This window comes from Lygodium microphyllum, chromosome 11, assembly GCF_053477565.2.
Source record: "Lygodium microphyllum isolate KBCC chromosome 11, Lygodium_microphyllum_v1.1.10, whole genome shotgun sequence".
NCBI lineage: Eukaryota > Viridiplantae > Streptophyta > Polypodiopsida > Schizaeales > Lygodiaceae > Lygodium > Lygodium microphyllum.
The window spans coordinates 108,674,718-108,746,806 of NC_141145.1; the positions used below are offsets into that span (position 1 = coordinate 108,674,718).

Sequence of the window (72,089 nt, forward strand, 5' to 3'; positions counted from 1 at the left end):
TCGGCAATGATACTAGATCCCAAGTCTTATTGGCCTCTAATGCAGCCATCTCCTCATCCATTGATGCATCCCAATGAGCATGACCAACAGCCTCCTCAAAACATGTGGGCTCAACATCCTCAACTAGTTTCACCATATAAGCATAATGGTGAGCTGAATAACCCTCAAAACCAAATCTTTTAACAGGGTATCTCACCCTGCTAGACCTACGTACCACTGGATCACTCAATGGAGTCTTTGCATTAACACGTGCTCTCTGCACACCTGGAGTCCTCACTGAAGGAATGCCAAGCTCATCATCCAAGCTCTCTGAGCCACTGGAGTCTCCATCAAGAACCGCATCAATGCTTTCTGACACTTTATTCTTCCCTTTGTCTTTACCTGTAGTGCTACTAGATGCACTCGAAGATGTAGAGGTACTCCTTAGTCTCCCAGACCAAGGACTACCAGATGATGTCTCTGGTCCACTAAGAGTCCGTGATTCTTGCCTTTCAGCCTGCACATGAGTGTCATGATCATTATCAACATCCAATGCATCACCACTAGATGCATACCAACTGCTCATTTCATCAAAGATGACATCCCTGCTCACTCTGAACTTACATGTGACAGGGTTGTAACAACGATACCCTTTCTGCTCTAAAGAGTATCCAATAAAGATACACTTTTCAGCCTTTGGATCCAGTTTCTTCCGCAACTCATCTGGCACATGAACATACGCAATGCAGCCAAATACTTTCAAGTATGAAACATCAGGCTTCTTACCTGTAAAACATTCTTCGGGGGTCATACCATAAACTGCAGCTGTGGGAGTTCTGTTCATAATATAAACAGCAGTATGAACATCCTCAGACAAAAAATGCTTAGGCATATTCTTTTCAGCCATCAAGGCGCGTGCAACTTCTGCAATATGCCTGTTTTTCCTTTCTGCAACCCCATTTTGCTGTGGGGTATACCTGCATGTGAACTGTCTCTTTATCCCATGAGACCTTAGAAAATCACTGAACTCATTTGAGAGGTACTCTCCCCCTCCATCTGACCTCAGGCACTTTACTTTCAAGCCTGTTTCTCTTTCAACTGCAGCCTTGAAAGTTCTAAAGTGCTCAAACGCTTCACTCTTTTTCTTCATAAAATATACGCACAGCTTTCTAGAACAATCATCAATGAATGTGACAAAGTATGAACTATCTCCAAGAGATACATTTTGTGTAGGCCCCCAAATGTCTGTATGCACAACATTAAGGATATTTCTGCTTACATCTCTGTCATGTGAAAAGGGTTGTCTTGCCTGCTTACCAAACTGACATGCTTCACATACCTTCTGAAATTCTGCAACTTTAAATGTAGGCAAACGTGTAACCAACCCTTTGGACTGCATTAATTTCAGCCTTTGTACATTTGCATGTCCAATGCGTTTGTGCCAAATTTCAATGTCTGCAACAACACCTTTTCCTTTGGCATACATAGCCGCATTCATAGTAGGAATTCCAGCATCTAGAGTGAACATACGTCCAACTCTACTTCCCTTTGCTACCAACCTGCACTTGTCATTGAAGTCTTCTACAAAGCAGCCCTTTGCATTAAATCTGACTTGCAGCCCTTGCTCTACCATTTGACCGACTGACACCAAGTTCTTTGTAATAGATGGTACATGTAATACATCTGAAATACTCTTTGTCTTACCATCATGCAAGGATAAGGGAACTTTTCCAATGTGTGAAATTGGGTGGCATGAGTCATCACCTGTCTGCACATAACCTGCATTCTGCAAATCCTGCATCTCTCCAAACCATTCTGCATGGCTGGTCATATGATTGGATGCACCTGAATCAACATACCAAACATCTTCATGTATTCCCTTTCCTGTAACAGCATTTAACATATGCTGCATAACGAACAAACGTTCATTTTTGTCTTTATTCTGTCGTGAAGACGATGCATAGTTTCCTTGCTGCAACTCACCACTTCGGATATAATCTCTCTTAGCATAACATTGGGCTGCAATATGACCTGTTTTGCCATAGTAGTGGCACACAATACCAGAGTTGTTAGAACCTCTGTTCTGCCATCCACCTCTTCCTCTAAAGCTCCCTCTGCCTCTAAAGTTACCACGACCTCCTGAAACCTGCATATCTCCAAATTGCTGATTCAATCTGTTTTGCTGGTTGTCACTACCACGTCCTGTACCACTACCTCTTGAAGAGAACCTGCCACGTCCCCTTCCTGAACTGGAGTAGAAAGCTTGGACTTGTTCATCACTTCTTTCAGATGTCTCACTCTGCATGTTGATCTCTTCAGTGATCATAAGGGAGACCAACTCATCGAAATCTGGAAATGGCTTTCTGACATATATAGAAGTTACAAAAGACTTCCAAGCCTTTTCATTGTGAAGTCCACCCAAGGTAGACGACACCAAATCATTATCATCGGGCATTGCATCAATCGCTGCCAATGCATCTGCAATGCTTCTTACCTTCAGTGCATACTCATTGATAGACATATTCCCTTTCTTTAATATATTCAACTCTTGCTTGAGTTGAATCTTTCGTGCCTTTGTATTTACAGAAAACATACTTTCAAGTATGGTCCAAGCTGCATATGAATTCTCTGCATTTCTAATGTGTCCTATCATATTATTGTCAATTACTGCAGACAACCAATACATGACCTTTTTATCCTTTGCATTCCATTCCTTCCGTGCCTTTGTCTCTTCTGCAGTTGGAGGATCACTCATCTCCGATTTCTTTTCTTCACCTGAAACAAACTCGTAGAGGCCTTTTCCAATAAAGAAGTTCGTAACACGGAACTTCCATGAAGGGTAGTTGTTCTTGTCGAGCTTCTCAATGATAGGGCTTCCACTATTCTCTGCCATTATCACAAAATTAATACCAATAGCAAGTAAATCTTCTGCAACCCTGGACCTGTAGTGCACAGCAATACACCAGACAGCCTTTTTAACTGTCTGCTCAACAATACATGCAATCTGCAACCTTTTTGCAGATAAACCTTGTGTTTACTCACTGGTAAACACCTTTGAACTTACAGATATGAAATCTGTAACCTGCGCATCCACTTTCGGTCAATACAGTCGAAGTCACAGCGTACCCTGAAACTGTTGTCCGCAATCTTGCGGCTCTAAAATGGGCCCTAAAACAGCCTCATATGTCCAAAATAACTGCGGAAGAGCCCTAAAGGGCTAATGTGCAAAATACACAGTGCTCTTCGCGCACACCAAATCTCGTTGCAATCTGAGATTTTTGCTCTGCCTTGCTTCCAGTGCCTCCACAGGCACTATCCAAGAGAAAGAGTTGAAGGATGGGAGAGCTTCTTACCCGTTGCTTGCTTGCTCGAACCTTGCTTCTTCTCCTTTGCTTCAACCTTCGAGATCAGCCTCTCTTAATGGCGCGGCTCTGATACCATGTCAAGAATCGCGTGGTGGAGGGGGTTGCTCAAGATGCTGCGCCGAACACACACAGAATGCACAAGGAGAAGCTCACTCAAGAGATAAGAAGAGAGATGGAGGCCAAAACGTTTTCTTGCTGTTTTCTTCTTCTTCTTCCACACTCTTTACAATGTATATAAAGTATAGATAAGATACAACATAAAAGGAAAGTGGCCTACTAAGTCAAACAATGCATAACCGACTACACTAGTCGACTGGCGCTATAACTATGCCAGCTGTAAATAGGTGTAACAACCTGAATATAATAAGTAATGAGTCAGTGGCCATGTGAGAGTCATAATGACCACCGACATGCTAAGTGTAGACGTGTGGACCCATCTAACCAGGCGGTCCATCATCAATGTCCGCATGTGTTGAGCTTATCATCTCAACACTATTCGCACGGTACTTGCAGTGGCTGCCCACAAGAAGTGATCAGTGTACCAAATGGATGTTAAGTCAGAGTTCTTAAATGGTGACCTCAAGGAGGAGGTGTACGTGGCTCAGTCACCAGGTTTTGAGGTCCCCCCATTCTGAGAACAAAGTGTGTAAGCTGAAGAAGGCATTATATGGGCTGAAACAAGCCCCCAGAGCATGGTACCAGCGGATAGATAAGTTCTTTTTAAACCTAAACTTCAAAAGATATGCCTCAGATGCTAACTTGTATGTTTATAGGGATGGTAAAAAGTCTGTAGTGATTGTCCTATATGTGGACGACCTTCTTATTACAGGTGATTATGAAGATACGATCAACCAAACTCGAAAGGCTTTGAGTTCTGAGTTTGAAATGACGGATTTGGGCTTGCTACACTATTGTTTGGGGATTGAAGTCTGGCAAGAGCCAGGAAAGATCTTCATCTCTCAGAAGAAGTATGCATGGGAGATCTTGAAGGTATTTGGCATGATCGAGTGCAAGGAGATAGCTACATCTATGGAGGTGAATGCAAAGTTATCCGTTGAGGATACATTAGGACTAGCAGACATTGGGAGGTATAGGAGGTTGGTCGGCAGTGATCTACTTGTGTAACACCAGAAGAGATATTAGTTTTGCTGTTGGTGTTTTGAGCAGGTTCTCAAACAAACCTCATGAGAGTCATTGGAAGGCTGGGGTGCGGGTGCTCAGATACTTGAAGAAAACTCTTGACTATGGTATCACATACAGTTTCAGAACTTCTCTTGTGGGGAACTGAGACTCAGATTGGGCAAGAGACATTGATTCCAGGAAGGCAGTTTCTGGTTATTGTTTCTCTTTGGGTTCAGGAATTTTCTCTTGGATTAGTAAGAAGCAACCAACAGTGGCATTGTCTTCTACCGAAGCAGAGTACAAGGCAGCTTGTTTTGCTGCATGTGAAGCCGTATGGTTGAGAAGGATTCTATGGCATATGGGAGTGCAGAATAAAGAACCGACTGTGCTAAGATGTGACAATCAGAGTTACATCGCCTTTGGCAAAAATCCAACGTTTCATGCACGTACCAAATACATAGAGATCCAGTATCACTATGTGCGTGATTTGATGGACGATGGGATAGTGGAATTGGTCTACTGTCCAACAGAGGAGAATGGAGCAGATATCTTCACCAAAGCACTTACGAAGGATCTGCTTCAAGTTCATCTTCAGAGACTCGGCATTGGGCCGAGGAGATAGTTCACCTATGGGTGGACATTGAGGGGGAGTGTTAGATATGATCAATGCTCCACTCTCATTAGATGCTACCAATGATCCATGGTGCTCAAAGTTGTAAGGCCCCCATTATGAGGAGAAGCCAAATGTGAGCCCGGACATTGGTTGAGTCCTGACTTGTATATCAGATGAGGTCTATATGACCGAATGACAAAAAGGTGACCGTTGTGGGTCTAATCTTTGGGTTAGACGGAGTGGTTAAGCTGGTAGCAACTCGAGGTGCATTGCATGGAGTTGCAGAGTACCCGATGGTAAAGGGAATATTCCATGGCTGACTAGTGGAGGCTTATATGGTAGGTCGGTCAGGCCAACCTCACAACCTTCGTAGGCTATAAAAGCTAAACCCCTTCAAAGCCATCGATCACTCATCTTTCACCCAGTCAGAGTTGTTGTTCCAACTAGCCTTAAGCTCTTCACCTATCTTCTGTCTAGATCGCCATCTAAGCTTCACACAGTGGAAGCGCATGGGTGGACAGAGCCATCTTTGTATCAGTTGTTTGGAGTTAAAGAATTTACTGATTCTCCTCTTATCTGTTGTGTACTCTCTATCTCTTTCTCAGATTTTGTTCGCTACGCCGTGTAATATTTTACAGTAGATTGTTTATATCAATCCTTAGAATTCCTCCATCTCAATGTGTAACATATTTCTTGATAGAGAACACATGACAATGGATACCTAAGCTCCAAAATAGTGATGCTTATTATCTCTAACTACTCTTAATGAATATTAGGATGTGCGCCCATACTTTTAGCATCTCAACATTGTCATGCCATGGTAGAGAGCAAGGTATTTCTTGTTCATGCTCAATGATACGGGAAGTTCTTTGCCATTTTGAATGGCACACCTCAAAGGTGTTTTGATGTTGGTTGGATAGGTGGCTACTTAGTGTCATATGCCTATATGCCATGCTAACTAATTTTTATTTAATGATATATTTTCTATAGTACCTTTTTCTTAGTGACATGGGTATCACCATTATTGTGGTGCACTTGCAAAAGTTTTGTGGCTTCTTTCATAAGTGCTTGGCATAAGTTTGCCTTAAGATGATTGGTGTTGATTACAAAATATCTTTACATGGCAAGTGCACACGTCATGCCTAATCTTATGTTTTTTAGGTTGTACATTAGCTTGGTCTTGATGATTAGTCTATAGATAGTGAATTGAAAATCCATCTTTTGCTCACTCGACTAAACCAAAGTACAACATGCCCATTTGCAAACTTGGAAAATCCAAATTGAGCATGGTATACAATATCCCAATTAGTTTAAACTTGTGGAGGACCCACTTAGATGAATATTCTACACTTTTGACATCGGCATAGAGCTGAAGGATGGACATCATATAAAGATCATGGTGCAAGTTGTTGTTTTGGTGGAGACTAATAGAATCCTAAAAAATCTTATCTTTGGATATAGGAAAGAAGAAGAGGAATGAAACAACTAGGATGACCCAAAGAGTTTGAGGTGGATGGCATCAAACATAGCATCAGCTAATGATGGTTGTTTCTATTAAGAGAAATAATGACACTTTGCAAATGATTATCATAAGAGCCATAATGACATAAAAAAGCACACATTTTAGCAAAGAAACTATGCTTTGTTGAGTAAGAAATCTAACGACACCATTTATAAAACTATGCTGCATTGACTAAGAAATTTGACAATACACGTTAACTACCATTTAAGTTCAAAGCTTCAAGAACCCCTTGAGGCAAAAAAGGTGGATACAAGTATGGTAGTAATTTGTCGAAGTGTGATAGGAGAAAAAATTCAAGAACTTGTAATTTTTGACATTTATTTTGATGTATTTATGATGAGAGTTGGACTCACTCCTATGCTATTTGTAAAATTATTTTGTAGTTAGAACAATGACTTGCAATAGTTGTAAGGTTGTCTGCACGGTGTTGATGTTCACTTCGAGTTTGGGATGGTCCAATTAAGCTAGGTTGGTTGCATAAATTGAAAAGGGCTAGTTTTAGGCCAAAAAGAGATGGGATGCCCAGCTTTTGGAGAGAACCCTAATTTGAAAACCCCATCAATTGAGCTTTCTTGCCTTTGGTTTGGGAGAGGATATAATCAATCACAGAGGAAAAGAATGCGAAGGTTGTATGAGTAGTAACCATATCCAAATTGGTTGAAGCTCTTGAATAGAATAAGACTTCCATTAGATGTTGTGTTGTTACAATTGAAAGACACAACATGTTGGTTTTATTTCTAGGATAACGGATGGGATTTTCTAGTGAGGTACTCTCTTTGCCAAGTCATAGAATAGGAGCTTGCACTCCAAACAACGTTTGTATTAGATTAGGAGGAGTGGATCGAAAAGGTATCAATTCATTGTGTGCCTATTTCACTTGATTTTTGATTCATAGATTACGTGCGAATAAGTAAACAAACCTCAAAATTGAAGTATGCGGTTGAAGAAATCTCAAAAGAACTCAAAAAGTATAGCCTTTGTTACTCCCTAGGCAGTGAAAAAAAAGGGAAATGTAAGGGCATCCATTGTGCACTTTTTGTAGAAATTATATGGTGCAATAAACATAGCAAGGAGTAGAGAACACACATCAAGTATGGGAAGGAAAGAAACTACTTTAATTTCAAACGAATTGATACCATGATGGCTTTGTCTACTCATGTGCTACCACAGTGAAGCTTAGATAGCAATCTAGACAAATGATAGGTGAAGAGCTTAAGGCTAGTTGTAAGAACTTTGATTGGATTGATGATGGCTTTGGAGGGTTCTTTCTTTTATAGCTTGGGAAGGTAGTCTAGTCGGCTAGTCCAACCATATTGTGAACCTTCTCTATTCGGGCAAGGAATATTCCAATGAACATTTTCTTTATTGTCGAGCTAGGGATGCTACCCTTGAATCCTCATCAAGGGGGCCACTGGTTCCCTAGCCAAGGGCTGCTTGCACAACCCCGAACCCCAAAATAGGGATCCCTGATAACTCCCACATTCCACAACTCGATGCATTGTGCCTCAAGTTGCTACCAACATAACTACTTTATCTAACCCAAATGCTAGACTTGCAAAGGTTATCCTTTTGCCATCCAATCACAAAGACCTCATTTGATATACAAGTTAGGATGTCTGTGCTCACACATGGCTTCTCCTCATAATGGGGACCTTACTACTTAGAGCACCGTGGATCATTGGTGGCATCTTACGAGGGTGGAGCATTGAGCATATCTAACACCCCCCTAATATCCATCGGCAAGTGAACTACATCCTCGGCCCAATGCCGAGTCTTTGCTGAAGTTGAACTCGAAGTAGATCCTTCATATAAGAGCTTTGGTGAAGATATCTATTTCATTCTCCTTCATTTGACAGTAGACAACAAGCTCTACTATCCCATTCTCAATCAAGTCACACACATAATGATAATGGATCTCAATGTGTTTGGTGCATGCATGAAAGATTTGATTTTTGGTAATGGTGATGCAACTCTGATTGTTACATCTTAACAATGTTGGATCTTCATCTTGTATTCTCATATGCCATATTATCCTTTTTAACCATTTCACTTCACATGCAGCAAAACAATCTGCCTTGTACTTTGCTTCGATAGAAGACAATGCCACACTTGGTTATTTCTTACTAATCCAAGAGAATATTCTTGAACCTAAAGAGAAACAATATCTAGAAACTGATTTTCTAGAATCCTGCCACTTGCCCAAATTAAGTCACAATTCTCCACAAGAGTACTTCTGGAATTGTATATGATACTATAATCAAGAGTTCCCTTCAAGTATCTAAGCACCTGCATATCAGCTTTCCAATGACTTTCTCGTGGTTTGTTTGAGAATTTTCTCAAAACACCAACATCAAAAGTAATATCTGGCTCGGTGTTGCAAAAGTAGATGAGATTGCCAACCAACCTCCTATGCCTCCCAATGTTTGCCAGTGCATATGTATCCTCAATGGATAACTTCGCATTGATCTCCATAGGTGTAGCTATCTCCTTACACTGGGTCAAGACAATTGCTTTTAAGAACTCCCATGCATACTTATTTTGAGAGATGAATATTTTGCAAGGTAGACTTCAATCCCCAAACAATAGTGCAATAAATCCAAGTTTTTCATTTCAAACTCAAATCTCAAAACCTTTCGAGTTTGATGGATCATATCTTCCTAGTCACTTATAATAAGAAGATCGTCCATATATAGGATAATCACTATACAGTTTTGACCACCCCTATAGACATACAAGTTGGCATCTGAGGCATATCTTTTGGAATTCAAGCCTAAAAAGAATTTATCTATCCATTAGTACTGTGAGGTATCCGCCACCAGTCTCAATCCAATCCAAGGAGCACCTTTTAGTAGTCCATCACTAGGTTTTTCAAATGACACCGCCTGGCGCTCCCTTGGACTATCATGGGGTTTGTCACTTAGGCCCTACTAAGTCTACATTGCAACGGAAGAGTTCCGACCAAACCGACTAGGATCAACCTAAATTTCCAGGTTTCTAAAATCAGAAGGGTCTCCTAACATCAGCTAGTGTCAATAATTTCGAGTTCCCACTCCGTACATGATTACTTGAACTGAAGCAGACTTGCCATTGCACTTGGTTCAAAGAGAATGGGAGACAGAGGGGAGTGCGGTACGTCAGCCCTCCTCCCCATAAGGCAAAATCCCATTCCGGACCCTTGAAACAATGCAAATTGGTTCTACCTAACGACTAGTTGGTCAATTTATCGTCTTCCTATTTCTATCATCGATTTAGAAAAGCTCCCAACTAACCAGGACCACCCTACTGTTGGACGGATCCGTCGGACCTGTCGAGGATTACGCCCACCCACTTTCCTTTGCTGACGGAATCATCTTTAGTTTTTTAATTACCTACAACACATTTATTGGAATATATACAACCAACTTCCTTAATTAGTCCGTTAAATCACAAGTTGCTTCGCGTAATTTATCTCACAGACACACATACGATTCAAACAACACTTGAGTTAAAAAAATCTTTATTATATTTGAAGTTTATTATAATTTTCATCTTTTCGACCCTGTGGAAGATATAAAAAATTCCATAAGGGTATTCGGCCCACCAAGATTCCACCCTTGTAACTAGTATTTAGGGTTTGAGGATCCCATCCTGGGTTACAACGAACGTGCTTATCAGATTCTAGGAGTAATGCGGAATTTACAGCCAGAGCCCTCCCTGGCACCTACATTTCTTACTGCCCCCAAGACTATCCCTATGGACATACCTTTTGCTAACAGAGCGGGTCTAAGCCTCTCGAAGTGATAACCATGACCCCCTTGGAGTAGGGTCTTGCATCTAGCTTGGGGTGTAGTCTAGTGTGATATTTCATTTTATCCTGTTTGTCAATGTTTTAAATCAGAGAACTAGATTTTAGAAAACACAAACAATCCTTTCAAAAACAATGATAATCACACCATCGTGCAATTCACAGCTTCACATAGCCAAGGTAGACCTTATCCTAAGGTAACCTTACATTCTAATGAGGATTCTCCTCCCCGTAAAGAAGTGTTGAGTGCATATCTTGCAACATGTTAAGCAAGACATGAATTTCCCGTTTGGGACTAACTTACCCAACATAAGCGAATTTCCTTTAGAAAAAATAATTGTGATAATAATTTAACAATATGATTTACAAGACCCTTAAATAGACATTCACTTTTCATAACAAGCGTTAATCAACCTTAACCTTGTCGTATTGACAATATGTCGAGTTATTTTATTAATCTCAGGTGTGCATATAGTCTTTTACTCATTTTGTGCAATATCCTCTTGCAACTATTTCCATCATGATCTTACGAATTATAATATTGATTAATCTAACTACAAATCACAAGTAGCGGTTAACGATTTATGCGTGTACTAATACACTCTTTAGATGAAATTGTCAATTCATCTAAGTGAAAAATATGAAAGCTAATACTTTTTGTACTTAATTCTTATATGGATGTTGTCCATGCAATCTAACAAGTAGATATTGTACCATTTAATGCAAAAGCTAATATTTTATGTAACATTTCGATAAAAACCTTATTATTTTATGTGACAATATAAAAATTATAGCATATTTTTGAAACGTGAATAACCTGGTTTGGCACGATGACATTGGGAATTTTGTCTTTGCTTACACTTACGTTCGCCACACCCAATGTTCCGTTGGTAGTGGCAACTCCATCAACCTCCGGCACTCTCGTATCTCCGACAATACCCGTTCTTTGACCGTTTGCGGTGGTTCTCATGGTCTTTCCGCCTCGTTGCTTTGGAGCCATCATTCCCAAGTGGATGCAAGAGATAAAGAAGAAGAAATGAATTTGGGATGGGAGAGCGTAAGAGAAGATGGCTTAGTCAAAGACCAAGATAGGGGGGTTGAGCTAACTCTCTCTCTCATAGCCTCTCGAGATAACTTCACACACACACACACACACACATGCATACACACACACACTCTCTCTCTAGCTCCATCTCGCAGCCTCTTGGAGGGGTATTCTTCTACCTCCCTCTCACAGCCTCTTGAGGTCTCCTTGTGCCTCTCTAAACTACTCCCCGATTCTCTTATTTATAGCTAAATTAGAGAAGAAGGGTTGTGGCTAAGAAGAAGAGCTCTTTATGAAGGGGATCTTGAAAAAATAAGCAATCTCAAGCTTTCAAGATGCAATCTAATGCTCAAATTGTAAATTTGATGATTCCCTTGGCTCCGAAAGGGGAGTAAAACCCTAGGTCACCCGATCAAAAATCTTTTAGATCACTCATTTTTCTTCTCGTTGTTTGGAGTGCTATTTGCTGCATGTAAACGACGATCGCGACGCACACGATTTCGCCAATCCTTCTTTTTGCATTAAATCTCCAAAACTGGTTGAAAAAACCACTTGTTTTTTTTATATAACATCCTATTCTAGAAGTTTGCATAGCTTATTAGGATATTTATAATAAATAATATAAAAATATGCTAGTTTTTAATCCAAAAATCTAGTATTTTTGGACCATCCATACTATACACATTGACACTAAAATGACTAATATAGCTCATAACTCTCGTTCACGTGGTAATTTCCGTGACGAGTGGCTATAGTCCTTGTTAATTTAGAAAAAATATCGGATTATGATCCTTGATTTTTTTTGGCTCGCGATCTTCTTTATTTAATTATTTTAGAGTTTTTCAAGTCCATTTTGCGAGAAGTCGGAAAGATTTTAAATCAAAGTCGGGATATCACATCCTCTCCCCCTTAGAGGAATCGAAATGTCCTCATCTCGAATGAAATTGGGGATATTGGTTACACAGTGACTCATGGTCAAATCCAAGTGGCATCCTCTTCAGGGTAGTCTTTCCACTAGACAAGATATTCTCTAAGGGTTCTACTCCTCAAGTTTCTCTCCCTTACATCAATTACTCTGTCAGGTTGTAGCTCAAGGACTCCTTGGTTAGGTATTACAGCTTGTTGATCATCGAGAATATGGTTAGGGTTAGCTACGTATGCTTTCAATAAGCTAATGTGAAATACATTTTGGACTTTTATATTCTCAGGGAGTTGTATCTTGTAAGCGCTTGGTCCTAAGCACTTGAGAACCTTATAGGGTCCATAATATGTTGGACTTAGCTTCTTAAATTCTTTTAAAGACAAAGAACCCTTCTTTGGATGGACACGAATGAAGACCATGTTTCCTTCTTTGAAGATTTGTTCTTACCTTTTTAGATCAGCATACGCCTTTTGTCGGTCCTTGGCAGCTTGAATATCTTGTCTGATAATCTTGTTTTGATCATCCATTTCTCCTAATATTTTTCTCGAAAATTCTACCCTTAGAGTAGAAGTGAAAAGATTAAGTGGTATATGGCAATATTGACCATATAGTGCCTGAAATGGAGTCATTTGAATACTTCAATGATAGGAGGCATTATAAGCAAATTCCATTAAGGGTAGATACCAAATCCACCTTTTAGGTTCCTTGCTGCAATATGTGTGAAAAATATCCTCAATCACTTGATTAACTCATTCTGTCTACCCATCAATTTGTGGATGATAAGCAGTGCTGAAAGTTGGGTCCCAATGGCTTCAAATAAACTCTTGTAGAAATGTGATGTGAAAAGAGAATCACGATCACTAATGATCCTTTTAGGTAACCCATGTAACCTAAAAATCTATTTTACAAAAATTCTTGCAATATCTAAAGATTTGTAATTGGTTTTTGTTGGAATAAAATGAGCGACCTTTGTTAGCATATCTACTATTACCATTATTGAGTTATATCCTCCTTGCACAAAGGTAACCCAACTACAAAGTCCATGCTAATAAACTCCAATTTCATATGGGAAATGTCAAGTGGGTGGAGTTTTCATGGTAACTTGACACGTTTAGATTTTACCCTTTGGCAATTTAGACATTCAATGACATATTTAAGTATATCACCCTTGAGTCTTTGCCAATAATAGCTTTTCCTGACAACATTAAGAGTTTTTGCATACCCCAGGTGTCCTGAAAAAGGAGATTCATGTGCTTTCCAAAGTATCCTTCTCTTGAGAGTCTGATGTGAAGGAATGCATAGTCTCATTCTAAAATAAACAAGTCCTTTGTCTTCATCTGTAGAGAAATCTTGATACTTAGTCTTGAGTTTGGGATCTTGCTCCGATTCTGAAATTCCCCAAACAATTGTTGCATTAGGGGAGTTTTGAGGTCTCGAAAATGCCATGTAAGCGATCCTAGAGAGAGAAAATATTTTAAGAAATCAAACCATTTTTTGATTTGTAAAACTTTTATATTTTGGTAAGTAAATATGTCAAAAAATTTTAATAATTCATTGTCTCGATATTCCCAAGGTCACATCAAACCTAGACATCTTGGCTGCCATAAAGGTGACAAAGATTGTTATAATCAAGATCTTACTCATCCTCATTAAAGTGAAAACTAATATTCAAATTGAATTTTGTTCGACGTTTGATTACTTCCCTCCACTTTCACTCTCTTCTTTCTTTCCCATCCTTACTAGTTTCTTTTTCGTTTTCTTTCTTGTTTCTAATTCGCATACTTTTTCAATCCAATCTTCTAATCACATCCTTAGCTAGGGATTAGTCATCCAATTATCTTTGTAGCTCTAGTAAAAGGCCTCTCTATCATCTTCATATTGAGTTGGACAGTGAGTATGAACCAATAAGGAAGATAACAAAATCCATTACTATTACAGAGTCTACAAAATATATACTCATGTTTGAAGGAAAGAAGAATCTTGATCTTTGGTTAGATGGCATGCTATATCCCAAAGATCCTAGCAAAAAAAGCACTATGCCTTTCTATAATAACTCTTCATTGTTGAGGTTCATTGGTGATGGTTATAATGGGTTGCTAGGCTATACACTTAACTTGGTTGCAAAAAAGGATGTCCTCAAATTGGAGAACCATCTTTTATTAAAACATAACAACGAGTTACTGTAGAATCTAGAAGGCTATCAACAGAGGATTCATTTGTTGGAGAAACACATCAAATCTTATCAACGAAAGTAAACTATTTTAGGACTTCGAAATCGACAAAAGTCTCTTAGAAATATTGAGTCTCAGACGAGGAGGAGATGGTTGTAGTAAAAGAATCCAAGTAGCAAGGTACAGTTTTGTTCCACTTTAAAACTATGAAATATGACTTTCTTTATAATTAATTGTATTGATTTGTGATGTTGATTTTGTTTAGGTCTCTTCTTCAACCGAACGCAAGTGAAATAGATTCTTTCAAAGAATCTCAATTTTATTATCATCTTCTTCCTTTAGTAGTTTCAAAATATATTTTGGAGAAAAAATTTTTAAAAAGGCAAAGAAACAATGCTTGGAGTCATTTATAAAGGATCTCTCTTTGGATATTAAGTTAGTGTAGAAGACACTAGATAATATTTGTATTAGTCGAGATGTTTATATACAACTTTTTCAGCTTTTACAATCAAATATGAAGCAAGGACAAGTACGTAATTTTATACTTCCAAGGCCATATGTGATTAGAACTATTAGACATAGAGTGAATAACAAGGTAATGGAGATTCTGGGTAAGCCTTTCCATATCAAGGCTAGCTTCAAGGGTACGAAAAATGAAATTGTATTCAATGAATTTAACAATATTTTCCTTGAATTTTTCACCCTATAATGCTTAATGATTAGATTCTATGACTTGTCACTAGAAGAGACACAAGGAGTGACTAGATTTGTGGTTAAACTTCATGAAAGTGAGGTTCTAAAATGTACAAAACGAGAGAGGGTCTCTATTACCTTGATGAATAGAGCACTTTCATCAGATCATTGTAATCACTCAATGTCATTCACAGTGTTCAATTGGAACACAACATCTAGTAGCTAGGAGAATTCGAAGTAGATATAGAGGATTTTGATATATTGTATTGAGTTTTTCATCGAACACCAATACCTGATGTTAGTAAGAGACAACAAGTAGTAAAAGAGCTATTTGTTGAAGGATTTGGGAACTATAAGATTGAGTGGCACATAGTTGGTGACTTAAAGACACTCAAATGTATGTACAATGTATTAAAGGGAGCCAACTCTAGATCTCCTTGCCTATATTACATGTCCCTAGCTAAGAGTCGAACTCAAGCAATTGGAATAGAGCTCCCTCTAGGCACAACAAGGATCCACAATTTAAGTCAGTCCTAGATATATCCTTTAGTGAATGCCCATATCTGTACACTTCATATGCTTTGTAGGATAATTGAAAAACTTATTCATCTTTATATAGGATTTGCATGGAAGCTGAAGCTATTATCAACTAGAATAGATACTATAACAAAGATTAAAAAAGTCTTATCTGCAATTGGTTTGCATGGTGGGAATATTGTTATTGGACCACATCTTTAAAAGTCTAAGGATGGCAATTGTGTCCCCAAAAAGCCATCTATTGGTGGAGTGAAGGCTAGAAGGTTCTTAGACTTTCATGGGAGACTTGGTAAGATAAACTCTAGGAATGGTGGCTTAACTATTAGATACAATCAATGGAAGTGGCTACATAATGCAGTTAAGGATCATACTGATAATGGACAAGCCCAAAATTAAAAAAATAATGTTTGAAAAACACTAGAAAAATTATTATTTTATTGTGATAAAACATAGTGGAATGGTGATGATCTCAAAGACTTTAAAAACCAATTGAACATTTTTAAAAAGGCAATGACAGAAACTTGGGGTAATCAATACTTCACTCACTATATAGTAAGAAGTTTGCATATATATGTCTCTTTATTGTTTGACTCATAAAGGGTTTTCTAATTGAATTTCTTTATTTGTTAACTATAAAGCATATTTTATACAACCATGCTCCATATTTTATAAAGAAATATGGATCACTATCCATTTGGTCAATCAAAGTATGAAAAATTCACATTATTAAGCAAGAACAAAATACTTTAAACACATAAGGCATGGAGGTGGAAGATACAAAGCAAACAGTTTATTAGAGGTCTTTCAATGGTTCTACAAATAAATTTGGCACAAATTCAAGCTCAAAGACACAATTGCATCATGTAATACATCATCTTTGGCAAGGACTATATCCACTATTATACAAAGAAGAAAATAGGGATATTTAAACTCTTGTGCAAAGAAAAGATATTTCGAATGGTTATAAACTACACAAAGAGATGAAAGAAGATGGGTTTCAAGAAACCCTTAACATCTTTTAGTTTGACTCTATTGTAGAAGAGTCTTTAGTTTCAAGGAATTCACTGGGTCCTCTAAGGGAATCTTTTGTTTCATTCCACTCGATGAGACCTCTACATTTTAGAAACTCTTGTTTCCTATAGCCTGGAAGGAGCTTCAAATTCTTTGTATCTTCTACATGGAAGAGAAAATAAGAGGCAAGAACTCCAAAGTATCCTACCCTAGATCCATTGTATCTAGGCATGAAGCCAAAAACTCTTACAGCTTCTTCCTTCACCAAAATTATCTTATCTGAACCTCTATTGAAAGCTTGGGATCCAAACACCTTGGAGATAGCTTTCAAAGCCATTATTGGTAAGCTTGGAGAGCTTGACAACCTGCTATGATAAATTGGAACTGTTTGATTATTTAAGCTTTCAATATAATGACCTAGGCCTTTGACTTTTGCCAAGCTTCAATGGCCTTGAGCCTTGGCTCTTCCAAGAAAGTTGTCTACATCTTCAATTTCTATCTGTACAATAAACCGCAATAGTATAAGATGTCAGTAGATAAATATTCAAAAGTATGTGTATAATGCATAATGTACTCTAATATAAATCACAATGGATATCTTAGAATTATCTTTCATACCTTAAGGTTTTCATCTTCTTCAAGAAGACTATCATCATATAGATTTATTGAACTTTTTGGTTTCTCATCTAATGGAGACTTCAGTTTCTCTTCATACCCCATGTTATTCCACGATCTGATTAAGACAAGAATGCAAGGTTACAGAACTGTCTTGAAAATTCTCTCCCTCAACATCAAGAGTTGATAGCAATTCCTCTTTATAACCTATAAAATTCTCACCATTTTGACCCCATGCAACAAGGATTGCCAAGCAGTAATCTTCTCTAAGATAAAAAAGGTGTTGAATATCATTTAGCAATACATATCTCTTTTTGTTGATGAGATAATTGGAAAATGTTGGAACATATTCAAGAGGACCTGTTTTAATCTCTACACTAAACTCTATCTCATTTTCTTTCACTTTTGTAATATTCTCACTTTTAAATAAAGCAACATCAAATTCTTGCACTACTTGATTCTCAATATCCTCTTGAAACATTTCACCCTTTTCTTCAACTTCTTTGTCTTTGCATACAATATCCTCCATCTTCTTCTCTTGTGTTGTATTTGAAGAACAACTATCTATATATTGAAGATATACAAGAAATCCAACATCATTCTATACAACAAGACATTGTTGTTGATTTTGATGAAAATGGCAATCCACTTTCCACTTCTTGAATTCTTCATCAATAAGACTAAACCTTATTTGCAAAGTTGTTCTAGTAGCATTAGAAGCTTCCATTACATCACTATAATGAACAAATCCCTCAATCTCTAGGTCTTTCACATGTCTATCATAAAACACCTTAAAATCCTTCAATTTATCTTCAAGATCCTTCAAAAGCTCTTGCAAATCAAAGGGAACATTGAGCATATCTCTTATGTAAATAAATCTAGATAAATTTCCAATTGCATGAAGAAAATTAAACAACTTTTCATTACAGGTGACCTCCAGATCCTCCTCCTCCATTCCCTCTAAAGAGAGCTTCCTTTTAGTCATTCTAATTACTCACACAAAAGAAAATCCAAAAAATAAAAATAAGGGTCATAATATACAAATCCACATTTACTTTTATGCAGTAGACTAAAGAAAGATTTCTAGGAAAATTTAGGAAATACAAGATGAAATAAATGGATTAAAACTTTATACAATAGAGAAAGCATGAAATTCCAAGTCTCATTGATCAAACTTTGCTTAATATTTTTAACTCATGAAACACAAAAACAATGATTCAAACCGCCTTACAGTTCACAAAATCGCATTTCACATGTCACTTATAAACTTGTTGTCTATCAAGTGGTCTCCTTTTTTTTTAGACTTATTCTGTGGATAAGCTATAAAGGAGCATCTACACATGTGCATGTATTTTTTGACCTCTAATATGTTTTGATCTTGCAATCTCTTTCATTTGTTATATGGCATCAAATTTGTCTTGCAATGTATATGTATATATATATGGCATCAATTTCTTATTATATCCCTGCTCGCATTGGTACTGTCGGCGGTTTTTGTACTCCTGCAAACACCAGTAATATCAACATCCCACTATAAACGCCGGTATTATAGGTTATGTAAACGATGGTAATACCGGCATGCTAGAAAAAAAAACTTATTTGTGTACACTGGTATTAGCAGTGCTAAACGCTGATATTTTCAGCGTATTTTGAAAGATACAAAATGCCAGTAATAGCGGCATTGAACGATTATAGCCCAAATACCAATGCCCGCTACTTGATTTGGAATTTCATCTGTTGTGTTATTACCAACGGTTTGAGCAACGATATCCATCCATTATGTTGTAGTGTAAGTTTTCTTGCAAACCGTGAGTTGAAACGCAATTCCGGTTGTTGCTGTGGATTTTAGGTGAAGAGAGCTACCTATTAGGTGTGTTTAGGCCACCAACTTTTGGAGACATGTAATTTTCAGTTTATAAAAAATCGTGATTTTTTCCAATGTGCAAAAATGGTCATTAGGGGTATAATCATGGTCTACTAGGTCTTGGAAACTCCCTACTGAAGTTTTGTCTAAAGTGGAGTTGATTTGCTAGGTCTATTGCATTTTATAAGTTGAAGTGAGAGTTAGGAAAATTAGACATAGATAAGAGGTTGATCTTTTGATATGTGTATTTAGACTAGAGCTTGACAACCAACCATACCTTGCTTTTGCATCTCCTTCAACACTGCAAATCTGATGTGTCCAAACCTTTCATGCCAAAGCTTACTTGTGCCCACTCAAGCGGTGGCTATAAGAGCACTTAGCTCATACAGGTTGTTCCTTCTTTCTCATTTGCCAACAATTGTGCCATCACTATCAAGAATTTATGCACCTATCTTCTTGAACCTCACTTCATGACCAAGATCAGTTATGGCAGCAACTGATAAGAGATTTCTCCTGATTTCGAGAACATATAACACATTTGAAAGCTTTTTGACTTCACCATTTGCAACAACAAAAGAAATAGTACATGTGCTCGCAGCAGGACATTTAACATCATTTCCAATCGTCATAGTGATGGATTCTTGTAGAGGCTACATAAAACTGTATAGACCTTTCTTGTTGGTCATATGACGGGAGGCCCCACTATCCAACACCCATGAGTCAGTGGTAGATTTTTCTTGCGCCGAGGAGCACACTTCCTCAATGATCGCCATGAATAATTCCAACTCTGCTTCAGCCGTATTGGCTATCTCTTTCCCTTTACTTTTAAGGGTACCATTCTTTTCATCTGCCTTCTTGACACGACAATCTGCAATTGCATGTCCTTTCTTCTTGCAGTAGAAACACTCTCCTTGAAACCTCTTCTTGCCGCCCTTCTTTTTTTTATCACCATCATTTTTGGTGGAGGAAACACCTTTGCCTTTTGCATTGGCAGAGAATGCAGCATCTCCATTGTTGCTTCCTTCTCAGGCTTTCAACCTCAACTCCTCCATTAATAATGCACAAAACTCCTCAAAAGCCAAAGCTTGAGGTCTCACCTGAGTATTAAGGGCAGTTACTAGTCCATCAAACTTTTGTGGACAAATCCGAAGACACCTCCAAGCTAGCTCTTCGCTAGTCTTTTGTATCCCAGCGCTAGCCATCTGATCGCGCAGATTCTTAATCCGAGTGATAAATGCTTCAACTGTCTCTCCTTCAGCAAACTTCTTCGTTACTAGTTAATTCTCCAAGTTTTGAATCCTTGTTTGGTTTCGTGTTTCATATTGACTCCTTAGTACATTCCAAGCCTCTGACGCTTTGGTTGTATGCTGAATCAAAGTCAAAATACTATCAGAACAGCTTGTAACTAAGGCACACAATGCATCTGCATTCCTTCGTTTCCAAGCTTGTAAAAGATCTACATTCGGAGGAATCATCACACTAGGATTTGATGGATCGGGGGTAGGCTATGGTTTTGCGTCAGTCCCCAGCACAGTCTCCAGAAGCTCATAAGAATTAAGGATAGTTGTAATTTTAAACTTCCACGAGGTGTAGTTTGTACCATCTAACTTGCCTTCGTTGAAGGTTAGTGGACGAATCCTCAGTGTTTGAATAGCCGATACAGCAACACCAGCTCCTGCACCGCTTCCTGATGCGCCAGAACTGCTTCCAGAAGTCGACATAGTTTATCTTTGCTGTTGAAACCTTTGCCTCTTGTATACTCTCCGATCTCTAGAGCCCCTTGGGCTCTGATACCATGTAAAATATTACACGGTGTAGCGAACAGAATCTGAAAAAGAGATAGAGAGTACACAACAGATAAGAGGAGAATCAGTAAATTCTTTAACTCCAAACAACTGATACAAAGATGGCCCTGTCCACCCGTGCGCTTCCACTGTGTGAAGCTTAGATGGCGATCTAGACAGAAGATAGGTGAAGAGCTTAAGGCTAGCTGGAACAACTCTAACTGGGTGAAAGATGAGTGATCGATGGCTGTGAAGGGATTTAGCTTTTATAGCCTGCGAAGGCTGTGAGGTTGGCTTGATCGACCTACTATATAAGCCTCCACTAGTCGGCCAAGGAATATTCCCTTTACCATTCAAGTTGCTGCCAGCTTAACCACTCCGTCTAACCCAAAGATTAGACCCACAACGGTCACCTTTTTGCCATCCGATCACATAGACCTCATCTGATATACAAGTCAGGACTGAACCAATGTCCGAACTCACATTTGGCTTCTCCTCATAATGGGGACCTTACAACTTTGAGCACCATGGATCATTGGTAGCACCTAATGAGAGTGGGGTATTGATCATATCTAACATCTATTAGCATAAGGCTTAAACTGACCAATTCCATCACTATGGATTTTTCCTGTAAATCTACTTACATAAGGCTTGAAGAGTTGATTGATACCATCATTAGAGATTTTAAAAATTTTGCCTAAACCTATTAGCAACAATAGAAATTGGTAAGGCACATATGTAAGCTATTTGGATCCCAATGTGGCTACCCCACAATTGGCCAAGTTATCTAAGACCTTTTAAGACCAAAATCTAAGGCCCAACCTCAATGAGAACAATTAGATGCATTACTTTGCTAGACCCATGTTAATACAAGCATTGTTTTCTAAGGGACTCGGTGAATTGCAACATGTACAATTCTCCCATCTTTGAGAGTTTTGTCATTTTCAAATTAATTATATCGTAAAAATGTGACTTTTAGACAACCATAATAATGTTATACTACAAGGTAACTATATCATACATTGAGAGCCAAACTAAGCTAAATCATAAAGGCACATCAATGTCAAGGAACTGTACATGCATCGGCTCTCATAAGCTTGTTAAAGAATGTGCTACACTCCAATTATATGACTAATAATAAGTGAAGTACATCAACCTCCCAAATCCTAAAATACTCTAAATGTATTCCAAAGTACTCGCTTGTTGCAATCATGTATCAAGCCTTGTGCTGCAAATAAATCAAGGCACATACATGCTTACAATCGGATTACTCAAGTTAAGCCCCATGGTTCCTACATGTATTCATCAGCATACATGTTTGAGTTATGCTACATGATAAAAGTGGACCATGTTGAAGAACAAAATCAAAATTTTTACCTTATTATGGTTTGTAATAAATTAGGTATTTATCAAAATCACAAGGTTTTCCACATTTGGCTTTAATAACAACACAACCTAAGGTCATGCAGGTACTTTTGCATATATAATAATTTGGGGGATATATAAGGAAACGCGTCTAGAGTGGGATAGAACCACTTTGATATTTTACAAAGAGCATCTCAAACTCGAATTGTGCAAGACAAAGCTTCTCCTTGGACCGATTCAATCGATTGGTAAAAGAATGACCATGCTCATCCTAACAAGGAGGACCAACCCATAATGTACAGCACAAGCTAGAGACCAAAGCTAATCCAACGGTTTTCAGGTGATAGACGTCTTTAAAACCATTACCGTAGGATCTAACCGTAACCAACCCACAAGCCTTGACATGAATCCGCTGTATGAATCCTCACATCTTCTTCATGTGGATGCATGAAGTCTCAACATGTGCTTCTCTTGAAGCTGCAAGATCCAACCAAAAGCATCATCACCTGCCCAAGCTTCAGAGCAATGCAGCATGTTTATCAAGATTGAGATCAGACAACAAAGAACCTAGCAGAAAGAAAGATGAACAAAGGCACTTAATATTAAGAAACGTATTGCAATAGTTGCTAAGTCCTACATAGATGATTATCAGTGTGCCCCCAAGGCACAAAATTTTGCTTTATTTCTAGAGCCATTCTCTACCCAGAGCTTTGTTTCTTCCTTTCTCTGGGGGGGGGGGGGTGGGTTTGGGGTGGTGATGCGGGGTTGGGTTTGGGGTGGTGGTGGCTGGCTGGCTGGCTGGGTTAGTAGTAGGCAGGGTAGGTAGTTGGAATCAATTCCCCCGAAACAGGCAACATGGCAGGCTCACTCAGAGATCAACTCTGCTAGATAAAGAAAGAGTTGCCCAAACCCCTTAGAAAAATTATACCTCCTTACCTTTGGCAACTCCAAAACCATAGGGCCATTCTACCCAGAGTCATTGGAATCAATTTTTTAGGGTAGGCTCTCTTTCCATTGAAGGCCTGTGCTCTACACATTTGTTCAATGTTGAGATAACTTGCAGGTGCACCTCTGATCTTGCAAGTATGCTTGAAATTTACAGGAGAAAAAGGTCTGTATCTAAAACCAAAAACGTCCTCTTTCAACTTTGTGGTCTACAAAGTTACCAAGTCTGCATTCTTCCCATCAATATATACCAACAAGCAACGAATTGTCACAAGCATAGTTTATCTGTTACTGCTGCAGCTTTTCTATAGCATGCCAAACTTTCAGAAACATTTATGGCTGTGGACAGCATACACATGGAAGTTTAAACAAGTTAGAATATAACTTGGTCTATGATTGATGACTTTCCTGAGGGGTCCTGGCAGATGCGTCACTTTCGGTCACGGTCATAGAACTCTATACATACCATTTCTTGCTAAAGTAAGCAGAACAGAAACGCATTACATCAGGACCAGTTGTTCCCAGTTTTCCAGCTAATTCCACTCCTAGAAGCAGAGCTACTTTAACAGATTAAATTATCCCATCCCTAGATTATTTCCTTGTACATTATCACTAGTAGACTGCAACCTTTCCAAAATCAAAGCTATCGATGCCATTGATGCCTCTGACCTTGCATACTCGGCTTCGAGCTCCTGCTTCTTTGCAATAAGGGCCATGTGCTCAGTTTCAAGCTCTCTTCTTTCATTTTCTAGCTTTCTTCTTGTCAGCTCTCTCTCTTTCTTGCTGCTTAGCCTCTGCCATTGAAAGTGTTGTTTCTCAAGCTCTAAAGCTTGAGATTGAAGTGCAAGCTTCTCTTCTTCAAGCTGCACTGCACGTGTTCTCGTCAATCTTCTTTCTGCGGTTGTCATGGTGCCAGGCTCTGCTAGAAAGGCAGGTTTACCAGTCAAGGATTCAAGTTGCAGAGTGTGTGTGCACAATGACACTGAGCTATTGTTTTCTTCAGGCATTCTTAAGGTTTGGTTGTGATTCTTGTGGGAAACAGAAAAGTTATCAACTCCTCCAGGATGAGCCCCTCCATCTTCATGCTGCTCTTCTATCTCTTCATCTTCATCATAGTCTTCCGCCTCATTATCCAAACAGGTATCTTGGCTCCTGTTTGAAAGTCCACGGTATATGGATGGTTGGAAATCTGAGTCTAATGGACTTGCCTTGCAGCCATTATAATATTCACACATTTCTTTGTAAAAGAGTTGTTTTGAGCTGAGAATTCTTTTCACATCTTCCTTTACCTTTGAAGGTATAGTTTCCAGTTCATCAAGAAGGCATGGTTTCTCAACAATAGACTGGGCAGTCAAGCCATTGTGCTCTTGCCCGACGTGAGCCATCAACCTGCCAAGGATAACAGAAAGTCGCTTGTATTTTTTGTTTAGGTCATTAAACTTATCCTCACATTGCTGTGGCGACACACACAATCCTCTCTGTGTCATAAAATGGGAAACTAGTTTCCATTTTCCTTTCTTTTGAAAATAGCCCTGCTTTCTCTTATTACCATGAACAATGTCAAGTCCATCCTCCCCTGCAAAAAGTATGGCATTGAGCAGGAGCTTCACCATAGAATCAGTCCACTTTATACGCTGCCATGGTGCACCAGTACTCTTGTCTACAGGATCATCCCGTACTTCCATAAGGCTCAGTTCCTCCTCATCACTGGTAACAGCAATCTTATCCTTACCATAAACATATGATGCTTGTGAAGTACCTTTGACTTCTGGAAGTACAGCTTGGTTGCTGTCTGGATTAGTATGCATTGTTTGAGTGCTGGAAAAGGGAGACAGGCCTTGTAAATGTGCAACACTTTGCTGATTATGTTGAAAATCTAGCACTCCAGATGCTGATGATCCAAGAAATTGCACCCCCATAATGTTTCCTTCCATGTCTGCTGAAAATGCCTTCTCACTCATGCAAAATGTATTTTCTTGGCCAGCTGAAGCCTACAAAATATAACCACCTTCAGAAAACGTGCAAAAAATTTTCCATCAGGATCATCTGCAAAAACATGTGCAAATGAGGAGAAATCAGTTGTTTTTTTGTTGATAACTGTTGAAGATCTTAGAGACTTCATTCATGTCAAAAACAGTCAAACTTGTTTACTTTTCAACTATGTTTAACAATTTTCAAACAGACAATCCTGGTGACCTGGTGCTTACAAAGTTACAAGCTGTGCCTGCCTCCTGCCTCCTGCCTCCCCTTTTTCTTTGCCAGTCTCTACCCCTGTCAACAGCCCCAGGCAACCCCCCCTTTCCCTGTTCATCCAAGTGGCCCCCAATCTTTAGCACCACTTGTGATAGCCCCAAGCCACCCCTGTTTGTCCTGCCTACAACAATCATTCTTGCTCCCCCACCACTCTCCTCACTACACCGACTCCTTATCACTAGGGCCCCTTTCCGCAACAGGCCCAACAACCAGGGCCTCATTCACTTTCCTCACCATCCCATTTGCCATTTGCCTGCCTACCCTCCTGTTCCTTCCAATCCTATTCCCTCTCTATTTTGTAAGCCCTTCCAAATGCTCCTTTGCTTTGCCTGGAAACAGTTTCCCTCCTCCCACCCCCTTTCCCAATTCTGGAGGTCCCCACTGCAAATCCACAGCAGATACAGTAGAACCCATCATTTATGCTGGTGGAGTGCAAAACAGTGAGAAGGAGGCTTGCAAAAGTGCAGGTTCATAACCACCTCTAGGTCCACATTACAGGAACGGATCATGAGATCATTGATATTCACGTGGCAGGAATGGATCATGAGATCATTGATATTAACATTCCCAATAAAGATTACACTTCAATCCATTGAGGTAGCATTTCAACTTGTTATTCTTATGTGCCACGCCTTGTTTGCGATGCAGATCTATAATTTTGACCCCTCCATCGAGACTTGTCCATTATTCCCAACACTTGTTGAAATGGAGCAAGTGAGAGAGTGAACACAAGACAATGAGCAAGAGTGGGCAGTAGTTCCACACTCAAAAGATGCAAGTGCTAGAATAATAGAATGAAAGTACAATAGGTCTTAATTTAGACTTATCCCTAACTCAAATAGAGTTAATTTAACTCTAGAAATAACTCTAGAAGTGGTGACACAATTATTGATGTAGTTGAGTTCACACTACAAACCAACTAACTAAAACATTGGGCATTGCCCATAGAATTAGCAAATTCTAACACCCCCTAGCAATGCCAATGTGGTAGAAGTACAAGAAGCTCATTCACCAAAGGGTAGCAAGTTCAAGGACTTTCGAAAAGCCTCACACTTTTCACAAGGAAGTGCCTTGGTGAAAATGTCTACAACATTCTCCTACGTAGGGACATACATCAAACTAATCTCTCTTGCATAGCATCTCTCTAACATAATAATAATGTACCTCAATGTGTTTTGTGCAAGCATGAAACATAGGATTTCGTGCCACTGGAATAGCACTCTAATTGTCAGAAAGAATGGATGTAGGACCCTCCAAAGAAATCTGTGGATCAATATCTTCCAAATGTGTAGTGCCTCCAAGCCAACCACAACACAAGAACCAACCTCGATAAGAAGAATAGTATCATACATCTCAGCCTCAATACAATAAATGGAGGCCCTAGCTAACCAATAGACTATTGGAAATAAAGGACCACTGTTTTTTTTATATGTGTTTGAGTGTGAACGCACCCTTAGCACTTGTACTTTACATATATCTATCTAAAAATCTAAAAGAGGTACACAACTCATTGTATCCACACATCATGCATCTCACACTCTATTCTCTATTGTTGCTCACACACACACACACTCTCTCTCTCTCTCTCTCTCTCTCTCTCAGCCTCAGCCATTACCATTGCTAACCATCGCATCTCCACTATGCACCTGTCACTTCAAACTGGTATCAAAGCTGAAGGTCATCACAAGCGTGCCTCCCAGAGCCACTCTGAGCTGTGCCAACAGCAGGTCGTCTCAGTTCTATGCAGGCTGCAAGTCACACAGGGTGCAAGCACAGGTCACACTACTCAGCTTAGTAAAATTTGTGGAATTTGCACATCTCCAAGTCTCAAAATTTGGGGCTTTTTCATGTATTGGTGGAAATTGCAGTGGGACAGGTATAATTTCCTAGAATTTTGACACATTAGACCCCATACAATTTGGGGAATTTGCAAAATTTGCAAAATTTCTATCAATTTTGGTCTTGGTATATACTTGTAGTTCAATTTCTATGCAAATTGAGCACATTGGACCCCGGAAAAATTTGGGGCTTTTGCAAAATTTGTGAAATTTTGGCAAAATTGGATTGTGGAACCTACTCGAGGAGTTATGTTTGATGCAATTTGAGCAGTCTGAGCTGAGAAATTTGGGGCTTTTGACCATGTGAGTCAAATTTGAGCCTTGGATGCATTCGGAGCAAAAATTTGCAGCTAAAATTCGGGGCTTTCTCATGCAATTGATGTATTAGCCCATGCCACAACTGCAATTACTTGTGGGGTGTTGTAGCACACATTTAATTGTTGGGAATAAAGGGCCATCATGCCTTTTATACGTGCACGGGTGTAAACACACCCTTAGCACAATTATACTTTTGTATATATCTATCTAAAACCTAAAGAGGTACACTCGTCATTATACCCAAGAACATCGTGCGGCTCACTCTCTACTCTACACACACACACACACACACACACACACACACTCTCTCTCTCTCTCTCTCTCTCTCTCTCTCTCTCTCTCTCTCTCTGTGCGCTATGAGAAAGCATTGTGTGTCTCGATCCTCGTGCTCTCTGTCATAACAAATTGGTATCAGAGCAGGAAGTGTCGCAGGCGAGGAGGAAGTTGCAGGTGTCGCAGGCGAGTAAGAAGTGTCGCAGGCGAGAAGGAGTTGCAAGTGTCGCAGGCGAGCAAGAGTTGCAGGTGTCGCAAGGCACGCTACAGGTCGACAGGTGGGTCAGGTAACTGTGTAAAATATTACACAGCGCAGCGAACAGAATCTAAAAAAGAGATAGAGAGTACACAACAGATAAGAGGAGAATCAGTAAATTCTTTAACTCCAAACAACTGATACAAAGAAGGCTCTGTCTACCCATGCGCTTCCACTGTGTGAAGCTTAGATGGCGATCTAGATAGAAGATAGGTGAAGAGCTTAAGGCTAGCTGGAACAACAATTCTGACTGGGTGAAAGATGAGTGATCGATGGCTGTGAAGGGGTTTAGCTTTTATAGCCTGCGAAGGCCGTGAGGTTGGCCTGACCGACCTACCATATAAGCCTCCACTAATCGGCCAGGGAATATTCCCTTTACCATCAGGCCGGAGGTGCTACCCCCGGACCCCTGCCAGGGGGGCCGCTGGCCCCCCGGGGACCCCCCAGCCAAGGGCCGCTTCCGCGGCCATCGAACCCCACAATAGGGGCCCCTTTTAACTCCCTTACCCTGCAACTCGATGCAATACGCCTCGAGTTGCTACCAGCTTAACCACTCCGTCTAACCCAAAGATTAGATCCACAACGGTCACCTTTTTTGCCATCCGGTCACATAGACCTCATCTGATATACAAGTCAGGACTCAACCAATGTCCAAGCTCGCATTTGGCTTCTCCTCATAATGGGGGCCTTACAACTTTGAGCACCATGGATCATTGGTAGCACCTAATGAGGGTGGGGCATTGATCATATCTAACAAACCGATGTGCTGCCAAGCGGATGGGTCAGGCAGCTGATGCGTGGCAATAGGACGGGCTTCATTGGGCGCTTCGACAGGAAGGCCCTGACCTGTCCGACAGGTCACACGTGAGGGCGTGACCAGGCGGGTCGTTGTCAACGCTTTTTTTCTGAAATCTAAAAGAAAATAAAAAAAGGAGATTTCCTTCCCTTTTCCTACCAGACATTTGCGTGTATAAGCGTAGAATACAAATCTGTGCACATTTGCTCCTAAAAATTTGGGGCTTTTCCCAGATTTGGGGACTTTAATGCAAAACTGGACAATGTGACTCAGAAATTGCAAAATCAGTGCACATTTGCCCGGGAATTTTGGGGCTTTTCACATTTTAGTGAAATTTTTTCAATTCACTGAAATTTGTGCACACTGGACCCAAGAAATTTGGGGATTTGTCCAGATTTGATACAAGCAAGACACAACACTGATATTTGTCTCAGAAATTGCAGGAATTTGTCACATTTTGCCTCCGAAATTTGGGGCTTTTCATATACATGTAAGAATTGGGCTGAAATTTACTCAATTTCTCGACATTGATGCACATTGGACCCCGTGCAATTTGGGGCTTTTGCTGTTTGGGCAAGATTTGTGCCCCATTTGGTCATTTTATGTACATGCAGGTTTAATTCCATGCAATTTGGACATTTAGCACTTGGAAAATTTTGGGGGTTTTGCTGAAATTGCTCTATTTTGGCAAAATTGGCCTATTCTATGCATGTCAGAGACAGTGCAATTGTATGGTTGATACCTTAAGCACAAAAATTTTGGGGCTTTTGACTGTGCGTGTCAAATTTTATGCCTGTGGGTACATGTACAACAGAAATTGCAGCTAAAATTTGGGACTTCTCATGTAATGTGATAATCAGTTGTGGAGTGCTGTAGCACAAGGTTTAGTGCTCTGAAAATTTATTTGCAGATCTGAAATTTCTGCTTTTATGTGGTTATTTATTGCTGGTTGGTACTTGTTTGTACCTTGGTCACTTATGTGACAATTTGGGTTTGCATTTGCTGAATTTTTTGGTCACATTTGGGCTGAAAATCATGGCTGGCAGCAGTGGCAGCAGTCATCTCATGCACATTAAGAAGCTTGAAGGAGCACATAACTTTGCAGTCTGGCAAAAACAGTGCTATGATATTCTATTGAAGAAGAAGCAGGCAAAGCCGATTAAGAACAAAGGGGCAAAGCCCGCAGACATGGAATGGGAAGACTGGGATGAGTTAAATGAGCTTGCACGCTCAACTATCAAGCTATCAATTTCTGATACCTTGCTGTTTAACATTGAAGGTTTGGATTTTGCCTATGCTATTTGGACTCGATTGGAAGAACTATATGCACAGAAGAGTGCCACAAGCAAAGTTTATTGGCTAAAAAAGCTTATGGATTTGTGTATGAAAGAGGGTACAGCAATGTCTACTCACTTGAGTGAGTTTATCTCCATTTTCAGCCAGCTGATTGCCTTGGAGTTCAAGATTGATGAACAATTTAAGGCTACGTTCTTGCTTTGCACTCTACCAGAGAGTTGGGATACATTCAGGACTGCTATGAGCAATTCTAATTCGATGTTGTTATATGCTGATGTAGAGAGTGCTCTACTTATGGAAGAAATGAATCGGCAGAACAATGCATCCAGTAAGTCTTCCAGTGCTCTGCATACTAGGGGCAGATCACAGCAGAAAGGCAAATCTGATAACAAGGGACGCAGTAAATCACGAGGTAAGGATGTTGAATGCCATCATTGTGGCAAGAAGAGTCACTTTAAACGTGACTGCTACAAATGGGGAAAAAAAAAGGAAAGGGCAAGAAGACAGATGATAGCAAGAAAGAGAAGAAAGAGAGTCATCCTAAGAAGAGCAGTGTCAAAATTGAAGAGGTGAATGTAGTCACTCATGACAGTGACAGTGGGAATGACGTACTCTTTGTCTCTTCACACTTTAGTACACATGCTTTACTTGCAGATACGAATGATGGCATGCACACTTGGATTCTAGATTCAGGTGTTTCCTTTCATGTCACCCCTCATCGTGAGCGATTTTTTTATTATATAGGGGGAGTGATTTTTTTATTATATAGGGGGTCGACATGGTGTTATCCATCTTGGGGACAACTATGCATGTGACATCACAGGTATTGGTAGTGTACAGTTGCAGTTTCAACATGGTTCTGTCTTCACACTTCAGCATGTGCGATATGTACCTCAGCTCAAGAAAAGCTTGATTAGCACAACAATTGGGATTCCTTTGCCTCCATATGTGAAACTCAGTGCAGAGGACAGCCCTACATCTGATGATGATGGATTTCATATCACCTTTGGTGATGGGAAATGGAAGATCTGTAAGGAATCTAGAACGATTGCGAGAGGATGTAAAAGTGATACCTTGTATTCTCTCCATCTATCTAGTGTGCACGACCATGTTGTTGCCGTGACCGAGCAACCAAGTGTTTCTTTGTGGCATGGCCGGTTGGGACACATGAGTCAAGTTGGAATGAAAGTGCTTTCTCGTTTGGGTTACTTGCCTTGTCTTCGTTATGCTGATTTTGAGCATTGTAATCATTGTGTTTATGGTAAACATGCACAGACGTCTCATAAGAAGCCTCTTTCGTTGAAATCTTCTCCTCTAGAGTTGAATGTGATGTATGTCAAATGCCAGGGTTATCTTTGGGGGGAAAAAGATGCTTTGTCACATTTGTCAATGATGCTACATGGAAGGTATGGGTTTACCCTATTCGTAGCAAGAACGAAGTGCTTGACAAGTTTAAAAATTTCTTGAATCTAACTGATAAGACACTTAAGTGTCTTCGCTCTGACAATGGTGGGGAATATGTGACCAAGGCCTTTCAAGCATTTTGTGATAGCAAAGGGATAAAGAGTGAGCTCACTACCCCTCTCATAATCCACCCTAAAATGGTGTTGCAGAGCGTATGAATCGGACCATTCAAGACAAGGTCTGTACAATGATGTCACATGCTACTTTACCTCATGGTTTTTGGGCAGAGGCTGTTATGACAGACATACACTTGATTAATCGATCACCAAACAGGTCTTTTGGGGGGGGAGGGGGGGGAGGAGGAGTTCCCCAAGAAGCATGATCAGGCAAGCCACCTTTGTATGCACACTTGAAAGTGTTTGGCTGCAAGGCTTTTGTACACATTCGTAAGGAAGAACACAGCAAACTTGAGCCAAAGTCCTGTAAATGTATTTTTCTAGGATATGGTGATGAGGGTTAAATGGGATATAGATTATGGGATCCCAAGAAAATTAAAGTAGTACATAGCAATGATGTTATCTTCCGAGAAGATCGCTGCACAAACAACCCAAAAAAACAAAGGAAGTCCGTAGGGTTGTATTCTGGGAAGAAATACCTTTTGGACAGCAAAATATTTCCGTTGTACAGTAGCAAATACCTACTGTAAATGAACCTACAAATGCAAAAAAAAAATGTTGGAAATGATCAGCCAACTATTGTCCATAATGATAAGCCACTGAATGTGCAAGAACAGCCAAGACAACAAGATGTTAATGCTGATTTGCAAGCTGAAATGCTAGGGGACAGCAAGCTGAAAATGGAAATTTGCAAGCTCAACAGCTAGCAAACAATGATCACTGGGTTAGAAGATCATCTAGGGCTAGTCTACATCACCAGCCCAATCCGAGTTGCTCCAACCTGCAAGTACAAGATCTGAACCATTTGTCCCTGCGCGATAATGAATCCCTAAATCAGACGTCCCCCTCAAATACCGAAGTATCCTCTAAGCAGCTTGCCAATGTACCGTCTTAGGTTCAGTCATAAACCCTGCCAAGAGCCCAACAACAAAACAAAGATCAACACAAGTGTTGAGAAGCCAAATCAAGGATCCAATCAACTGACGATAGCGGGAAGCATCCGCCATAGGTGAAGCTGAATGGAAAGTGGCCTTCCAGTTCGGATCCATAGGAGTAGAAAGGGGCCAACAATCCTCCATCGCAAAAGAAACCAAGAGCTCCTGTACATATCTCTACTGAGAGATGAAGATCCCCCTCTGAGACTGATAAATCTCATGGCCCAAAAAGAAATGAAGTAGACCCAAGTCCGTCATCTCGAACGTCCGATGTAAAGCTGACTTCGTCTCTTGGACCTGCTGTGCATGATCACCTGTGACAATCAAATCATCAACATACAACACAAAAAGCACACAACCATCCTCGGAAGTGTGAACATAAAGCTGCGGATCGGCCTTAGAACGCCGATATCCCAACTGTGACTGAAGAAACGAATCAATCTTCTCGTTCCATGCACGCGGAGCCTGCTTGAGGCCATACAAGGCCTTCTTCAACCTCTAGACTTTCCCATCTAAAGATCCAAAGCCAGGAGGCTGCTCAACATAGATCTCCTCCTTCAAATCACCATTGAGGAAGGCCGACTTCACATCCAACTAGTAAACAGGCCATCTCCTATGGCCAGCCAAGGCAAGAACAACTCTAATGGTCGCCATACGAGCAGTGGGGGCAAAAGTATCATGACAATCAATCCTTGGGCGTTGCGCAAAACCTTTAGCAACAAGGCGAACCTTGTGCTTATCCAAAGAACCATCGCTAAGGTATTTGGTCTTGAAGAACCATTTGACGCCAATCACCTTCTTATTCGGGGAGCGGGGCACAAGTGACCAAGTGCCATTCCTCTCAATAGCCTCCAACTCGGCTTCCATAGCTTTCTTCCATGGTGCGGATTGTAAAGCCTTCTTCACGGAGGTGGGCTCTCGATCCTGCATAACACGGGTCATCAAACAATAGTTAGAGCAAACAAGTTCCGTAGAATGTGCCTGGTGCCGCCGTGACCGCCGCGGACCATCCTGCAGTCCCCACTCCTCAAGAACCCCCTCGATCCCTGAATCACGGAGTGTGTCATGGGCCCATCGAGGAGGAGGCCGAACCTCCCCTCGTCTTTCTTCATCAGCTGAAGACTCTGGAATATCCACCGGTGGTAACTCCTCAAGGGTGACCGATGGAACAGTAGACTCTGTGTCAGAAACAGAATCATAATCAAAAGGCACGGGCTCCAATGGAACGGTAGCAGGAGCCCAACTCTCCCCTAGATCTCCAAGAACGGGATGCTCCTCACCCGTTGATATGGCCGGGACCTCCACAAACCGCACATCGCGACTAGTGTACACATCCCGCTTGATGGGATCATACAATCGATAGCCTTGGGACTAGGAGTTGTAGCCAACAAATGCCTATCTTCGGGAAGCTGCTTCAAATTTATCACAGTGAGCCTTGGGAATGTGAACATAGGCATCACACCCAAAGACCCTAAAGTAAGAAACATGGGCTTAGTCCCAAAATAAGCCTCAAAAGGGGTCATTCCATCAACGGCCGAAGTGGGAGATCGATTAAGAATGTGGACTGCATTAGCCACAGCCTTGGCCCACAGAACCTGAGGGGTCTGTCGGTGCTCCATCATGGTGCGCGCCATCTCGATCACACTGCGGTTTTTCCGTTCAAGAATGCCATTTTCTTGAGGAGTGTTGGTATTAGCAAACTCCTGGTGAATACCTTTATCTGCACAAAACCGAGCAAACTCATTAGAAACAAATTCACCACCCTTGTCGGATCGCAAGGTCTTCAACTTCCGGCCCGATCGGTTCTCCTCAAAGAGAAGCCAATCCTTGAAGTGGGAGAAAGCTTCCGACTTTAATGCCAAGAAATAGGCCCATGTCATCCTGCTGTAGTCATCAACGATCAACATGAAGTACGAGCTCCCACGCAAGGACTCATTCCTCATAGGGCCACATAGATTCGTAGATACAAGCTCCATCGGCGAAGTAGACCGCTGCGAAGCTGTGTGGGAAATGGCATCCCTATGCTGCTTCCCATGAATGCAGGAGACACATGGCTGCTGGCTCACCACTATATCCGGCAACCCTCGAACAAGCTGTCCACGAGACACCCTCCAAAGATAATCATAATTGAGGTGACCAAACCGAGCATGCCATAACTCTGACTGTGGCTCAGAGATAAGAAGAAGAGTAGAGAGGGCAGTGGAAGACTTCAATTTATAGATGCCGTTCTCCTCATATCCAGATGATAGAACCTTCCTTGACCCACGATCAAGGACTCGCACCGAGTTACTATCAAACTCCACCAAAAGTCCAAGGGAACAAATCTTATGAACTGACAGGAGATGATACCCTAAACCTAGTACATGCAAGACCTCTGAGGTATGGGTATCACCTCGTCCATCTGGAATAAGCTGCATCTTACCCCGTCCTGCAATAGACACTGAAGAGCTATCTCCAATGAGAATCTGCCCACGCGAGGGTCGCAACTGGGCAACACCATCTGATGAAGGAGTCATGTGCCGGGAGGCACCACTATCAATGATCCACTCTCGAGCCTGGGGAGCCGTTATTGCAGCATCAGAAGCATTCGGTGAAGAGTTCTCAATGACAGCTAGATGAAGAAATGCAACTGATGAGGATGCAACCACCGCTCCAGAATCCTTTGTGTCCTTGTCTTTGTCAGGGCAATCCTTCTTCCAATGGCCAATCTTTCCACAAATATGACATGTGGATTCTTTGTCCTTGTCCTTCTTTGACTTGTTATCCCCCTTCTTCTTCTTTTGGTCCTTCCCCTTCTTCTGAGAGGCTTGACCTGTCAACGCCTCCGACTTGGAAGCATTCTGTCCCTTTAGCTATTCCTCTTGGTCCAAGACCATAGGAACCAACTTGTGACATTAATGTGACATTAAAAGTGATATTTAATGTCACATTAAGGTCATAAATATGGAATGTGACATTTAATGTCACATTAAGGTAAATATAGGGGAACATGCACGAGAATGACCGTCCGGGCACTTGGGCGCCCGAACGGGGTTAAGGGGAGCCTAGAGAGTAAGGGAGTCCAGGAATAGTAGGACTTCAGGAAGTTGACGGCTGGCAAAGGAATCCGGATAGAGGGCTAGCACTTATCTAGGCGTGGTTGGGAGGAGAAGGACACTCGTGCTTCCATCTTTTTTTATGAATCTGTCTCTCCGTCATCTATCATTGGTATCAGAGCCATGAGGATTCCTGGAGGTCTTCAACGGAAGGGCAGTGATGAATTTGCCCGCAATCTGTTCAGGCGAAAGTTCGATGGACCAGACGTGACGTGACTCGTCACGAAAAGTAATTGTTGGAGTCGTTGGTCATAAGAGACGTCGATAATAATCGACGGGTCGTGAAAAAAAGCGAAAGCCAGAAGCGCCACGTCACATCGCGTGAGTACCAGGCGCCGTGAAAATGCGACGGGACGGGCCGTGAAGGAAAATAAAAGGGGAGAAGCGCCACGTCACGTAAGTGACATTTCTTTTGGGAGAAACGACTGACGTAAGGCAAAAAAAGAAACGGGGACTCGTTTCTGGTCCGTCGACTGGCGAAAGGCGAAAAGGGGATTCCGTTTCTGGTCAACGCCTGCACAACGAACCAGAATCAGTGCGAGACAACACGATTCCGTTTCTGGTCAATAAAAGATGAGGCGTCAGCTGCATCAGTCGTGAGGCATCAGCCGTGAGGCAAAACGTGATCTGATGGTGCTTCCATCTTTTTTTATGAATCTGTCTCTCCGTCATCTATCATTGGTATCGGAAAGTTCTAGGTCCGGGGATCAACCTATGGTAGATCCCCATGAACCAAACATACAAGAAGAACAATGGGAAGAATTTTTTGCCACGCGAGAGCAATTCGATGATCTTACTGCTCGTGTGCAAACTCAGGGGGTTCAAATGGAATTTTTAACCCAAACACTTACTGAAATAAAATCTCAATTAACTTTATTGTTGGAAAGAGAAAAAAATAAGATAGAAACCTCGGATGTCCCATCTTCATCGAAAGATTTAGATGTGACTATGCGAGATCCTAAGGAACCCCAAACTTACCATAAATTCAGGGATAATCCAGTTTTAAAGGATATGAAACCACCTCAATTTTACGGAGAGGAAAAAGATAGGAATAAAGACACAATCTTTAATTTCCTCCAAAAATGGGAAGATTTACATAAATTAAAGAATACCCCACCACATCTCCAAGCACTGGAGGCTAGTTTAACTTTGGGGCCCAAAGCATATAAGTGGTGGCGAACTTTAAAGGAGGCGAATAAAATACCTGAAACTTGGGCTCAATTTGAATCCGTCTTTTTAAAAGAATTTATTCCTGAAAATGAAATGGAACGAAATTGGGAAGATTGGGATTATGTCAGACAAAAGGGAAGACCCCTGCTGACATATCTGGAGGAATATCGTAAGATAATCCTCAAACTAGAAGGAATTGATGAATTCCAAAAAACAAGAAGATTCATTAGGGGACTGGACAAAGCCTGTAAAAAGGAAGTAAAACGGAGTTTACGTAAGACGCTTGAAGAGGCAATTAAATTTGCATTAATTTATGAAGATAGTACGCGTCCAGATACACTCACTAGTCTCACTGATACGGAGCCCAAGTCTAAGGAATTAGAAACCTCAAAATTTGTGGGCAAATTTAAAAGGAAAATGCCATTTTTCAAGGGTAAAAAACAACCTTTTGAAAAGAAACAGTATATGAGGCCAAAGTTAAGTCCTGATAACTTTGATAAGGCCAAAAAAGAAAAATTGTGTTTTAATTGCCTATCCCCTAACCATGCTGCTTGAAATTGCCCTCAAAAGAAAAAGGGGGAAGACAAAGGAAAGGACAAGGGCAAGGGAAAAGAAAAACAAATCCATGTAGTGCAGACCTTAGAATTAAAGGGCCATGAAAAGTATAAATCTTTAGAGGTCTTGCACATGGATGTACAACATAAGTGTTGTATGTCAACTTCTATGTGGCAACCTAATTTTGGGCCACATGATTTACTTAGAGTACATGGATTGATAGCTGGAAAAAGAGTTAGAGTCATGATTGATGACTCTGCCACACATAATTTTATAAATTATGCACTTGTCAAAAAATTGAAACTTCCCCAACAAAACAGTGAGCATCAATATGTTGTTCGTATGATGCAAGGCCAAGACAATAAAATATGGGATACAATGGTATCCAATTTGGAAATTGAGATTCAAGGATATAAAGATAAGCTTGATTTCCAAATAATGAACATGGAAAGAGCTGATATTGCTCTAGGGAGGGAGTGGCTATGGGGATTGGAACCATCCTTAAAACGTAGCTATCACCATAATACACTGGAATTTGAAAGGGATGGTAAGATTTTTGTCGGAACATGAAGTATCTGATAATCCTTTGATGTGTTCTACTGAAGTTCAGAAGCTGATAAAGAAGGAAATTTGTGAGGTATATATGCTATGGTCTCTTCCTGTACAGAATACTTTTACTTTCTGTAATATTAAGCAACAATTTTCTTATGTTTGTGAATTGAATGTTAATAATGAATTGAACAGTTTGTTAAATGACTTTAAAGATGTGTTTCGTTCTGATTTACCAAGTGGCCTTCCACCAGATAGGGGTGATATAAATCACCCAATTGATATAAATAAGGATACACACCCAATTTCAAAACCACCGTATAGGTTAAGTGAAACACAGCATCAAGAAGTTGAAAGACAAATTAAGGATTACCTGGATAAAGGGTTTATTCAACCCAGTAATTCACCTTGGGCTTTACCAATTTTATTGGTCAAGAAAAAAGATCGTTCTATGCGACTTTGTGTTGACTATAGAGCACTTAATAAAATAACGGTGAAGAATAAATTTCCTATGCCCAGAATGGAAGATCTTTTTGATCAATTGCAAGGAGCAAAATTCTTCACAAAGATAGACTTAAGATCAGGTTATCATCAAATAAGAATTAAGGCACAAGATGTTTCCAAGACGGCATTTCATACTAGATACGGGCATTATGATTTTTTGGTGATGTCTTTTGGCCTCACTAATGCACCAGCTACCTTTATGAAGCTGATGAATAGTGTTTTACGGCCCTATCTAGGACATTTTGTAGTAGTCTTCTTAGATGATATCTTGATCTTTAGTAAATCAACAGAAGAACATTTGGAACACTTACAATTAGTATTCCAACTGTTAAGAACACATTCCCTTTATGCGAAGAAAACTAAATGTGAATTCTTTGCACAAGAGGTCAAATATCTAGGGCATATAATCTCGAAAGAGGGAATCAACATGGATCCAGAAAAAGTAAGGGCAATTATTGAATGGCCACCTCCACGGAACCTAGAAGAGCTGCAGATCTTCCTAGGTTTATCTGGATTTTATCGTAGATTCATTCGAGATTATGCCAAAATAGCTGTTCCAATGACAGATCAACTTAAAGGGAAAGCAAAAAGTTTTAATTGGGGAACAGATCAAAATGAAAGTTTTCAAAAACTTAAGGTAGCTATTGCTACAGCTCCAGTATTATTAATAGTGGATCCCAATAAACCATTTGTGGTTGAAGCTGATGCCAGTGATAAGGCAATAGGCGCGGTCTTATTACAAGAAGGTCGACCAGTTGCTTTTGAAAGCAAGAAATTAGATCGTGCAAAACAGAATTATTCTGTTTATGAGAGGGAGCTGTATGCAATAGTACATGCAATGAAGAAATGGAGACACTATTTGTATGGTGCCAAACTTTTGATTTTATCGGATCATGAAAGCATTAAGTGGCTTAATGATCAACCAGATTTACACGGGCGTAAAGCCAGATGGGCCGAACTCCTCCAAGAGTTCGACTATGAGATCAGATATAGAAAAGGAAAGTATAATATAGTAGCTGATGCACTCAGCAGAATGCCCATCATTAATGAATTGAGTTTTACTCAGTTCACTTCCAACTTGCTTGAATCTTTAAAAGGGAAATGCCAAGTTGATCCGGCATATTCCAACATATGGGAAGCAATAAAAAATGGGGATCCAACTGAAATTGCTTCTACTGAGGGAGGAATATCTGAGAATGTTCAACAAGGAAATGGAGCATCAAGGGTTGCTCAAACTGAATTCAAGTGGAAGAATTTTACCATTGATAATGGTTATTTACTCTACAAAGGTAGGTTATGTATCCCGAAAGATATAGAAATAAGGCGCCAAATACTCTTTGAGTGTCATGATACCCCTAGTGCGGGACATCCAGGAGTTAATAAGACTTATAGTCTTATTAAAAGGCAGTTCTATTGGCCTGGAATGAATAAGGACGTCCTTGACTATGTGGTCAAATGTAATAAATGCCAGGTTAATAAAGCTGAAAAATTAAAAATGGGAGGACTTCTCCATCCATTAGAAATTCCTTCGGGAAAATGGGAGAGTATCTCCATGGACTTTATTGTTGCTCTACCTAGAACACAGAGGGGGCACGACTCTGTGTGGGTGATTGTGGATAGGTTAACCAAAATGGCTAGGTTTATTCCAACTTCAACTGATATTAAAACACCAGAATTGGCTAGATTATTCGTAGAGAACATATACCGATTGTATGGCCTTCCGGCAAATATAGTTTCTGATCGGGATAGAAAATTTGATAGCCATTTTTGGCGTGCGGTATTTAGGAAATTGGATACTAAACTTGGCATGAGTACGTGGATCACCCGCAAACAGATGGGCAAACTGAAAGGGTTAACCAAATTCTTGAAGATATGCTTAGGGCATATGTAAGTAAAAGGCAAACTAATTGGGAAGGGTATTTACCGATAGCAGAGTTTGCATATAACAGTGCCAAGCACTCTTCCACTGGATATAGTCCATTTATGTTAATGTATGGGTTTCAGCCCAGAGCTCCTTTTGCAGTAGGCCTGCATAAGGAAAAGGTTCAGGCAGCTAAAGATTTTTTGGAGGATATGAATAGTATGTTAAAATTTGCTCAAGAAAATATTAAAAAAGCTCAAAATCGAGCTAGAGCATATGCAGATCCTCATCGAAGAGACATCTCCTTTGAAGAATGAGAATTGGTCTATCTTAAGGTGCCTGAACAAACTAAAACTATGAAAAAGGGACACTGTCCAAAGCTTTCACCAAGGTATTGTGGTCCTTTCATAATACTTAAAAGGGTGGGAGAATTGGCTTACAAGCTCCAACTACCTGCTGGTAGTAAAATACATCCAGTTTTTCATGTAAGCAAATTAAGGAAGAAGCTGGGTGATTTGGATAATCTAATCTTAAATGATGATATTGAGGCGTTATTCTATGACCAATCTAATCCACATGAACCAGAAAAAATATTAAATGTTCGTAATAGGCAAACGAGGAATACTATTTATCAAGAATGTTTGGTTAAGTGGAAAGATTGTTCAAAAGAAAGCTCAGCATGGGAGCGAGTAAGTACTTTAAAGAAAAGGTTTCCCGATTTACAGTTAGACCTTCCAAGTATCGTTTTCGAGGACGAAACCGATTCTTAAGGGAAAGGAAATGTGACATTAAAAGTGATATTTAATGTCACATTAAGGTCATAAATATGGAATGTGACATTAAATGTGACATTTAATGTCACATTAAGGTAAATATAGGGGAACATGCACGAGAATGACCGTCCGGGCTCTTGGGCGCCCGAATGGGGTTAAGGGAAGCCTAGAGAGTAAGGGAGTCCAGGAATAGTAGGACTTCAGGAAGTTGACGGCTGGCAAAGGAATCCGGATAGAGGGCCAGCACTTATCTAGGCGTGGTTGGGAGGAGAAGGACACTCGTGCTTCCATCTTTTTTTATGAATCTGTCTCTCCGTCATCTATCACAACTCTTCCCAACGAAGAGTAGACTCTCGCCCCGAAGCAATAAGGGCAGAGTAGAATGTACCGAATCGTGGCGGCAACTGGAACAATAGTGTGATCGCCATGTCTTCGAAGAAAATCGGCTTCCCCGCATTCTGAACCTGCATCTGAAGCTGCCTTAGCTTGTTGATGTGCTCCCGCAGCGAAGAAGACTTGTTTACAGACAAGGTCCGCATCTGTACCTCCAAAGAAACCCACTTCATAAGGGTCATCCGATTGTACATCTAATCAAGCTCCAGCCATATCTCCCGAGCCACCGTCAAGTGCTCGATGTGAGCTATCATAGCTGTAGTACAAGATAGAAAAAGAAAGGAACGAATCTTGGCATTCAGTTTGTCCCAATGAGACTGAGCCTTGGCCAACTCCGCACGAGCATCGGAAGAGAGTTTGGACTCATCTCTTACCGAGGGCCGGTCGATCTCCTCCTGTACAAGCTCCGCCAAATCATAGGACTCAAGGATGGCCAACATCATGACACGCCAGATGCGGTAGTTGTCGCCATCGAGCTTCTGATCTGCGGGAAGAGCCGGTAAGACAGGCACCTTCCGATCCATAATCGTCTGAAACTCCAAGTCAATCTCTGTAGACATCTTCACCTATAATGCCTTCACAAATGCAAAAGCAGCCCCCTCTGATTGTGAAAACTCAGCCTGCTAAGACTCTTCCGCGTCCTGAAACTTCTTCACCCGTCGGAGGCGATGAAAAAGCAAAACCTGCACTTGAAAGCTGAAAACTCAAACTTCCTCCTCGTCAAACAGCAGCAAATCCAACACTTGGACTCCTTTCCTACGCGCCCACGCTCGCTTCAGCCTTGTTCCGAGACGCAGCCCTCCTGCCTGCCCTCAAACGCTGAAAACGCAAATTTGTGTCACGATAGAAACTCCTCTTCAGGTTGGTTCTGCGCTCAGTCAGCCCTCTAACACTGCTCTGATACCATGTCAGAGTGCAGAGGTGCGGAAGCATAGGACTAAGAGAGAGAGAGAACGCAGAGAGAGAAGAGAGAGAAAGAGACAGTGGAAGATGAAGATCTGCTGTATAAAGTGTGCTGAATACAAAGATATGCAGAAATATACACGGGCGCAGTGCGCTGGACTGCGTGTCTCCACCTCGACGATGCAACCTGCTGTTCACCTCAAAGTCCGCTGCAGTCTGCACTGTCTCCTGTCTGAAATCTGCGAACAGAGACGGAATCTGCGCGTGCCACCAGTCTGTAATCTGCAAGCAGAGAAGTGTTGGAGACTGCTGGAATCCTCAGCTATTTATAGCCAGAAAACTGGGTAAAAACCAGGGCAAGGACCGGCTGCATTAAATGCAGCCGACTGGACTGCAGCCAGAAAACTGGGCAAAAACCAGGGCAGGGACCGGCTGCATTAAATGCAGCCGACTGGACTGCAGGCAGTCGGACTGCCACGTGGCAGTCTGACTGCACAGTCCGACTGAGCAGCCGACTGGACTGTGCAGTCCCGTACTCTACAGGCGCTGATCTCTAACAAGATGTCCTAGGAAACTCAAAGATAAAGTCCATAGCATTGCTTTGCCAAGGCCTTGCAGGAATAGGCAAGGGCTGCAATAAACTCGGTATCTTTTGCCTATCATACTTCGCTCTTTGACATGCGATGTATGTCCTGACAAACTATTGAACATCATGCCTTAAAAAATGCCAATAAAAGAAATGGTCCACTGCATTAACTTTAGTATCGATACCATTGTCTTCCCTATAAGTATGAATCTCAATGATCCCCTTAGGCCTCAATAGCTTTGTGGCACAACTGCCTATGCATCTTCAGAAAACGATCTTTAAGCACAAAGTGCTCATGTCTCTAGCCATTGCAATGCTAATCATATACAGTTACAAAATCCAAATCAACATCATACTGATCCTTCAGAGCATCCAATTCAATGTGATACACCATAGTGACGGTCAAAATCTACGGCTTAAGTAACAATGCATCAACCACCACATCCTTCATCCCACCTATGTGCACAATCTGAAAGTGAAACATATATAAGAAGTTGGCCCATCTCATGTGCTTCTCAGACAACTTATTCTGAGTAAAAGGTAATGCCAAGTCTGATGGTCCATCTGCACTGTAAATCGGCCCCTAAGAGATAGTGTTTCGGTGCCGAAAGTATATAAATTACAACAAGCAACTCTTTCTCATAAACCTGCAAATTCTATGTACCATGGAGAACACAACTCTCAAATGCTACAACTTGGCCATCCTGCATTAAAACAATCCCTATATTGTTCCCACATACATCATATTGAACAACAAATCACTTCCCTAGATCAGGCAACACAAGGCTGAAGTCATCTTTTCTTTTAACTTCTCAAATGTTGAAATCTCCACTGAACTTGTCAATTGGCCATCTCCTATAGCTAGCTAGAGTTAACACTGTCCGGATAGTGGTCATACAAGTTGTGGACGCAAAAGTATCATGGAAATCAACACCTAGTATGGCAGCCAAACGTGCCTTATGCTTGTCAATCACTGAGATAGTTGGTCTTAAAGACCCATTTGACTCCGATCACCTTGCGATGAATAGGCCTAGGGACAAGATGCCAAGTGTCATTCCATTAAATGGAATCCAAATCCTACTCCATGGCCTTCCACCAATGATTAGAATTCAAAGATTACTTTACTGATGCCAACTCCCTATTCTACATGGCATGGATCATCACAGCAAAGTTAATACAAACAAGCTCGCTGGAATGTGCCTCATTCCTCCAAGATCCCTATCTGTCAGTTGCAAGCTAGTACTCCTCGAGAAACCCCTCAATCCTTGCATCATAGAGTGTATCACAGACCAACGAGGAGGAGGCTAATACTCCCTCGCCACTCTACCTCTGCCAAAGTCTTTGAAACATCCACCGAAGGGGAAGCCAGTGGAGAAGTAATCTCCTCATTTGTGGATGGAGCCTCAAGAGACATAGGCTCCATAGGAGCTGGCTCAAGTGCCCAATATCACTTGGATCTCCAAGAATAGGGTGCTCATCCCCCCCCCCCCCCTCCCCCAAAGCTAGAAACTCCACGAACCACACATCTCAGCTCATATAGACGTTTCACGAGATGGAATCATATATCCTATACCCTTGTGTGTGCCATAACCAACAAACACATGTTTCTTGGAAGCTAGCACGAGATGCAATCATATATCCTATACCCTTGTGTGTGCCATAACCAACAAACACCTGTTTCTTGGAAACTAGCTCGAACTTATCTTGTTGTTTCTTTGGAATGTGAACATAAGCATAACATCCAAACATCCAAAAATAGGAAACATCCAACTTTAGCCTAAAATATGCCTCAAAAGGAGTCATACCTATAATAATAGATGTAGAGTACCGATTCAACATATGAACTACAGTGACCATTACTTTGGCCCAGAGACATTGACATGTCTGTTGATGCTCCAACCATTTCGACCACACTCCTATTCTGCTCCAAATACCATTCTCTTGAAGAGTGTTTATGTTAGCATAATCCTAATCAATCCCTTAGTATACACAAATTTGAGACAAACTCTCCATCTTTATTGAATCTTGCTATCTTAAGTTTCCTATCCAAACTGTTTTTCTCAAAGATGAGTCAATCCTTACAATGTGATAAAGCTTCTACTTTGAGTGCCAGAAAGTATGCCCATATCATCCTACTATAATCATCCACAATCAACATAAAGCGAAGACTCCCCTTGAGTGACTCTATCATCGATCCCACACAAATCTATAGAAACAAGCTCCAAGCGCTCCTTTGCCATCTTGAAGTCTTGCTAGGAATCGCATCTCTATATTTTTTGCCACAAATGGAAAAGACATGCCGAAAATGGCTTACCCCAATATCTGGCAATCCACTCACAAGTTGGTCACAAGCTGCCTTCCTAAGGTACTTGTGATTAAGGTGGCCATAACGAGCATATCAAGCTCAGACTAAGACTAAGGAGTAAGAAGAAGAGAAGTAACGACTAATGAACTCCGCATCTTATAGACAACATTCTCCTTGTACCCCTGGCAAAGCATCTATCTCATCTTTCCATCATCAAGAACCCAAAAGGAGTCCTTGTCAACCTCAACCATAAGGCCAAGGCCACAAATCTTACTCATCGAAAGGAGATGATACCCCAAGCTTGGAACATAAAGAACTTCCAAAGTGTGAGCACCACAGTGCCCATCCAAAATCAACTACGTATCACCCTTACCCTATATAGGAACCAAAGAACTATCACTAATCAAAATATGCCCATGCATCGGAGGCATACAAGCAATATCATCTGGAGAAGTCATGTAGTGGAAAACACCACTATTCACAATCCACTCACAAGACTATGGAGCCATTAACGTTGCATCAGACGGAACTTGTGAAAAAGGCCCAATAACCTCCAAATGTCGAAACATGGCTGATGAGGGAGCAGCCACCCCGCTCATGAGTCCTTTGTAGTCTTCTTTTCCTCCTCCTTGGTGTCCTTTTTATCCTTATCGAGACAATCTATGTTCCAATTCTGTCTTACCACAAGTAGACTCCTTGTCTTTCTTGTTCTTCTCATCCTTGTTCTGCTTTTGCTTCCCCTTCTTTTGGAAAGCCCAACCTATCATAGCTTTCTGGGAGCCTATATCCTTCAATGATTCCTCTTGATCCAAGACCATAGGAACCAACTTCTCCAATTTAATGAACTCTATCTTTCCTAAGGCAATCAAAGTGGAGTAGAATGCACTAAACCTAGAGCGCAACTACAATAACAAAGCTTCTTAATAGAAGCACTTCCTTGGATTCAAAGTCTACATCTGCACCTCCAAAGAAACCCTCATCATAACAATCATCTTACTATAGAGCTAATCTAGTCCACGCCATATCTCCCAAACATTGTTAAGATGCTAAATATAGGCTAACACAACTGGAGTACATAAAAGAAATAGGGAAAAACTGATGCGGACATTCGGCTTGTCCCAATGTGCATGTATCTTAGGAAAAAACAGATGCGGACATTCGGCTTGTCCCAATGTGCATGTATATTCTCTAACTCCACTTTCTCCATAGTAAAAGTTTGGAAAGATCCTATGGTCAATAGCCTCCATCACAAGCTTCGCCAAATCATAAGACTCCAAGATGGCAAGCATCATCACCCGCCAAATGTGATAGTTCTCCCCATCTATCTTTTGATCTTGTGGAAGAGCCGATAGGACGAGGACCTTCGAGTCCATAATAGCTTGGACCTCCACATCAATTTCAGACAAGATGGCTTCTAAATAACCTACACAAAACAAGGGTAGCTCCCTCCGACTCTAAAAAGGCAACCTACTAGGGCTCCCTCACTCCTTCACACGTCTTAACTACCAAAGGTGATTAAAACACAAAATGAAACCAACCTTCCTCCTCGGATAGGGTGGTAAATCCCTGATTACAACTTAATTACAGCAGCAAACAATAAATGCAAATCTGAAAATACAAATTTACCTACTGATCTTGGACAATACACACCCGATTGGCCCCAAAATTGGCGCCCCTTTCGGTATTTATTTAGCTTTATTAAAGAGAAAGTTGATTTACAATGGGATTCTCCCAATCCCTTTTGGTATTTCAACTCCCCTTGCTGTCCAAAGTGACCCGCAAGTCTTCAATCTATTTTGCCCCTTGATTCGGGCACTCAATTGGCCTTCACCCACTTCATAGATGATGGAAATGCCCCAAATTCAATGGATGGCTAGTTCTCCACCTGAATTCAGCTGAAATTCACCTTCAACCTTGTTGAATCCAAGCCTTGGAGCTTCCAATTTCTGGCACGCTTTCCAATGCTATTGCTAAACCCCAATTTTTGTTGTAAATTAGGGTTTACAGCAGAGAAATTTGCAATTTCTCAACCTCCAAGGGTCCAAATAATGTGATCTTTGGAGCAAGGCTGTGAAATGGCTGAGAGATGAGAGGGAAAGCTGTAGAGAGAGAAAATTCAGAGTTTTGTCGTGAAGAATGACTGAAAATCAGTCAAATGCAGTTGCTACCCTACCACAGCAGCTTGTAGATGCAAAGACCCGAAGAAAATCAATCATTTGCAGTTGTTGCCCTGTCTCAACAGCTTGTAGATGCTGCCTCCTGCTATTGATTGGTTTTCTCCTGCCCTTGGTAACCTTAGAAGATCCTCCAATGGCTGCAAATCAGATCAGCGACCTCTACTCTCTCTCTCTCGCAGGCTGAATTTATAGAAATGCCTCTCTCCAACCTCTAAAGACGTTTTTGAGTCTTACATGGGCATTTTTTACAAGTGGCAACCTTCCCAAATGGTTTTTCTAACATTTTCCATAATTAAATATTAATTTTCAGTCTTTAAATACTGAAAATTGATCTAATAATTATTTTGAGACCCAAAAAAAAATCTGACTGGCCAATAATTAAATTGGCTAGGCAACTTCCATTCCCGAGCGTCTCTGTACCATCTTTGACCATCAGATTGGAGTTAGGTACCATTAAACGCCACTTCTCTAATGTCACCAACTGACACTTATGGCCAAATGGATGACCTAGACTAACAACTGGCACCAGATACACCAAGTACCTGTGCGGCATAACTTATAACAATTTTTGCCTTTGACATCCCATGATTTCTTCGGGTCCCGGGCTCGTAAATTTACTTTAATACTAGTTGCACCTCACATGTGAAACATTTACTTAATCATGTGATTAAAATTTAATCCACATGTTAAGTGAGGTTTCAAAAATACATGTCCTCATGACACAAAACCTGCTACAAAAGGCTGAAAACACAATCTTTTCTCCTTCTTTGACAACAAAACCTGCAAAAAATAGCAAATTCCCTTTCTTTCCAGCACATCTCCACTCTGTTCAGCCTTGTGTCAATGGGTAGCCCTCCCGCTCACCTTTGAACACTGAAAATGCAGCTAGGTCTTGCACTAAAATCTCCTCTTCAGGTCTGCCCATGATCAATTAGCCCTTCAATATTGCTCTAATACCATGTCAAAGTGCAATGAAGAGCAAAAGTGTCTAACCGGACTGGAAAGAAAAGACATGAACTTGGAGAGAGAGAGAGAGAAGTGAGTATAACACTGAAGACTGCAGAGTATGAATCCTCAAGACTAAAGAAGAATCTGTACAACAGGCTATCGAAGTATCACCAGACAAAGCTCTCTCTCTAACCTATAGAAAATTGAATGAATGTGACCAATGGGCTGCACTGCCTAAATAGGCAAAAAACGCAGCATAATAATGACCAGCTCGGCGAGTCAAAACTGGCCTGCTGCCAAATATGGCTGACTACAGCCTAAAACTGGCCAACTGCACAAGAAATACAGCGAACACTTGCATGCCACGTGGCACTGCCTGTCCGCCCTGCTTGGCCTTCCCAAATGCTGGCAACTACATACAAACTGTCTGACCTACTCCAAACTAGGGAAATCTGCCCTGAACTGTCATGAGACAGCCTATGCCTGTCCTAGGGATGACCAAATCTCTAACAAAGGTTACCATAATTGCAAATAATAAAGATACAATGATGTTGAAAGATTTGTAGGTGCTAGGCATTTAACAACAATCTCTTATCAGTCTCAGCAAATGTGTGTTGATTTCTTGGTCCCTTTCATATGGATAGATGTACTGAGCATGATTATAGAGATGGGGATGTAATTGTCATTGCTGGCATGTTATACAATGAGCTATATAAGCTAGATACCTATAAGAGGAGTGAATGTGAGGGTGCTATGGCAATTGATTCCTCGATGGCAGTAAGATATGGCATGCTCAATTTGGTCATTTGAACTATGGTAATTTGGTTCACCTGAAAAGATATCACATGGTGCTTGATTTACTCTTCTTGAAAAAGGCTGTGTTCTCAACAAGATGCACTGTGCTTCATCTTCCAAGGACGGATCTATGTGAGCTAATCAAGAATTACAGTAAAAATTACAGCTAGTACATAGTATTGTATGTGGTCTCATGTGGATCCCATCTATAGGGGTATATTGTACTTTGTGACTTTCATCAACAATTTAACCCGTCATGGCTGGGTTTAAGCAATGAAGCACAAATCTAAATGATGGTAATATTGTTTTCGACATGAGGTCTGCAATTAGGAAGTCTGAAACTGTCCAAGTGAATTGAGAATGAGTAGCAGCAATAACATGCTCAAATGAAACAAAAGATAAAGTAGCAGGTCTACCTGTATGGATGCTACTGCTTCTAGAGCCTCCTCATATAATATTTACAAACTGACACCCATCTGAGTCTCCAAAGTATCTTACAGCTGGTTCCTCTATATCAAAGGAACCAACAAAGAGGGGTTCCAGCTCATATAAAACCAAATGGATTATATGAACCTGACACTCAGGCCTGGCTGAGATGAAGACGATAGCTGCAGGCTGAAGAATGCTCATGAGAGCTGCAGAAGGTGACGGAGAAGGCTGCAGACTGAAGCACAGCAGGTAAAAGACGTTCCAGAAGGCAGGACAGCAGCAAGGAAGAACCATCAACAGTACTAGTGGTAGCTTTAGCAGCACACACGGCCGGCTGGGAGTGGAAGTGACACCTTGGATAGCTAGACGGCAGCTTCTAGCACTGAAGAAGAAGGCTGACAATGAGGGTAACGACAATCGAGGTGATGGCACTGACTATCAGTTCCTGTTGCTTGAACAACCAGAAGCCACAAAAAGTCTTGCCCTTGCGTACAATTATATAAAGCAAAAATGCCTTTTGGGGGCTGTTTAATAAGCCCAAAACATGCCAGAAAATTATGATAGTTTAGAAGGCAAATTAGCTACCTCAATAGTCCCCAGACCCCAAACATGTAGCACTTTCAATGCAAAACTAGCAAAGTAGGCATTCCCCCATTTCCCCGTTCTTTTGACTTTAAGCAACCTAGCGAACTCATCATAAATGAAATTACAGGCAAGACCCCAATCAACGGTAGCAAGGCTAACTTGCCACGCCACTCCTTCAATAGCTTCTATGCATGAGCATTGAGGTCCACATATTCATTTGTCTGTACATCTAGTGCAACATTCTCTTATGGCTTGAATGGATCCACCATGGATGCATTTGACTTTCACTCTTCATCCATATATCTTGTATTTGCATACCTGAAGCATTTGCCTTTGTTATCATCCATGGAACCTGAAGTCTTTTTAGGATCAATAGTTTCCCCTTCCATCTTGTAAGACAATAGTCTTTAAAACACACAAGTCAAAAGATGTCATTTCAAATTTAGACAATTTATAGCAATGCTACGCTGTTCCAAAATTTTCATTGCCATCATTATCTACAAAAAGTACTAGGTCAAGTGTGACTATTCAGGCAGCCATACCCTTTTATCACACCACTAACATAACCAAGTTTAGTGTTCTCAGTAATAGCATCACTAGCGAGTTTATACATAAAGATGTACACATGAACCAGAACATGTTACATAGATGAACATGTGTATTATAGGTCTCGGTGGTCACTATGGCTACTCTTGTAAAATTGAATGGAGTTTAGTTACAACTTCTATTCACGTTTTAATTGGCATGCAGTCTAGACTCTACACAACGATAAGATCTATCTTTATAATCACATTGTACTTTCTCACACCATTCCTATAAACTAGTTTATGTTTTAAAGAGGATCCCATCACTGCACAGGGGGTACTAGGAACACTGGTTATGAACAGTGCGTCTAGGCCAAAATGTGGAGCATCTCACAATGTGTATCTCAGCAGCTCATTCTAATCTTTAAAAGAAACTGGACTTTGGCTGCTGAGGCCCCAAAGAAATAAACCCAACCAACAACAATACAGAACAAAAGTAGGCCGTAAATTCTATACATATGGTCATTCTGTGAACCGAGATAAATGACTGAGCAGATCTGTTCATCTTAGACAGCTAATCCTGAAATTTTACTTGCATAATGGCACAGTAAGGCATTTTGCCCTTCAGCTAACAATGATCACATATATGAGTAGGAGAAAGAATGACCAGTAAAGAAAATCAATCATTTGTGCAACAAGCTCAAAAAACCGACATTAGATGGAAGAACAGATGGAAAGATGGCGGAATTCCCAGTGTTCAGCTTGCAAACTACAGACAAAACAGTATCAGAAGTGTTGAGACTAATCAGAAACCATGCCTGCATGTGGGTCTGCTGACTTCTGTCTCGGTGTCGGTTTAAGTATGGTCGGATCTCTGACCAGCGGATCAGCATTTGGTTGTATTCGACCAGTCGCTTAAGATTTGATCGCACTTGTGAGGGTACATACTATCTAATAAACTGCCAGAGATGGCGGCATCGCATTCCAAACCATAAATAAACTACAAAATCGACATGGTAATTTTTTTTATTAAAAGACTTGGTCACATTTGTGAACTTTGAAGGTACCTCATGACCAATTTTGAGGGTACCTAATATACTCTCAAAAATGGCATGTGTTTCTTTCTTTCTAAGGCTTGGTCCCCGGTTGTGTAACACTCTCTGGGGCTCCTTTCGAGTACGCCCGGACATGCCCGAAGTGCAACCGCGACTTTACCATACCAACTTCTTGCCCAGTGGCAACATAAGGCAAGAGCCTTCCCTGAGCCAATATGTTTATTGTGCCATGTGAATACGGTCCTTCCATGTGTATAAGAAGAGAAAACCAAGCTGTGCAATGGAGCACTAACCTTTTCTTTCCCTAAAGAGAGCCATGTATAAGAAGAGAAAATCAAGCTGTGCAATGGAGCACTATCCTTTTCTTTCCTTAAAGAGAGCCCTACTTTAATTCCCATTAGTAAGGGCTTCTTTGGTGTGCAATGGAGCATTGCCCTTTTCTTTCTCTAAAGAGAGCCCTACTTTAATTCCCATAAGTAAGGGATTCTTTTTCCATGCTTAGTAATTAGGACAACAATGAAATGGAATTTTAAAAATAGTTATTCACTTTCCTGGCATTGCCTTAAATGGGCAATGTTAATAAAGAGTAGAGAACTTCATGTGAACAAGCACTACTTTCCTTCCTAAAAGTGCAAGCAATAAAGCATAGGTAACTATAAATGAAAGAAGTGAAAATAATAAAGTGCATTGAACGAAAAATGGAGTGCACAAGAAGACCAAGGAGTGTTCCCTAAAAGTCGTGGTTTAGTGTCAAGTGAATTATTACATTTGAAATACAAACCTTAGAACTTTTGCCGAAAAGTTCTCTTACTTTTAAAATCTAAGGTAGTTTTAGTTATACTGTGGGGGAAAAAAAGCAACTTGTCAATTGAAGATTTTGGTATCGACTACGAAAATTTTTGTCAACTCTAAGACAAAGAATATCTCTACATGTGAGAGGATTCAATGGTAGACCTTACATAAAGAAGTAATTATTAGTACCAACGTATTTAATATTTAGACAAATAACCACAAAACTCAAGTAAATACTCTAAAAGAAGGATCCAAAAATCTTGATAAATAGTCATATTTACCGTATTAGAACAACCATATATCCCCACATGAACATTTAAAGATTAATCTCTATTAAAGTTAATGAGTTAAGCTCATTTAGAGGCACGTTGTGCCTAAGTCCTGCCTTTCTGGCAAGACCAACAAGAGCCAAAGATTGTTGGCTATGGTCCTACCATATCTATGATCCTTCCAAGAGAGGATGCAATAAATAGCATATAATAGTATAAGTAAAAGAAGAAGAGTTGATAGAAAACATCAAATAAAAAATGGGGTGAATAATAAGACAATTTAAGGCCATTAAAGGCATAGTGTAAGAGCAACAATTATAGGCATCCACTTAAATGTTATGAGCATGTGAGAGCAATGATTGCACCCCATCCTACTAAATGTTGATTACAAAAAAGGACTCATAAGATATTCAAACAATAGCCTCAATAGAGCCCAAAAGGAGAAGGCAATGAGTTAAAATCTTCTTAAAACTTGATCATGCAATGTCACATGACTCTTTAAGTCTTGATTTGGTTGAGGTTTAGGTGCCTACATCCTTCCAATTTGGCAAGACCAACAAGGATACTCACATAAAGAAACCCTAACTCTCCCTTTATGGGGTAAGAGGGGCCATATTAGTAATACCTGCATTGTATTTTCTTTATAGTAGTGATGGAAGCTCCATTGAGGGTGGACAAGCAAGTCAAAGTTCCCAAAACAAATCTTGAAGCTCAAGATGGCCAACCAACAATGATTGAGACAATAACACAAAGCCTTAACAAGGTCCTCTTGATCATGTGGCAGTTTGAACTTACACCTAGGAAGTCCACATCAATCAATAACCACCACAAAAACAAATTGTTCTATTGCTAATGGGCCCTTTCATTGACACTAAGATCCTTAGATGAGATTTACATTAGGACTTTTAAAAGGTAAATCTCTTGCATACAAATTTCACACGAGCTTCCATATCGACCATGAAATTGTATGTCAATTAATCTCTATATATGTGAACGGACTCTAACATTAGCCCACCTTGGGAAATCCATCAAAGTAATTTTGATTAGAAAGATGTTGCCTAGATAGGATCATAGGATCTTGGTCAAGCTATGGTGTTTCCCTTTCATGTAATGCATGTTAATAATTTGGGCTTTCATAGTCACATCAACATAGTCCCCCTAATGTAGATAGATTATGGGTGGACTTTATGTTTCTAGACATGTGCCTTCACACATTGCAGGTAAGTTTTTTTAGCACCTTTGAGTGCAAGCTTGATTTGTGGGGCTCTTTAACATATGCTACAATCTAGGACATCTTTCTTATCTTTGTGTGTTTTACAAATGTTCCTATTTGGATTGTCCATATATTATAACGAATACACCATCCATTGCATGACTTACTTGTTTATTAATAATTTACAATTGGTGTCCAACACATCAATATGAAATATTCAACTAACTATAAAATTTAAGATTTGGGAACAACATTGTATTTTGTCTAGTGTCCCTGTTAATTGTAATTTACTCAAGTTGCTAATCTTCTATGCATATTTCAAAAATGACTTTATTTAGCATTGTTATGATGCTTAGTACATCCTTCCAATTTGGGGCACATATAGTAATCTCTAAATTCATATTTCAAATTGTTACTTTTCCTAGAAAATATCTTTTAAGTCCATATGCAAAATTTTGTGAGAATCCATTCTACCAATTATGAAGTTCTTTGTACTAAGTAAGCAGCCTTATCATGTAATTTACATGGTTGACATTCACCGTGGGGCTCTAAGGAGACTAGGTGTGCAACACTCACACACACACACACACACACACACACACACACTCTCTCTCTCTCTCTCTCTCTCTCTCTCTCTCTCTCTCTCTCTCTCTCTCTCTCTCTCTCTCTCTCTCTCTCTCTCTCTCTCTCTCTCTCTCTCTCTCTCAACTAGATTCCCTTTTATATATTCATGCAAACAAATTATATATACATTCAAGCACACTTTTTTTAAAACACAATTCTCATGATGAAACTAAAATCCTTACACAATAGTGGTCCAATTTCATGTAGGTTCAACTACACAAAACAAAGTCCTAAGGTAGAATGTTTAGCCTCTTCCAATGAACTATGGCCTTCATGAAAAGGATTTCTTGTCTATGAAACGATCGTATCCTAGGTGTATAAGTGAAATGCTTTCTAGGATTTTTTAGGGGAAAAAAAACACTAAAGAGATAAAACATCAATGGAAAGAAATGAACCAAGTGAATCAATAAGCCCTCTCTACCAAAGACCTTGTACTTAACTTTTTACATCACATTGGAGAGAGATGACATCCAAGTCAATCTCTATTAAAGGTGTGTACATAAGTCTATCATAACACATCATAAAAGTGCAAGAAAGCACCAAAAGGGATGGGCTATAAAAACTACTAGTGGCTAAGAAAATATTTGGGATACCATGTTCATAAGTATGTCGTACTTTTATGGTTCTAATAATCAGGTGAATACTTAGCACCAAATGTTACAACCATCTTTGTCAAGATTATGCTATAGAAGTTGGCATCCAATCTACCAATCCAACTTTGGAATGTGTGGAAGGTATCTCATTTGAGAAAGTTAAATTGTTACAAAAACATTTATTCCTTAAAAGGGTAATTTGCTTGACAAATTAATAATATTTGTCTAATATCAACATAACTAATATTTTTATATAACAAGTATGTGCGTGCGTGCGTGCGTGCGTGCGTGCGTGTGTGTGTGTGTGTGTGTGTGATGGATGCTAGATTTCTATATAAGAAGTATGAGAGAGACAAAGAGATTTTGATATAAGTATGAGAGAGACAAAGAGTTGGAGGCTAGATTCTTTTTCAAAAGAAACACATGGGAAGCAATGTTTTGGAGGATGTGTACGTTGCCCTATCCAATAGATAAGCTTAGGGTTTTGGTAATCCAACTGAAGCATAGATGCGAGGCTATGGGCTAAGTAGAATAGGCAAGTGATTCTTGCCACTTAAAGAGATAGACTTAGCAAGAAAATGAATCAAACAACACATTCTATTTCTCCATCAAGTTGAGCATATTTAATTAGGTAGATATATGGCAAGTTACGGCACAACAAATACTCTCAAAGAGGAAACTCTAAGTCAAGGATACATCCCTAAAATAGTGGGATATTCCCTTAAATGATTTCACCTCCTTTACTCCTCAATGTCTTAATGAGACAAAGACTCTATTGTTTTCATCAACTATCATACCATTGTATCTAATCTTCATAAACATCTAGGGATCAAGTTTTGATATGTTTGGATCATGAATCCTAGTCCACTTATATGCTAACTACTCTTTCTTTCTAACAAAACACTCTCAACAATAGTTTTGAATGTTGCCCTATACTTAAGAAAAGTTGTGAATGCTATCCTATACTCAACTCTTACAATTATATTTTTCCATGATCCATGAGATATATGGATCACCAAGATGAATCTCAAGGATTGAATATTTACTTAATTACTTCTATATTAGGATGTTTATATTGAAATTTTATTACTCTTGAGTAGGTAAAAGGCAACATATAGACTGGCTAAAAGCTCGCCAAATTTTTTACATTCCCAATGGAGCTATTGAGGCTTCAAAATATATAAAAGAGAGGCTCGAGGGACAGATGGGGCTTCATTTCTAATCTGTCTCTTTGTAATCTCTCTCTCTCTCTCTCTCCATACCTTGTGTAGTGTAGTCTGTGGTAGGGTAGACTTGCCAATTAACATGCATTGTGAATAAGGGATATGCATGTCATGAGACAATCCTATCCTACCGCTTTATGTATATAAGTGTGAGTGTGCATGCATGTACATGTGCACACATACACTCATCTCTGTGATACAAGGCCATTCGACTAGCACGTGCTGTGAATTCATGTCATGAGAATTGATGAGGCAATCATCTACTGTCACTCATCGTGTCTATGTGTAATATCCCCATCCCCCATAGGAACCCCCCCCCCCCTTTTTTTCTATTTTTCTTTCAAAAAAATTTCCCTCTCCCTCCCCCCCCCCCCCCCCCGATAGTGCGTCGGGGAGAGAGAGAGAGGGAGTGAAGTAGGGAAAGGGGGGTGCATGCCGCCAATGTGGTGGCATACAACTGCGCCCCCCCTTGGTTGCTGTAGATGCCACCCCCCTGCCATCATCTTGTCCAACGGCCCCCAACAGTGACAGACGACACCCCTGTGATCGTGTATGAAGGAGTGAGTAAGAGGAAGAAGAAGGGGAAGAAGAGGGAAGAGAGAGAAGAGGGAGAGAAGAAGAGAAGGAGAAGAAAAGAAGGAGAAGAGAAGAAGGAAGAGGAGAGGGAGAGAGAAGAGCATAAGTGAAGATGAAGCAGTAAGGAGAGAGAGAAGAGAGAAGAGAGAAGAGAGAAGAAGGAGAAGAAGGAGAAGAAGAGGGAAGAGAGAGAAGAGGGATAGAAGAAGAGAAGGAGAAGAAGAAGGGGTAAGGAGAGAGAGAAGAGAGAAGGAAAAGAAGGAGAAGAAGAGGGAAGAGAGAGAAGGGAGAAGAAGAAGAAGAGGAGAGAGAGAGAGAGAGAGAAGAGAGAAAGAGATGGAGTGGGAGCTAGTGAGTAACTTTAAGGAGCCACACTCAAACCTTTCTCCCCGGCAAAGGACCCCCATCCCCAGCGATCTTTCCTACCGAACATGTCATCTTGAAATCCGGATTGCCTAATCTCCATGAGGCGAATGGCTCCCAAGAAGAAAGTCGCGAGAAGCGTAGGCACCCAAGCTACCGGTAATGTTGGAGTGGTGAGCGGAGTGACCAATGCAACAAACACGAATCAAACCCAAGTTCTAAGTTTTAAAATTAATTAGGTATTATTTCTTGTGGAAGATATGAAAGGGTTGGTGATGTGCATGGAACAAGAACGAGTCTTAGGGTTTTTGTTTGCTCTAAGCACTAAGTTGCATGCGTGAAACGATAGAGTATGGAATTTGCATAAGATTATATGCATGAAATGATAGCTTTTACTCACATAAAATTATAAGGCCTTCGCATTATTTCACATAAAATAATAGTTTTTAACCCAATTCAGTGCATGAATAGTCATTTAGAATTCATGTTTCGCAAACATGATTAAAAGAAACACATGAAATGATAGTTCTGATGAATAGAGACCTAGACCTTCATGAGATCCGGTGCATTAGGAATAAGTATAGTTGCCTGCGGATTGTTTTATGGATATTGCCGTAGACTGTCGCAAATGGATACGCTCCTAGCCTAATTGAAGCTGGTGACCTAACCCTAAATGGATTGTTAACCCAAGCTATGCTTGGCAGTTTGAAAAGGTTGTAAATCCCTTAAGCAAGTGTTTTGATACATCCAGTTAAAATTCTGATTGTGCATGCAATGGGATTGCAATGCCTTGAAGCAAGAGGTTGTGCATTCAACTATTTGTTAATGTGGTTTTGGATGTTAACCCATGTGGGGAGTGTTTGATGATTTCATGGCCGGGTCTGAGATGACTGATTGCCATGGAAACGAAAGGGATGTTTTCCCTAGCAATTGTTATTATGCTGGTTGCTTCAGCTATAGTTGATTTCCTAAGGGGATAATTAAGGAAGGATGGCACTAGCTACCCCCCGCAAGTTGCCAAACCCTAACCAAGGGGGTTATGAATCTGCACCGGGAATGTGGACCGAACCCATCGCAAGAGGTCTCTCTATAGAAATCACTTGGCATAGGAGGATGCTTGGGTGCCAGTTGGTTGGGGCTCTGGCCGTAAATCCCAATGCCTCTCCGGGCCCTACACAAGTGTTCTGCGTGACTCGAGATGGGATCTCGAGGTCTTGATACCAGTTACAAGGTGGAATCTTGGAAGGATAAACCTTCGGGTTTTATTGCTGGAAGACGGAAGGATTTTTCTGTGGAGGTAGAAAGGAGCACTTAATTCTCATGTATGGGGAGGAGACACACATTAATCCGAAGATAAGTTAAGTAAGTGTTTGATCTTGTCTTCATGTCTATGGCTTAAATTACGTAAAGGAACCTGTGACTAACAGGTTAATTAAGGAAGTTGCCTTTATATGTCAAACATAGTGTGGTAAGTAATTAGATAACTAAGACAACCCTCCAGGGAAGCGTGGTGGATGTGACCAATTGGGTCTATCCTACGAAAGGGTGGTCTCGATTAGCCGAGAGCTTTCCTCAAAGGAAATGTTAACGAGGAATGTTAGGAAAGATCGGATGATGTCCTTAGAGAATGTTGGCCAGGACCCCGATCTTCAAGTCGACGATCCTAGTGTGAACGGCCGGATAAGTTTCGTTGCGGGGCAAACTCGAGAGACCCTAGTTGGCAAAACCTGTGTCATTCCTTGGGAGTGCCGGGCAGCGTCTTCTAGATATACCTCTCGATGGGCTGCTAAGACATGTCCCGCGATTTGAGGAGCATATATACTTCACACACACATACATGGCAAGGGGAGATTGTTGATTGGCATGCATTATGCATGTCGTGATGCAATTCTTCCTTGTCATGCATTACTTGTGCATGTGAGTTTGTATGTGTAATGTGTTTTACTGTAATCAGGTGCACATGACGACTTGATTGGTGACTCAAAATAACATTCATGGTGGGAAGGTAGCTAAAAGAGGTCATCAACTCTAATGACAATGGTGCAGTAATGCAAGGTGGTATATTAGCTCATTATTATGATAGAAAGACCACATGATAGCATGGGCTCTACAAGCTATATAAGGATCAAGGAAAAAGTGATGCGGTCTTCTCCTCCCTCTCTCTTTTTTTCATTGGCTCCTTCTACTCCTTAAGTTGTCTTTACATGAGCTCTCCCTTGTTTACCCTAGGCCTGTCTCTCTCCTCTTGACTTCACATCCAATTGTCTTACGTTTTACTTCCTCCTTTGACCTACTATTGGGGTCTTGACCTTTCCTAAACCCTAATGAACATTGTAATCCTTCACTACCATGCGAATAACAATTAAGTACTCCAATCCCTTGTCATGTATTTTGTCTAAGTAGATTACTCTAGAGATGAATTCTGTGTTCAATGTTAATCGTCAGTCCTTGTACGCATTTGATGAAATATATCAGCATTCACTTTTCAACATGAATTGTTTATCTAAGTAGCATAGTATGGTGCTTAAATCTATTGGTATGCTTTGTTATTAAGCCCAAAGTGCCAACATACCCCTATGTTGTGTCCGAGTATGATAAGGCTATGTTGTCTCACAGAGTTGGTGCAACCTGTTTGCACCTAGCGACCACATCTAAACTTTGGACCTAGTTATAGTTATAATTTGTGAGATACGTGGATTGGCATGTATTGTGTGTTCAACATATACATGTCATGATACCTCTATATCATGACGTGTGTATGTAGGGCCAAAAGGTGCTTATCAAATAGGCACAGAATCTCATGATTTCAACAAGTGAGTGCTTTTTGACAAATATGTCTCAATCAACTTACACTATCTCGTGAACTCAGCATAGAGGTGTCATTTTGATTGTGATACTCTCCATTTCCCTTAGGATGGATGGGCACTTGGTGTAAAGAATGGAAAATAGGATACATTAGAGTACATGTATAAAAGGTGGAAGGACCAGTCATTTTGTACCAATGTGAATATAGTACAAGTTTTTTTCTTGCTTCATCTCTCTCTTTCAACTTTCACGACTGATTTCTTCTTGCATTCATGTGTTTCTCTCTCTTCTTCTAGTGTTTTTCTCACCCCTTCCTTCTTTCTCTCTCTTCTTGCAGTCTTTCTCTATCCTTCAACAATCTTCTCTCTCCTGTCTTTCTCTCTCTCAGTTCACTTTGTGACAAGTGGTATCATAGCTATGTCTTGATCCATTTTTAGTTTCTTTCGAAATCTATTTTCTCAATTCTTAGTCAGAAAAATCCATGGACCTTTAGGTATAGCAAGTACAGGCATGATGAGTAACTGAAGTAACCAATGGTCTTACAAGTTAAGAGGACAACATACCTGGGAGCATTAATGGAGTCTTGGACCAAAGTTGTAGGCCATCCACTAAAGATAGCTATATTTTTTTAAAAATACAAGTCATTTTAGAGGTACTTTGGGGTGAAGTAGAGCAATGAAAGTAAGGGAAGGCTAAAAGTTTCACTACTTTTTTGTAAGAGAGCTCTTCCCTTTCCTTTGTAAGCTTGTTTCCATCATCCTTCCCTAAGCTCTTCCTTACCATTGAGTACTTGATATGGATTTTGTACATGAAATGCAAGCCATTGATTACCATATTGGTCTAACTTGAAGCCACATGGACTTCAGCCCCTTCAGTGTGATCTGTGCTAATTCTTAGGTTTGGACAGCATATACACATGACTAGTATGCAACATTACCTTGCTTCTAGTTGATTCATTACTCATACAAGGCTCAAGGCAAGATCTAATACTCAACATTAGAGGCTTATTTTTCTCCTTTGAGCAATAGGTTACTTCATTGAACCAATATTTATAGGGCAGCAACAATTTACTTTAGATTTTGATAAGGATTTGAGCTCTACATTCATTCAATTAGGAGTTGGTGTGCATTTGGAGCTCATATACTGAAGAATGAAGGTTGTTCATCCTCCATTGAAGCAATTTTGAGCTTTTCTTTCTGGAACAAATAGGGCAACATCAAATACTTTCATCTTCTTCAACATTTGGAGTATCAAGAGGCATTTTCTAGTTCTCAATGTCAGTTCAAACCATGGTCATAATTTTAGCACTCCATTATTTCTCTCTAAGGTAAGTATTTCTCTTATTTTGAAGCTTTGGGAAACCCTAACTATGGTGGACTATGGATAGCCGTTAGTCATCACTTAAATGTCATTGATTAGAAGCTTATGATCAATTCTAAATACTTATTGGGACCTACTACAACGTTTCTCCTTCCCTCCAAGTCAAGATTTGGTCTGATTCATATTTCATTGATCTTCAACCACCTATGGTTAAGTATGGACAAAAGCCTCTAATTTCTCATCAAAAGTGCTTCAAGGTAGATGGCTTCTTCTTAAAGGTAAAGAATCTTGTCTACAACAAGGATGTATAAATATCTTACAAGTATGGTTGCATTAGAGATCTCCTGAGCATTATGATCTTAGATTTATGTTAGCTTCAATTCATCTACAATATTTCAATTGAAGACTTGAGATAGTTGAAAACATTCTTACTTCAAGGATTTTTTATCAAGAATTCAAGCTTTGGAATCATGCAAATTCATGTCAATTGTGGGAGATAATGCAAGTTGAAAGTGGATCCTTCAATCTACATCAAACAATAAGAGGGTGTTCCAAGACTACATACATGTACTATATGTTTTTAATTGCTTCCCATGATCATAATTTGGTGTCTTGGTATCCTATAGGGTGCCCTCAGCTCTAATAGTGAGTCTACAAGGTTAAATATGGTCAAAGTTGGGTCTGCAAGTCTCTTACATGCTCATTCAGAGAGGGACATGTACTAGATAATTTCTATCAACCAAATTTGGGCTGTTATAACTTTTTTTGTCTTGAATAGGATTTTATTATTAAGTGCTTTCTTTGAAGAGGGCAAAGTAAGCTTTGATTTGAATTAATTTATTTTTAATTAGAGCTTTATACCAAAAGTTATGGTTGATTTAGTGATAGTATGCATTGTAGGATTGCATTCTAAAATTGCAATAAAATAGACTATAATGAGCATTATCAGATAGATTGGTTTTAGCAAGTTAGATGTTCTTTTGGTTGACATAATGGGTACTTTGGCACATGCATTTATGAATTTTGATTACTCCAAAATGGTAGTAGAGGTGGTAGATGTGAGTATGATAGAACAAGTGCTTGCCTGCCAACTAAACCCTCATGTTTCTTAGTTGGTAGAACAAAGTGTTATGCAAACCCTAGTCAATCTTTATGACAACATTATTTTCCAAGGATGTATATGTAATGTGGAAGCCAAAAGAATGCTGGTTGGATTGTTGACCATGGTCAATCTAGAGGTTCAAGCCAATTTCTTGGCATCCTTGAGGTATTTTTATAGAAGAAGTACTACTTTTTTGTAATCTTTTCAAGGCAGACATGTACTACATTTGCTCGTGTCATTACTTAACCAATCATCTCAGTAGTAATTAGAATATATAGTGGTATTACTCTCCACTCTTATTATAGAGATTGGTGTTAATCAGTGGACCATGATAATTTGCACGCCTCCATTGGTTACACAAGAGCCATGGCTCCATTGGAAGGACAATTAGCATGGCAAATTGTAGATGTAGGCATGAATTCATTGGTCAAGATTTTGGAGAGAGGTTACACCAAGATCAAATAATATGTTGCTTTCCTATTGATTCATCTTTGTACCTACAATGAAGATCTTCATGCTTATGTGGAGATGGCAATTAACCTTTGGCTAAAGAACGCTGAATTAGGAAAGAAAATTCTTGCGGCGATGATTGCCACTTGGTGCAGTCATGAGAGTAAAATTAAGCCTTCTCTACAAGATGCGAACATTTCATTGGAGCATTATAATATTGGTCACATGTCCAAATGTGAAGAAGTAGATCATGGGTAACATATATACTTTATTTCTCTCTCTTCTTCTAGTGTTTCTCTCACCTCTTTCCCTCTCTCTTCATGCAATCTTTCTCTCTCCTTTAGCAATCTTCTCTCTCATGTATTTCTCTCTCCTTTAGCAATCTTCTCTCTCATGTATTTCTCTCTCCTAGTTCACATCATGACACAGTCATGAATTTGGCTACATAAGGTCTTGACAAGCTACATAAATAAACAAAGTAATGGGCATTTAGTTGTATATTTGGCTATATAATGTCCTAGAATTATTAAAGCTTTTGGGCTAATATTAAGATCAATTCATTATTGTTGAAGGGGAGCTACAAGCTCTACCCCAAGACCTACGGACCGCTTATTGATCAAGCATTTCAAGCGACCGGCCATGGCTACCTCTCACATAGCCGGTGTGCCATGCCTACCTTATGAGTGTAGTGAGCTTACCTTGATGCTCGATCGAGTACCCTCCTCTCTCTTGCACACCGGTAGCTCCACGATCATTGTGGCAAGCTCAAGCAACCTCAATCCCTCTCCCATGAGCTCCATCCTCCATAGCCGCGCGTGCGAGAGAAGAGAAGAGAAGAGAAGAGAAGAAGAGAAGAGGAGATGGTGAAGAGCTTCACCCTCTTGATCCCTCACTCCCACACACTCACTCCCTCACACTCTCACACTCCCTCTCTCAAGAGCACACACAAGGAAGAAGGAGAAGAGAAAAGAAGAAGAGAGCCACTTTTTGCCACACACAAGAATGAGCTTCTCATTCATTTTTGAACTTTATATACATGCTCTCCTTTTTTTGGGCGGTCATCCCCTTTTTTTACAAGGCCGGCCATTAGCCTAAGCCCATTTCTCATTTCCCACCATTCTAATTTATCCTATTCCCAACTAATGCACACAATTTTCACAGGAGTGAGCCTTGCACAGAAGTGAGCCTGGCACTCTTTTACAAGGATTCGGGAGCGCTTCCACACTTAATGGTGCGCCTTTTACTCTTTTGTCGTCTCGGGGCGACATTGAGACTTTTTGGGGGTCGTGCTCGGGCATTTAAATTTTCAGGGCGCTTTTTTCTTCCTTTATCTTGTGCCTTTTTTGCTATTTCCTTTTTTCCATTTTCCCACTCCTCTGTGCTGCGGTAAATACTGTAAACATTACCCCCTCCTAGCCAAGTGCCAGTCCCATGGCACTGTAATGGGAAGTAGTGGGATAGTTGGGTCGTTGTTAAGCGGAACTGGTGGGTAGATGATACAGATTCAAAGGTGAGGGTGTGAATGAGAGGTGATGGAGTTGACCAGGAGAGATTCTAGCGTGCTTTAGGTTGCATGAAGATGTGCGGCATTTCTCACACAGTTGTGGTTTCCATTCGGCGACGGCTGATAGGTTATCTAGTTGGCTGGTGAAGAATATGTAGCCGATCATCCCTCGAGCATAAAAAACGCTTGCTCAATAAGCAATCCCTTAAGAGGATGGTATTGGAGGGATTTATTCTAGAGGAACCCCCCGAAGTCTGCTTTGACAAAGATATTTTCGTCTTCGTATTGAGGATCTGTGTCTTTGATTTGAAGATCTTTGTCTTTGATTTCAAGATCTTCAAAGCTGTGTTGAAGATCTTTACCCTTGCATTGAAAATCTTTAGGCTTGTGGAATCAATAAGCGATCCGTAGATCTTGAGGCGTTAGGCATGCATCTTTGGAAGATGAGGTTTCAAGATCTATCCCAATGGCAGATCTATTACTGAATACTCCTTTTGCTCACTTTGGTTCAGTCATGGCATCAGCAGGCAAATGGTTGGCAACATGAAGCATGTTAGGTCCGTCCAATCCAATGCGGAAAGGCTCCTAAAACAGCAGCAATGGTGTCATGTCCGGCACATGGGAAAAGTTTTGGTCATTAAAGGATGCCGTGGGTGATCCTCTTCAGCTAAGTAGCCAGTTCTTGAAACTCGAACATAACTTGCAAGAAAAGTTGTGCACTCCCTAAGGGGTGTGTTTGCCTCTCCGTGTAGTGCGTGGTGCATGTGGCAGTGGAACTGGGAGATGGGTCTAACCTTGGGTAAGCCCTTGGTAATGTCCCACACTTGAGGACCCAGTTCGTGTGTCGTTGGAGGTGCGGTGCAAGTCTTAGGGTGACAGGTCTGAAAGTCCTTTCCTTGATGTGCCCTAAGTGTGAAGTGGGAAAGGGGCTAGGGAGAACCCTAGGTGCAGTGACTGTGGTACACAACAAGGCGAAGGGAAGTTGCAAGTGCATCATGTGAAGTCCTCTCTCTCTTATCTTTGCTTAGTAGTAGATTCATCCCTTGGCTTTGCTATTCTTTGTTGTTGTCTCTTCTTTCCAGTTCACCTTTTCTTTTGTTGCCTTGGGGCTTTTTTTTTTCCGAAGAGGCTATATATAGATGCATGTGATACAAGGGCATGACGGGAGTTTAATCCTCGTCATCCAAATGGCGGGTAGGGGATTGTGGAGGGTGGGGGGCTTTGTTAAGGAATCTGCGACTCAGCAAGTAGCCCTTGAGATTGAGACGGGTTTTGACAGTGGTGGTGGAAATGAAAGGGTGGTTGCACTGTGTGAATTTACTATCGCTCATATCCTCAAGCAGTGCAATACAAAAGGATGGCAAAAGAGTAGCGTGCATCATGAGGCGAGTCATGGTGCTGCTATCTATGGCATTGGGGTCGAAGTAAAGGGGTGGGAGGTGGCGTTCTTGAGGTGCAGGCTCTTGGTGGATTAGGACCCTAATTAGTCTAAGATAATTACAGGTTGTTATGAAGGCGGGGTCAGGACAGGATGTGAACTCACTAAGGAATCTATCTATGGAACTGTACAAATTAGGGAGGGTAAATACAAGGGCATCCTTATAGGAGGTGCTATTGACGTTATAGATGATAGGGAAGTCGAACCTGCCGTGGATGGACGGATTAAAATCCACGCCTACCCTTTGAGGATACGGTATGAAAATGGGGTCGTTTCTCTCAGAAGGGAGGGTGTTACAAAACGCCATCCAAGCGTCAAGGTTGATGTCAAAAATGCGTCTTCTCCAGGTGGGTTGGCAATTATAGCCCTCCATCGATCTAGGCACCTGGAGGACTTTATCATGCCAAAATTTGCGGTCCTCGGCTCCCCAAGCAGTTGGGTTGGCCTCTCGCTTTGCTAGCCACTTGTCCTTGAGCCTTGCACCCATAGTGATCACATCATTTACAAGTTCAATGGGCATTACTCTATTTAGTGTAGTGGGAAGCTCAAAGCTTAAGTCAAAGGGGTTGCGGGCACATTCCTGCTGTTCCCAGATGATCAGCTCTGCATGGAAGCCAGCAAGGAGGTTCTCAGGGCACGGTGGGAGAGGGGCAGGTTGTCTTGGGACAATGTTCAGCTTCTTCCTTGCCTTCTCCACCATTTCTCTTCTACGCTTAGCCAAGGCTGCTTTCCTCTCAGCAGATGTGTTAGTGGGTTGCACTTCATCTTGTCGTGGAGGAGGGGGTGGTGGGACGTAGTCCTCCTCCTGAAGTCCTAGATCAAACTTTGGTTCACCCCCTTCTGCTTGCACGTCTTCTTGCACCTTCTCTTCTGTGAAACCAAGCTCGTCGATTTCTTGCACCGTCAAGCCTACCTATGTAAGGTATTTTCTTTGCTCCTCCAGGCTCTGCGGCGGGCCTCCTAGTTGCAGTGGTTCGTGTAGGCTTGTTGTTAGGGCTCTGCGTGCAATGGCTAGCTTCTTCTGCAAAGCTGATCATTGGCCTTGTTTTCTTCTGTTTTGGTGGAGTGAAGCCGTGTTGAGGAAAGTGTGCTGTTGGGCTATCATAGAGAGTTGGGCAGCCTCTGCCTGATTTTCAGCCAACACTCTATCTCCCTCTGCTTTGGCCAATCGGCATGCCATGATTCGTACCCTTCTTTCATTGTGGTCCGCCCATTCCTTCGCTCTCTTCTCCATATCTTCCAAGCTCTCCCCCTGATGGAGGGTCATAGCCATGAGTCATTGCTCTTGGTCCTCAAGCTCGTGGTGTAGGCGGGACTGCTCCTGGTGTTCATTGGCGATCTACGCATTGAGCTGATCCAGCTTTACCTACATTCTTCGCACCTACTCTCCTCTTAGCTGATCTAGCTCTGCAGTCTCCTGTTTGATCTTCTCAAGCTGGTTTTGTGCCTCCAGGTTAACTGCAGTGAGTTGGTCGTTCTTGCGCCGCAGGTGAGTAGTGGTCTCTCTCTCTCCATTGAGGCAATCCATTAAGATTTTTCTTCTTCCCTCCCAGGCAGCATCACGTTCCTTTAGGGCTTTTGCTTCTTCTGCATCTCTATTGCTGGCTTCCTCCTTTAGCACAGCAATCTCCCTTTGGTATTATGCTATCTGTTTAGTTTTCTCCAGCTGGAGAGTGGCTCTTGATTCTCGCTCTGTTGCCAACTCTTCCATGGCAGTTCTCTTTTCTTTTTTGGCCTTTTCTAACTGGGAGAGCAGCTCTTTAACGTACTTATCATACTAGCTTGCTGGAGGTGGGGGATGGGACATGGTGGTGGCGGTGATAGTGGCTTCTATTTTCTATCTTTTAAGCTCTGGCCTTGGCTCTACCTCAACCGTAGCTTCCCTCTTCACTCTTGACAGTGGGGTGGTCACGCTCGTTTCTCTTGCCAACTCCCTTTTCACTAGGAACTGTAGCCATGTGACCATATTGCTCTCATCGACCTTTGGAGAAGTTCCTAAGGTGGGGATGGTCGTTATGGAAGCAGCAAGGCTAGTTGGCACAAAACTGGTGGGGACAAGCGTGATGGCCTCCTTGCCCTTGCCCTCTACGACCGGCGGCGGGATGGGATCTGGCACGTTCAAGCTTGTATCTGGGTTCTCATCCTCCTGGGGTGGGGCTTGCTTTCTTTGCCGTTGTTGTTGCTCCATAGATAGGTGAATTGCAAGTTCCACATCTTCTTGTTCCTTCTTCCTCAAGGCTTCTTCCTCCTCCTCAGCCCTTCTTTTCCTCTCCTCTTCAACCTTTCTAGACTCCTCTTCCATTCTTTGTGCATCCTCTTTTTCTTTCCTTTTCCTCTCTGCTTCCTGGGCTCTTGACACTCTTTGCACTTTCTGCAGTTCCTCTTTCTCTTTCTTCCTCCTTTCTTCTTCCCTTTGCTCTTGGAAGCGCTTAGTGCGCTACTCTCTTTGTTGCTGCTAGCACTGTTTCTCTTGCTTTTCTTCTTCATCGCTACTCTCATCCGTTTCTATTTCCTCATCAGAGCCAGAGGATTCTTTATAGTGTGGTGAGGGTGGCGGTCTCTCCTGCTCCTCCTCTGCTGCTCCTCCATCCTTTACCGCTTCTTCAATGAGGGCGGTTAATATACCTCCACATCCAATGAATGATGCCTTGGAGGTGGCCTTCTTCATGTCTTTTGTTGTTGGGGATTCACCTCTAGCAGGTTGGCTTCCCAGGTCAAATGCTACGGCGGCCTTCTCGATTGTGTGTCATACATACTCATTCCAGTCGACCTCTTGTGGTGCATTAGCTGCGAGGCTTTCGAGCACATCACATTTATTTTGCCCATATAGGCAGTATATCAATGGCTGGAGAAGAGGGTGTGCATGACTTTAGCACGCATGCGGATTTCGTCATCAGGGATGTCCTGGATGTTGACTCCATCGTTGGACTGCACCTAATTCCTGTCCATTACCAGTTCCTTGCTTAAGGGCACCCTGACTTGCTTGGCAGCATCCCCCCTTCCCATAGTGACCGTGGCACTCTTGGAGGCAGAGTCGAAAGTTCGTAAGAACTCAACACACCTTGCATGATTCACCCTTTGCTTCATCTTCTCCACGTACTTGGTCATTTTGCACTTTTTTATGACCTGCTTAGCTGCTTCCTCTGTTTCCACGACCCTGGATAGGTTGTGGACACTTCGAAAATTCAGCTGTCCGTAAGCTTGAATTTCTAGATTCAGCATGTATTTTTGCTTTTCTTCTTTCGTGAAGGGAAGCTTATGAGCGCGGTCGTGATGAGCCATCTTGGGTTCCTGCCCAGCAAAAATACTTTTTGTTAATCACAAGTGGAAAAGGAAAACATGGCTAAATGAAGCTAAGCATGAAAATTACGCAAACAGGCATGCAAAGAACTTGAAAAAATTTGCTTACTAATTTTTATTTTAATCACTACTGAGTTCAACCTTTCAACAATTATTTATGTCTTCTTGGCCTTCCTCCCCCTCAGAAAGATGAAAATCCTTCCTAGGATTTGAACGAAGTGGTGCGGAAATCAAAGGTGATTGTGATGGGGTGTTCCGGCCAACAACCATCCATAAAATGCAGGGTTGTACTCAAGTTGCGTGACAATCAAGTTCACAGGGTTGTACGGAAACTTGGGAGATGTAGGTCAAGACATCGTGAAAAATATCTCTGGTATTAAGGCGGCTTGCAACGTGTAGTTCTACTTCCGTAAGGAATAGTGTTGGTTCCTGGTAATGGCCAAAACTCTAAATGAAAGAGGTGCCACATAAGTAGGATCGTACTCTATGGTTTTGATTGCCCTCCTTTGTTCAGCATTTGTCATGATATGACAGCCTTTCTTTTCCCATTGGATCCGCAGAGTGAACCATTGCTATAAGAACGAGGAAGTTGAGCTTGCAAGTTGCATGAGCTCATGTAATTCTTGTTCGAGAGCAGAACGAGGAGGCTTACGGTATGAGGTGATTAATCGCCTGAGGAAAGCTTGCTCCTTTGAGATTTCTTTATTTGCTATTAGTTCAGCAGCAATTTTGGGGAATTTGATGGTCATAAACTTGTATTCCTCCCAAGTGCATGGTAATGCACGAACATCGGAAGCAAGTGGTTCATCAAGAAGACCTAGGTCCAACCGCTCATAACTCCTCGCAAATGTGGTGAAAGTGTGGTCTAACACCTTAATGCAGGTCACAAGGTCATCTCCCGAAGTTTCAGCAAGGTCTTTAGCCAAGGAAAGGAAAGAGCACACCACATAGGAAGGCCTAAGACCTACTGGTGGTGATGGTGCAATTGAGCTGGACAACAGTGACTCCATTGCTGGTGTCATGGGTGTGGCTTTGCACTCCGCAGCACTTTGAAGTGTTGTAGGGAGCTTTGGTGGCATGGAAGTTGCGCTAGGTTCTGAGTGCTCAGTCCACGGAAGTATTCAACTCTTTTGAGTGAGGTAAGCTTGAGGCTTTTAGCGATTGCTTTGGTCGATAAATTTGCTGGGACTTATGAGTCACAACCGGCAGTGGTTTGCTAACTATGGCCCGGGCGCTATGTTTGCAAGCCTCTCTCACTGGAGCGAGGTTGCTTGGAGATGAGCCTTTAGGCTTGCCCTTCTTAGGCACCCAAATCCAGGGGTTGCCTTCATAGTAGCCTTGTGCTCGCAAGAGCTCCTTGGGGATCCATCGCGGCGTGGTTGTGTGTCTACGTGGATAGCGTCCAAATTACCTCTTAGGCCATGATGAGATTGATTGTTTTGGCATTTAGAAGCACGTTTGGGTGGTCTACCAGGAGGTGATCTTTGCCACTTTGGCACCCATATCAGCTTAGACTCCTTGGCCTTGTGAGCACTCTTGGTGGGTTTGAGTCTAGGGTCTAGGGTCTAGGGTCTAGAGCTTGGGCCTTGTGAGCACTCTTGGTGGGTTTGGGTCTAGGGTCTAGAGCTTGGCGTGAGACTTTAGTGTCCTTCTGGGCAGACTGGAGCGTAAGAGCGGTCGTAGCAGTTTCTACCAGTGGCTTCACACTGTTGAAAGGGTCAGTACAGCCCTTGCTGAAAGTTGTCACTATGCGCACATTGCCTATAGCAAGATGGATGTGATCTAGATTATAATCCACATTACAATTCGTCTGCTTCTTAAAAGTACGACCCAATAGTGACATACTACCGACCCCTTTTGTGTTAGGCAACACGTGAAAGAAAGCTAGTATACATTCAGACTCAATAGAAATGACCACTTTGCACTTCCCTAAGAGTGTGTAACCATTGCCCCCAAATGGGGTGAGTTTGGCGTTGGTGGGCTGCAGTTTAGGTTAACCAATGCGTGTCCACTGGTCATGCATCAAGACATTGTAATCAGCACCTTCGTCAATCAGAGCATCAAAGGAATAGGTCTTTTCCGCAGTGATGATGATTTATAAGTAGGCGGGTGCCACTGCTTCTTCATCTTGATGTGTTATTTTCGTAATAGTAGCCACGCAGACGTTGACAAGGGCTTCCAACATAGGTGGCTCATGCAAACGGGTGGGAAGGAGGATAGTATTTTTTTATGTGGCTGCCATTGAAGAAGTCGATTCCTTCGCCTTCGAGCATCTCTAATTCAACGTTGCCCGTTCGACTAATTGTGCGTACTCGAAAAGGTCCCAGTCCACGGAATTTCATTTTTTGTTTGTGACCCTTCACAGAGTATAGTAGAACAAGATCCCCCTGATCAAAGTTGAGGTTGTTTGACATGCTTGTCAAACCAC

The 72,089-nt window shown here is 41.0% G+C and overlaps 1 protein-coding gene across 7 annotated transcripts; it reads right to left on the reverse strand.

The window, feature by feature from the left end:
- Positions 1 to 16,804: 16,804 nt before the first annotated feature.
- On the reverse strand, positions 16,805 to 52,099 carry LOC148029212 (uncharacterized). Of its 7 annotated transcripts, XM_087687984.1 has the most exons (5): positions 51,853 to 52,099; positions 50,829 to 50,915; positions 24,007 to 25,328; positions 17,383 to 17,497; positions 16,805 to 17,263 (listed from the first exon to the last, which is right to left on the reverse strand). In XM_087687984.1, exons 2-5 carry the CDS (start codon positions 50,835 to 50,837, stop codon positions 17,207 to 17,209), a joined length of 1,503 nt encoding a protein of 500 aa, XP_087544110.1. In that variant the 5' UTR covers positions 50,838 to 50,915; positions 51,853 to 52,099; the 3' UTR covers positions 16,805 to 17,206. The 7 variants fall into 7 exon arrangements, with proteins under 7 accessions (XP_087544110.1, XP_087544113.1, XP_087544114.1 ...); XM_087687987.1 differs by lacking the exon at positions 50,829 to 50,915 and having other exon boundaries at positions 16,807 to 17,263; positions 24,007 to 25,321; positions 51,853 to 52,098; XM_087687988.1 differs by lacking the exons at positions 50,829 to 50,915; positions 51,853 to 52,099 and adding an exon at positions 49,913 to 50,810 and having other exon boundaries at positions 16,807 to 17,263.
- Positions 52,100 to 72,089: the final 19,990 nt, after the last annotated feature.

What these genes read in the sequence shown, in the direction of transcription:
- LOC148029212 (XM_087687982.1), bottom strand. Translation starts at nt 51,927, where the DNA reads ATGCTGATCCGCTGGTCAGAGATCCGACCATACTTAAACCGACACCGA. An exon ending in GTCAGCAGACCCACATGCAG is followed by an intron (nt 25,329 to 51,852) that starts GCATGGTTTCTG and finishes TATATTTTGTAG; the next exon opens with GCTTCAGCTGGCCAAGAAAA. An exon ending in AAGAAGATGAAAACCTTAAG is followed by an intron (nt 17,264 to 17,382) that starts GTATGAAAGATA and finishes TTTATTGTACAG; the next exon opens with ATAGAAATTGAAGATGTAGA.